Below are 72,089 nucleotides of genomic sequence, written 5' to 3'. Positions count from 1 at the left end.
CTAGCACTGGAAGTACTCATGAGTCCGGGATAAAAGAAACCACTTGACCTCATCCAGAGGAGGAAGATTCAGGAGGAGGAGGAAGAGGGACTAAGTTCATCTGAAAGGTGTAGAGCACCTGATTCCCAAAAGTGGTCTATATGGACCCCCAGGAGTCGATTTCGGCTTGCAGGGGGTCTATGTTCAGCGAGAAAAAAAATTGGGGTTGCACAAGATGTAAATGGTGGTCATGTGAGCGGACACAAGTTTTCATATCAGCAGCAACACATCGCATGCGTACGCGCAGTGAATAACACTTGTCCAGACCTGTACCTAAGCTTTGCACGGACTTTCTCTGGACTTGTTTGATTCATCTATTATAAATAAGAGTGTTAGAGACAAACACTGTTCATTAGTTTTCTGAGTTTTGAGAAGAAAAGTATGAAAATACGTTCGAAAATATAAATAGGTACAAGTCAAAGTGAATCAAAATCATCTTCTTTAGGAGTGCCCAAGAAAAGTAAGTACAAAATTTTATACATATTTTTGTAATTGCTCCGATTGCGTAGAGCCGTTAGATGCTGATCACGACTTTAGATAAAGTTGATTTTTCCTAAATTCCTAAAAATATTTTCCAGAAATATTTCTGTAAGCTATTTTTCGCGGACATTGCAACATTTTAAAAATATTTTTAAAAATATTTGTGTGCTGTCTGGGCAGGAATAAATTTTGAATTGCTCTGTCTTATCATGTTTAAATAGCTTTTTTGTATATACTGTATTTATATTTTATATTGACAGATAACTTCTACTCAACCTGTCCCAGGATAAAAAGAAATGTAAACAGTATAGCGTTGATTATTTGAAGTTCGTCTTCATTCCATCCCTGTCGGACCAACATCATGCCCATGTGCCTTTTGTGCAACAGAGTTTTAAGCAATGACACTATGAAGCCATCCAAGCTGGAGGATCATCTGAGAAGATGTCACCCTGATAAAACAAGTAAAGATTTGACATACTTTAAAACACTGAAAGAAAACTTCAGAAGAGAACCACGGTGGACAGTATGTTCACTTCAATTTCGAAAAGAGACAATGATGGTTTGTGGGCGTCTTACAATATCCTCACTACTCATAGCAAAATCATGGAAGCCTCATACTATTGGGGAACTGCTGATTTTGCCAGCCGTTGAAGAGGTTTTAAAAAAAATGTTCTACACAAGCTTGCATATGATATACTCAAAAGAATTCCTTTGAGCAACAATACCTGTTTCAAAGACGTATTGATGAAATGAGTCATGATGTTGAAAGCTTCTTGTGTAATTATCTGCAATGAACAATTTCTCAATTCAACTGGACGAGGTCAACGTTGCCTGGTAATGAAGCACTTTATTGGCATATGTTTGTTTTGTTATGGACCAAGAAATCCTTGAAGAACTGCTCTTTGCCAGAACTTTGACAACAAACACTAAAGGTGAATCAATATTCAATGTTTTGAAAGATTATTTCATTGAAAAAGCGATCCCTCTTATCAAATATAATATCAGCAGCAGCAGATGGAGCACCAGCCATGTTTAGGCGCTATCGCGGTTTTATAAGCCATTTAAAACAAAATGTACCTGGGGTGTTTGCAATTCACTGCGTCATTCATCGACAACATTTAGTAGCTAAAAATCTGAGTGCCAAGATTGCATCAATCTCTTCAATTCGTCATAAACGCAGTAAACAAGATTTGTAGCAATGGCTTGAATTCTAGGTTATTTGCGCACGCAATTGTGTGAAGAAAATGACGAGGACTTTCATCGATTAATCCTTCACACTGAAATGCGCTGGCTCTCAAAAGGCTTATGTTTGACAAGATTTTTTTCACTTTTTGAGACCGTTTTACAGTTTTTGGATGCTACAGATCCCATTTTGAAAGAAAATTTAATCAAATGGAAACCAGACATTGCTTATTAACAGATTTGTTTACTAAATTTAATGAGGTTAACTTGCAGTTACAGGGTGACAGTCTGAAATTTAATAAAAACAAAGTCCATCATAGTGTAGAAGTAAAAAATTTTATATTAGCATAGAATTAGAAAATTAACATAAAGAGCCATAAAAAGTAATTAAAAGCTTCTAAAACATTAGATTAAGCACAAATTAGAATGTTGAGAAAAATAAGATAGGTCAAGTAAATAGTTAAACTAAAAAATCAGTCATTTTGCATTATTTTTTAAGCTTACAGCAGAATTGATTGCTAGTGTGAGAAAGAACAGATAACGAAAAGAAGATTGAGAATGCCTGTGTCCAAGGATAGGAAGCTAAAAGAATGATACCACAGAGAAAAGATGGCTCTGAAAGGCACGTACGAGGCCAGCTGAAATATTGAATCAGCAAAGATGGCAAAAAGGCATAGCTGCCAAGGTCAGGTGATGTAATGCAAGGAAAATGACAAAATATGTTCTATATATATTTAGAAAATTAGTAATACTAGCATTTAACCTAAGTACTGAAATTAAATATAAATCAAGCATGCCAAGCAAATGATAAAATAAAGGCACGTGCCATAGTTCAAGTTTAATTAAAGCTTAAGCTTCAGGCCACCATTATAAAAACGTTTGGAAAGCTTAAAGGAAACCCATATATGGAATTAAGGCCTTGGCCAGTTAGAGAAAATAAGAACAAAATAGAAAAGTAGAAATACCAGGAGGGGGCCAATGGTAGGAAAGTAAGGAGATAATAAGGGTTCCCATGGGCAGGAGTAGAGGGGAGTCAGAGAAGATGAACAAAAGAGCTCATTTGAGCGAGGTCGGAGAAGATAGGAAGTGACATAAGAAAAACCCAAAGATGGTAAGAGGAAGCCATCTGCCCAGCCTTAGACCAATCAAAATACGCCAAACAGACACCAAGATTAACAATGGACAGTAAAGCCAGGTACAGAATGAGCTAAATGAGCAAGGACAAAGTGATAAGAAAATGATATATAAGTTTTGGATTTTGAAACTGTTCGAGGCTCAGCTCAATTTGGCCGTATTTGGGTTGAGTCCTTGTTTTTATTATGCTCATTTTATTGCAATAAAACTGTAACTCTGTTTGCCTATCCTGAGACTCCTAATAGCCTTTATTTCAGGTAAAAAAGCCTTCTGGTGAAGATTTTTCGCCACGACAATAGCAGCTTTTCTTGCCAGAATGAATCTAATGAAGCAAAACATTGGAAGGCGCGAATTTTCCCAGTTCCCCAACTTGTCAATGATAAACATCCAGGATGATGATGTTTTGATCTACGTTCAACATTTAAATGTCCTTCACACAGACTTTAAAACCAGGTTTGAGGATGTTTTGACTATGGAAATACCACAGTGAATTATCAATCATACAGTGACATTGAAGAATCGGATGTCAATATTACAAGAAGAAACTGATCGGAATAAGCACTAACGAAGAACTTAAGGTGCAGTTCAGAAAGGGATATCAGCAGTTCTGGGCTTCAGAAAGATATACCTGTTGCTTATCCTGCATTATGGACTATTGCAAGAAAGTTTTTGATAGCTTTTCCATCTTCATACCTCGTGGAAAGGGTTTTAGCGAGGTTGCCAATCTTCTTACAAAAAAAAGAAATCGATTGCAAATCATTGGACGTGGAGATTTAAGACTATACCTCACTAATTTGAAGCCTAATATTGAACAATTGCTATCAGAGCATCAGGTTCATCCCTCTCATTAACAGCATTATTTGTGTATTAATTTTATGTAAGAATTTTACTAGGTTCTGATTTTGTTTCGTTCCAAATCCCAAATATTTACTTGCATTTTGTGTCCTTTTCAATAAAGGTATGAATAAAAATTGTACATGTTTTTCTTTTTTTACAATTGTCCACTCTACAAAAAACCCTATCAAAGTAAGCAGCACTGTGTCAGTTGTCAAAAACACATTTGAAGTTAATAAGTTTAGGAAAATTCAATATTAGGCAGGCAGGGGGTCTATGGAAAACAAAAAAAATCAGTAAGTGGTCTACGGGGCAAAAAAGTTTGGGAACCTATGGTGTAGAGTCTTTTTAAACAGGACTTGTGTCTGGCGTTGGGGGCTCTTTGGTATCCTCTAGTGGCCATATAACATACAACATAACAAAGATTGTATTATGTGCACTGTACAGCCAGCATAAAGTAAGGTAAAACATCTTAATCAAATGCATGGATGAATAGCTGTAGAGACGTGGTCTTCTAACTTTTAACAGACGTTAATCTCTTTGGAGTAATGGAATCTAAGGAGTCAGGTGGAGAACTTTGTTTCTTGGTGCAAAAAGAATTGTCTTCATCTCAAAATCAGGAACTGGTTATTGACTTTCACCACATCAAGGAGCCTATATGTCCATTCACTGTTCAGGGAGTGGATGTAGGGGTGATGCACCCCTACAAGTACTTCGGCATCTGCATCAATGACAGGTTTGGACTGGCCTACTAGTAACACAGAGGAACTGTATAAGAAAGGGCAGAGCCAGCTCTTTTTTTGTTTGGGGACTGCATTAATGTGGGTAGTGACATCCTTCCCTTCTCCTACAACCCTTTGATGGCCAATGTGATTTTCTATTGCTGTGGTGTTCTGGGCCGGTAATATCACTTCAAGCCAAATCACCAAGCTAACTAAAAGGGCTGGCTCAATTGTAGGACCCACTCTGGAATACCATCGCCACCACCAGAGGTAGATGGGTAGAATATTATTTGTTTTCAGGAGGAAATTTGAGTGCCTTTATGAACAATGCTGCATATCTCTCTGACACATGCAAACTCGGTGCATTTACATGCATTTTATTTTAATAGACAAAGAGAGGATACTTTAAAATTTGTTCCCAAGGAGAATTTAAAATTTTACAGAAGCTCAAAAAATATAAACATTATAATAAAAACAACCACCATCACACACAAGAATGTCTGGTTTGGATAACAGAGAGCTGCTCTTGTCAATAACCTGCTTATTCACAGAAACCCATGTTGCAAAAATGCCATGTAAATCCGTATTCTGTTTTGAAACATTGGCTTGTTGGCCTATGAGGTTAGCAGAGGTAGGTTTCTCCTTAAATAAATCATTATGTGGCAATGTAAACCCTGAACCGGGTTACAATTAAGGATTTCATAGTCTGCACATTTCCGTTGCACTCTCTTAGCCTGTTTATGTCTTACCTTTGCACACACATCTTGTAGCCACAAGCAGAAAATTGTAGAAGCATCCATAAAGATAAACATCCCGAGGCAAATGTTTGGGCTATCACATTATTCCTTCTCCTGGTTGAAATAATATATGTATCTCAGTATTTCATAAATCGTTAACATTTATGTTGATGAGTTTGGAACGTGCAGTGCTAAGCTCAATGGCATATCTTGGGAGATACAGGCTCCATGCTTATTTTCAGATTTTAGTGTGAACTTTATGATGATTAATCTTTATTATAACAATTTTATGACATCAGTGTGTTTTTTTAAGGGAGCACACCATAATGTAAATGGGTAGTTTTGGAGCAAGCAGGTTCATACCTCATCCGGTTTTATGTATGCATGTAAATGCAGCGGACATTCAGACAATTAATTAACAGAAGTGCACAAAGAAAAGGTACTGGGGCTCCTTCTTACCAAAGGCAATATGCCTGCATAATGTATCATTTGAACTTTGACTGCCAGGTCAGAAGTTTTCTTTCTTTTTAGTCATTCTGATGTATATTTGAGAGGGTTTTGTTATAAAATGGACAATTTATTTATTGAGCTTCTTAAACAAATCCTCGGGGAATAAATAACAATTAATAAATAACATTTTTATCTATCTTCATGTCTATAACTTTCTTTTGCCTCCTGAAGCAAAATGCAAGTCTAACAACAATGTGCTCACTAGAGTTCTACACGAGGACATTCATTTCAACGGTGAACTCCGTCTTTGTGGAGCCGTTCTTCACTCTGTAGCCGAGCCAACACACAAATGTTGTCCCTGAAGAGAACTTTCCGCGACATGTCTGTTTTACAGATGGAAGGTGTCCTTTTAATTAGATCCACAGAGGAGAGATGCTGGATATATTGGGGGAAGGATGTTAGGGGGAAAGAGTAAGGCCTAAGAGGAGGTTTATAGATGTCATGAGAGAGGACATACAGGTGGTGGATGTGACAGGGCACGATGCAGAGGAGTGGAACATATGGAAACAGGCGAACCCTAACGGAAGCAGTCGAAAGAAAAAAGGCACTGGACCAGAAATGACAAGGAGCAGGCTGATGTGTACTACCAAGTCTTTTACTCCTGACCCTTATTCTCTCAGGTGCCTTTTCATGGCTGCAGAAAATCTATACTAATTCAATAAAAGGCAACAGCCCTCACTGACTGACTGACTGCCTGACTGACTGACTGACTCACTCACTCATCACTAATTCTCCAACTTCCCGTGTAGGTGGAAGGCTGAAATTTTGGCAGGCTCATTCCTTACAGCTTACTTACCAAAGTTAGGCAGGTTTCATATTCGAAATTCCTACGCATAATGGTCATAACTGGAACCTGTTTTTTGTCCATATACTCTAATGGAGGAGGCAGAGTCACGTATCGCATCATCACGCCTCCTACGTAATCACGTGAACTAAAAACAAGGAAGAGATTTTAAAGCACGAGTCAAACGAGGGAACGAAGGTAAATGACGTTAATTTTTGACGTGTCTTTTAATACTGTGTAAGCATACATATTAAACACATGTGCAATTAAACGTGGTGCATTTACGGGGTGATTTCTCAGGCTTAAAAGCTCGCCTTTTATCAAACGCGGGAACAAAGGTAAATGACGTTGTTGAGTGTCTTTTAATACTGTGTAAGCATACATATTAACACATGTGCAATTAAACGTGTGCAATTTACGGGGTGATTTCTCAGGCTTAAAAGCTCGCCTTTTATTGAAAAGGTAAATGCAAACTGTTTTTCATTCTGAAGGGCACAAACCATGTTAGATTTCAGACATTAAACGCGCAAAAAATGTCGGTACACAGATAAATAAGCGCAACATATTATCAGTTGTATTGTATGCTTACAATATATATAGAAATGTGTTAATCGTTAACTAATATTATGGGATGGTGTTTTTCGACTCGCACCTTGATTTAAACGATTGCATTTCATGGTGGGTTTGCGTAGCTTATTGTCAATATCTTTACACCTCTTTTTAAGACTTAATTTAAAAAGGTTTTCTTTTCTTCTTAATTAAAATTTAAAAGCAATACTTCACGCTGCCAAGCCCCTCTAGCGCTGACGTCCGAGGTTCGATTACCGTAAGCGAGTGCAGTGAGTGTGTACGCCTGATGAGCCAAGAATAAGGGGGACAGACGTGTCGCGTACTCTTTGCATTTATTTGACAGTAAACTATTTTCAACCATTCTATGATCTGCTTCTCACAAATGAAGGCACGTGGCTGATGTTACCTCACTTGCTGGCCAACCATAAGCGTTACCTGGTAGGTAACCAGCCACTCACTTCACTCCCTTACGGGAATCGAACCTCGGACGTCAGCGCTACAGGCGAAGCCCCTAAAATTGCACCACAGCGTGTGGTTCGTTTATTTGACAACATGTAGATCGGGGTAATTACATTCACGGCATTCGTAGTCTGATTCACAATCTGATTGTATGGCTGGTTACCTACCAGGTAACGCTTATAGTTGGCCAGCAAGTCAGCTCGAAGTGATCACTCGAGTGAAGGCAGCTTCACAAAAACACAGATCCTTAACAAATTGTTATTAGTATATTTTCCCTCAATTTAAAAAGGTTTTCTTTTCTTCTTAATAAAAATTTAAAAGCGGTACTTCGCCGGTGCGAAGCGCGTGGATTTGACCGACTGACACATACAGACATATTCATGAGTGCAGGTACTTCGGAAAGAAAGCACCGTGTAAACCTAAAGTTTAAATTAAGTTCATAGACCTACAAAAGGTTGCCATTGATTTGAGGCAAGATTGCTTTTCTCCTGTACAACTATACGTTGCATTCCCAAGAGTGTGCTTGCACGGCTTCGGATATAGATATATAGAGATATATATATATGTATGTATGTCTATATATATATATATATGTAAGCTTATAAGTACTGCCTTACTTCTCTTTAAGAAAGGAAGATGTAATGATACTTGATTTAAACGATTCCATGTCTGGTGGGTTTGCTTAGCTTATTGTCAATATCTTTACACCTGTTTTTTAAGACTTATTGACTGAAATGGGCTTTCACGAAAAAAGTTAGGGCTTTGCTCACAGGATACACCCTCCACAAGTTAAGCAAGTAAAAATAAAAGGTATATATTTTTCTGTTTTATTTAAACCTTTTAAGTTCGTATGCATAGCCCCATTTGGCTGTTTTAGTTTTTTTTTCTTTCTTCAGTAATATTTTAATCTCCTTAAAGAAAAACAACATATGCATTTTACTTTTTTTGTATCTCTTTAGTAAATATTTTAGTGTAAAAGGATAACCAGTATTTAAACCTTTTATGTTACTTTATAAATTTATTTTACACAATGTTGAAAAATTAATAAGAAAGCTACATATTTTGGCAGCTGCTGCTTTAATTTTCATTGAAATGAAAAAAGCTCTCCAAGAGCAAACGTCAATGAAGAAGAAACAGTTTGCACTATCTAAAAAGGAGAACCCTGATTTATAAAGGTTTGCTGCAGATGACTTAACTGAAAATAAATTAATAGCTCCTATGTGTATAATACATATTTATCTATTTTACTTATGCCTTTATTCCAGCAACTTGCAACATCTGAGGTACAATTTGTTACATTACTTTTGTTTTTTTGCAGCACAGGCAGGTGAAGTGACTTCCTCAGGGTCACACAGTGGTGTCAGTACCAGGATTTGAACTGACAAGCTCCGGGTTTACAGAAATATTACTGAAGAAAGAAAAAAAACGAAAACGGGCAAATAGGGCTATGCATACAGATGTCCATCCATCCATTATCCAACCCGCTATATCCTAAATACAGAGCCAATAAGTAGATATGTATATATACAGTATATATATCCATCCATCCATCCATTGTCTCCGCTTATCCGAGGTCGGGTCGCGGGGGCAGCAGCTTGAGCAGAGATGCCCAGACTTCCTCTCCCCGGCCACTTCTTCTAGCTCTTCCGCGAGAATCCCAAGGCGTTCCCAGGCCAGTCGAGAGACATAGTCCCTCCAGCGTGTCCTGGGTCTTCCCCGGGGCCCTCCTCCCGGTTGGACGTGCCCGGAACACCTACACCAGGGAGGCGTCCAGGGAGGCATCCTGATCAGATGCCCGAGCCACCTCATCTGACTCCTCTCGATGCGGAGGAGCAGCGGCTCTACTCTGAGCCCCTCCCGGATGACCTGAGCTTCTCACCCTATCTTTAAGGGAAAGCCCAGACACCCTGCGGAGGAAAACTCATTTCAGCCGCTTGTATTCGCGATCTCGTTCTTTCGGTCACTACCATAGCTCATGACCATAGGTGAGGGTAGGAACATAGATCGACTGGTAAATTGAGAGCTTCGCCTTGCGGCTCAGCTCCTTTTTCACCACGACAGACCGATGCAATGCCCGCATTACTGCGGATGCCGCACCGATCCGCCTGTCGATCTCACGCTCCATTCTTCCCTCACTCGTGAACAAGACCCCGAGATACTTGAACTCCTCCACTTGGGGGCAGGATCTCGCTACCAACCCTGAGAGGGGCACTCCACCCTTTTCCGGCTGAGGACCATGGTCTCGGATTTGGAGGTGCTGATTCTCATCCCAGCCGCTTCACACTCGGCTGCGAACCGATCCAGAGAGAGCTGAAGATCACGGCCTGATGAAGCAAACAGGACAACATCATGTGCAAAAAGCAGTGACCCAATCCTGAGCCCACCAAACCGGACCCCCTCAACACCCTGGCTGCGCCTAGAAATTCTGTCCATAAAAGTATGAACAGAATCGGTGACAAAGGGCAGCCCTGGCGGAGTCCCAACTCTCACTGGAAACGGGTTCGACTTTACTGCCGGCAATGCGGACCAAGCTCTGGCACCGATCGTACCAGGGACTGAACAGCCCTTATCAGGGGGGCCGGTACCCCATACTCTCGGAGTACCCCCCACAGGATTCCCCGAGGGACACGGTCGAATGCCTTTTCTAAGTCCACAAAACACATGTAGACTGGTTGGGCAAACTCCCATGCACCCTCCAGGACCCTGCTAAGGGTATAGAGCTGGTCCACTGTTCCGCGACCAGGACGAAAACCACACTGTTCCTCCTGAATCCGAGGCTTGACTATCCAATGGACCCTCCTCTCCAGGACCCCTGAATAGACTTTTCCAGGAGGCTGAGGAGTGTGATCCCTCTGTAGTTGGAACACACCCTCCGATCCCCCTTCTTAAAGAGGGGGACCACCACCCCGGTCTGCCAATCCAGAGGCACTGTCCCTGATGTCCATGCGATGTTGCAGAGGCGTGTCAGCCAGAACAGTCCTACAACATCCAGAGCCTTGAGGAACTCCGGGCGTATCTCATCCACCCCCCGGGGCCCTGCCACCAAGTTGTTTTTGACCACCTCGGTGACCTCAGTCCCAGAGATGGGGGAGTCCACCTCTGAGTCCCCAGGCTCTGTTTTCCTCATTGGAAGGCATTGTTAATGGGATTGAGGGGGTCTTCGAAGTATTCCCCCCCCACCGACCCACAACGTCCCGAGTCGAGGTCAGCAGCGCACCATCCCCACCATATACAGTGTTGACACTGCACCTGCTTCCCCTTCCTGAGACGCCGGATGGTGGACCAGAATCTCCTCGAAGCCGTCCGAAAGTCATTCTCCATGGCCTCCCCAAACTCCTCCCACGCCCGAGTTTTTGCCTCAGCAACCACCAAAGCCGCATTCCGCTTGGCCTGCCGGTACCTATCAGCTGCCTCCGGGTCCCACAGGACAAAAGGGTCCTGTAGGACTCCTTCATCAGCTTGACGGCATCCTTTCACCGCCGGTGTCCACCAGCGGGTTCGGGGATTGCCGCCACGACAGGCACCGACCACCTTACGGCCACAGCTCCGGTCAGCTGCCTCAACAATAGAGGCACGGAACATGGCCCATTTGGACTCAATGTCCCCCACCTCCCTCGGGATGTGGTCGAAGTTCTGCCGGAGGTGGGAGTTGAAGCTACTTCTGACAGGGGGCTCTGCCAGACGTTCCCAGCAGACCCTCACAACACGTTTGGGCCTACCATGCCTGGCCGGCATCCTCCCCCACCATCGAAGCCAACTCACCACCAGGTGGTGATCAGTTGACAGCTCCGCCCCTCTCTTCACCCGAGTGTCCAAGACATGTGGCCGCAAGTCCGACGACACGACCACAAAGTCGATCATCGAACTGAGGCCTAGGGTGTCCTGGTGCCAAGTGCACATATGAACACCCCTATGCTTGAACATGGTGTTTGTTATGGACAATCCGTGACGAGCACAGAAGTCCAATAACAAAACACCGCTCAGGTTCAGATCAGGGGGGCCATTCCTCCCAATCACGCCCTTCCAGGTCTCACTGTCATTGCCCACGTGAGCATTGAAGTCTCCCAGCAGAACGAGGGAGTCCCCAGAAGGTATGCCCTCTAGCACCCCCTCCAGGGACTCCAAAAAGGGTGGGTACTCCGAACTGCTGTTCGGTGCATACGCACAAACAACAGTTAGGACCCGTCCCCCCACCCGAAGGCGAAGGGAGGCTACCCTCTCGTCCACCGGGGTAAACCCCAATGTACAGGCTCCAAGTTGGGGGGCAATAAGTATACCCACACCTGCTCGGCGCCTCTCACCGGGGGCAACTCCAGAGTGGTAGAGAGTCCAGCCCCTCTCAAGGAGATTGGTTCCAGAGTCCAAGCTGTGCGTCGAGGTGAGTCCGTCTATATCTAGCCCGGAACCTCTCAACTCGCGCACTAGCTCAGGCTCCTTCCCCTTCAGAGACGGTGACATTCCACCGTCCCAAGAGCCAGTTTCTGTAGCCGAGGATCGGACCGCCAAGGTCCCCGCCTTCGGCCACCACCCAACTCACACTGCACCCCGACATCACTTGGCCCCCTCCCATAGGTGGTGAGCCCCCATGGGTGCAGGCCCGGCCACCAGGCGCTCGTCATCGAGCCCCTCCTCCAGGCCTGGCTCCAGAGTGGGGCCCCGGTGACCCGCGTCCGGGCAAGGAAAACGCCGTCCAAAAATTGTTTTTCCTTTCATAGGAGGTTTGTTTAACTGCTCTTTGTCTCATCCCTCACCTAGGACCAGTTTTGCCCTTGGGTGGCCCTACCCAGGGGCATAAAGCCCCGGACAACAGAGCTCCTAGGATCATTGGGACACGCAAACCCCTCCACCACGATAAGGTGACGGTTAAAGGAGGGGTATATATATTATATAATATATATATATACATACATTCATATATATATATATATATATATATATGAATGTATGTATGTATGTATGTATATATGTATGTCTATATTTATATGTATATATATATATATATATGTAGATATGTAAATTTGTATATGTATATATATATGTATATGTGGATGTGTATATGTATATATATTTATATGTAGATATGTGTATATGTAGATATGTATATATATGTATATATGTTTATGTATATATATGGTTACATAACCTCTTTAACACACTACTTCTCCGCTGCGAAGCGCGGGTATTTTGCTAGTAGAAGATAAGTGCGCTCGCCTCCTGCCGAGTAAACTACATCCTTCCAAATCCGTACTGCCAGCTTGGGTCACCAGCACCCACAGCACCGCGAACAATAATAACACGAATCTTGGGTGCCTTCCCCAATGGTAAAACGGTGCCGCGTAGTGTGATCGGAGCGCTGGTCACCCAGCCACTGGCTAAATTAGAGGAGAAAGCACACTACGGTTATCTTCCTTAGTTGTGATGCGGTTGCTGTGCAGCGACGCACTAAACAAGGCACTAAATAGACGTCGGAACGTATACGTAGCCTCCGTCGACGTCGTGACGTCACTACGCGCCATTTGGGAACGCCCATTTTCCCGCGCCGAGTAGACGTCACTCACTTGACAAACACGAGGCCGGCCCAGGGCCTACGGAGCGGCGTGACGAAGCTGACGTGACGGACGGAGAATAATAAGCAAGACGCGGGCGCGAAGTTGCGTGCGGGGCGGGCGTACGCGCTGTTTCCTTTGTGTGAGGCGGCCTGTGCTGCTGCTTTACGCTAAAGCTGGAGGCTCCTTCGACTGGCTCAGCCATGGTCAAAAAGCGGAAAAGGGTCGTGATTGATTCCGATTCCGAGGACAGCGCTAGTGACGACAACCTCGACCAGGTAAGAAGGCGCGCTGGCGTGGCCGCAATGTGGGGAGCGCAGCAACACTAGCTGGCTGTGAAGCGCGTAGCTCCTCCGGGCCTTTCTGAAGCCTGGGAGTGTGTCGGTGCTGCGATACCTCCGAGCACTGATTTGGATGTGGCGTGCACTTTGGAGTGGAGGTTGTCTGAAGGGTTCGCACGGGCGGCTTGCGTGCTGAAGCTTGTGGCTTACATAAGTGTGCGAGGCAGACGCCAATGTTGGCGGTGAAGTGGGCGGTTTGTGCCGCAGCATCAGTAACCCCAGCGGGCGCGCAAACTTTAAAAAACACGAGGTGTAAAGTGAAAGGTGTGTATGGGCTACCGATCCAGGAGTGAACGCCGGTGAAGCAGGTTATGTTTACCGACTGGGGATAGCGCAGCGGGAGATCGGGCTGTCAGTTACTATGGTCGCTGCAGGCGAAAGGGAATCGGTTACTGGGTAGGTGCATCGGTGTAGAGTAGTGGATGAAAGCGGAAGCAGTTTGGAATAGTTCCTGTTTACATTTGCGAATGGAGCCTGTGGACTGAGTTGGCTCTTGCTGTAGATGTCTGAGCTTGTCAAACGAGGATGAGGAGGTGATTATCATTGAATTTTCGTCCAACTTTTATCCTTGTCATTCTGTACTTTAATGTAGTGTCAATCCTAGGTCTCTTACTTTACAAACCAGTTAAAATGATGAGATTACTGTGCAGGGAATAATTAGGTATCAACAGACTGCTAGTTAAAATGTGGGACAGCAGATCTTAATGGAGGAGTTGTTGTCTATTGATTAACGCCCAAGTTAAATCCTGAGGTTATGGATTCAAATGCAAGTGCTAACACTGAGTGACCATGAGCAAGTAACATCAGTTGTATGTGCTGTAATAGGACAACAAAAAGAAATGTAACTAGGTCTATCTCAAATGTTGTGAGCTACCTGGGGTATCATCATCCCAATGAGTAATTGTGAAGGGTGGTCATATAGCATGTAAGATAATAAACTTTCTAAAAAACATTTTTATATACAGTCGGCTCCATAAATATTTGAACAGTGACACAATTTTCTTAATTTTGGCTCTGTACACCACAACATTGAATTATAAACCAACCGTTCAAGATGTGATTGAAGTGTAGAATTTCATCCTTAATTCATTGGGTTTAACAAAAATATTATATGAGCTGTTTAAAAGAGAGAGGCATTTTTATACATGGTCCCCTCAAAAGTATTTGGACAAATGGTCATTTTCAATATTAGGTTGAAAATCCTTTCCAGTCAATAACTGCCTGAAGTCTGAAACCCATGGCCATCTCCAAGTGCTGGTTTTCCACCCTAATGATACTTTGACGGGGCTTTACTGCAGTTGTTTTCAGGTGCAGCTTGGTCATTGGTCTTTCTACCTTCAGTTTTGTCTCCGCAAGTGACGTGCATGTCCAATTAGGTTGAGATCAGTTGACTGACTTGATCATTGAAGAACACTCCACTTCTATGCTTTGAAAAGCACTTGGTTTTCTTTTGCAGTGTGTTTTGGCTCATGTACATCTTTACTACATCAGTAAACACCAGTCACTGGTTTGTTTTTGCAGCCATGAATGTTTATGCCATAAAACTGCCTTGCCTCCACCATGGTTCACAGATGATATGGTATTCATCAGATCATGAGCCATTTCTTCTCTTCTCTTTTCCTCATTCTGGTATTTACCGATCTTAGGTTCCTTTCTCCAAAGAAAATTGTTCCAGACCTGGGCAGGCTTTTAAAAAATGTTTTCTAGCAAAGTCTAATCTGTCTTTCCTATGGTGGAGGCTTACCAGTGGTTTGCACTTTGGTAAACCCACTGTCTTTATTTTCATGAAGTCTTGTCTTGGTTGTAGACTGTGGCAATGATAGATCTACCTCACAGAGAGTGTCCTTGGTTTGGCTTAATGTTATGAAGGGTTTTTCTTCACCAAGGACAGAAGTCTGCAATCATCTACTGTATCCCAGTTGTCTTCTATGATTTTCCAGATCTTCTGGTGTTGCCTCTTATTAAGAAAGTGCCAAATGGTTGATTTGACCACGCTTTGTTTCTGTTATCTCTCCGAAGGGTTTGTTTTGATGGACTGTTTGTACTTTTCTTCCTGCTTATTAGGTAATGTAATAATGAGGGAACTGCTCCCACCTGGCTATGGATCAGCTGAAAGTCTGTCCTTCAATCATCTTACTTGCTTTGTTTCAAATACATTGTTGTGATGTACAGAACTAACGTTATGAAAATTCTGTCGCTGTCCAAATACTTATGGTCCTGATTGTATGTGTAAAAGCATGACAGAACAAATGACCAAATTATGATTTGATACAGTAACATTGTTTCTTTCTGCAAGGAATTAAAGTCTCAACTGTCATTCTTTGTTTGTGTATGTTGAATGGTTGTTTTCCACTTTCAACCCAATTTTTTTTTTTCTTTTTTATTGAAGAAAATAACATTCCATACAATTAAGCAGAGCTTAACACACCAAAATTCAACCCCCACCCAAGGGAAAGCGAGGAGATCCAATAGCAAGAGCAAATCTTTAAAAACAACAAAGAAGGGAGAATATCCCTTGCCATATTTTTAAAAAGTTTGAACAGATCCTCTAAGCAAGAATTAATTTTTCCCGTTTTCAAAAAGTTTAGAACTTCAGTTAACCACAGACTTATCAAAGGTGGGTTGGGATTCTTCCAGTTAAGCAGAATAAGTCTATGTGCGAGTGGTGAGGTTTAGGCAATTAGTCTATTTGTCCTTCTCCACTTTAAGCTCATCTGGAAGTACACCAAGCAGAGCTGCTAATAGGTTAGGAGTCGTTCACCCAAATGTTCAGGATATTTGTGCAGAAATGTTTCTGGACAGATACTTTACTCAACGCCATGCTCTTTCAGTCAAACTGTTGCAAGTTGTAAGAGAAGCGGTTACCTTATTTAGTTTGTCCATTTGACTTAGAATATATCTGTCTAGATGAAATTGTAAAAGTGATAGCAAAAGAGTAAACAGATAGAAAGTTAAGATTGTACAGAGACATGAAAACAAAAAGAGAACTGTATTTAAGATTACAAACACATAAACCACAACCCCTAAATTCTGAATTAGGGAATTCCTAATACCAGAGTTTTATATTCCATTCCAAAATCAGTGAACTTTTATGATACTCTGTATCCATTTTTACTGCAGCAAAAACAAAGTGACTTTTGCATTTTCATTGGTCAGTTTTTGCTTTGTTTTTTTTAAATGTGCTGATACTCGCTCCTCAGATGCTAGGGAGTGTTCGAAAACTGTCAACTTAATACTCCCTATACAAAGCAATATTTAGACTCAAAAATAATTCTTTTAAGTAGGTGTTGTTTGAATTTTAAATTCCCTTTTAAGCATTTTCTTTTTTTTTTTTTTGGATTGGGATTGTTCTCTACCAGTGCATTCACATGTTAATGGGACAGATGGCTATTGTAAGTTTTCTAGTGGGTAATTTCACATGAATGTCCCTCAAAAGTGGTAACTGCTAGCTGAACTGAATTCTGAGAAACTATTACCAATGTAGCTGAATTGTGACATTACAATGAGCTTTCACCTCACTTGATATTATAAAATAAAAAGATAATAAGCTATCCATGTTTGTAGTCATTCTGCATTTGAAGCAATTCAAGGTGTGTTTTAATGTATTTACTTTAGGCATGTTGCACGATACCATCATTTTTGTGTTTGATATCAATACAAGTGAAATTTTACATTGCCTATTTATTACCATCACAAAAACGGAAATAATTTTCATTGGCTTTTTTTTTAGTTTAAAGTAGTTCCATTATTCAACTGGACAATAATGTGCCACGTTGCATTGTAAAATACATAAAATACTAATAGTGGCAGTAAATTTTTAAAAGGTGTGCATCCATCAAGCAGTTTTCTAGCCTTCATTTAAGTAAACTAGTATTGGCATTCCTAAATCTCAAATTACAATGCAAAACTGGAATTTAATATGTGATGGACATGAGCATTCCATCCATCCATTATCCAACCCGCTATATCCTAACTACAGGGTCATGGGGGTCTGCTGGAGCCAATCCCAGCCAACACAGGGTGCAAGGCAGGAAACAAACCCCGGGCAGGGAGCCAGCCCACTGCAGGGCACATACACCCACACTACAAACACACACTAGGGACAATTTAGGATCGCCAATGCACCTGCATGTCTTTGGACTGTGGGAGGAAACCGGAGAAAACCCACACAGACACGGGGAGAACATGCAAACTCCATGTAGGGAGGACCTTGAAAGCGAACCCAGGTCTCCTTACCGCAAGGCAGCAGTGCTACCACTGCGCCACTGTGCCACCCCACATGAGCATTCCACCTGTGTAAAAGCAAATTAGAAGCTGTTATCTTGGGAGGATTTCAGCATAGGTTCTATAAAGAATATCATGGATTATCTGATTTATCTTACTAGATAGATAGATTGATACTTTATTAATCCCAAGGGGAAATTCCACATACTCCAGCAGCAGCCTACTGATACAAAAACAATATTACATTAAAGAGAAATAAAAATGCAGGTAAAAAGACAATAACTTTGAATAATGTTAACGTTTACCCCCGCAGGTGGAATTGAAGAGTCGCATAGTTTGGGAGAGCAACGATCTCCTCAGTCTGTCAGTGAAGCAGGACATTAACAGCAATCTGTCGCTGAAGCTGCTCTTCTGTCTGGAGATGACACTGTTTAGTGGATGCAGTGGATTTTCCATAATTGATAGGAGCCTTTTGAGCACCCGTTGCTCTGCCACAGATGTCAAACTGTCCAGCTCCATGCCAACAATAGAGCCTGCCTTCCTCACCAGTTTGTCCAGGCGAGAGGCGTCGTCCTTCTTAATGCTGCCTCCCCAGCACACCACGGAGTAGAAGAGGGTGCTCGCCACAACCATCTGATAGAACATCCACAGCATCTTATTGCAGATGTTGAAGGATGCCAGTCTTCTAAAGAAGTATAGCCGGCTCTCTCCTCTCATGCACAGAGAATTAGTATTGGCAGTCCAGTCCAATTTATCATCCAGCTGCACTCCTAGGTATTTATAGGTCTGTACCCTCTGCATACAGTCACCTCTGATGATCACGGGGTCCAGGAGGGGTCTGGTCCTCCTAAAATCCACCACCAGCTCCTTGGTTTTGCTGGTGTTCAGGTGTCAGTGGTTTGAGTCGAACCATTTAACAAAGTCCTTGATGAGGTTCCTATACTCCTCCTTCTGCCCACTCCTGATGCAGCCCACGATAGCCGTGTCGTCAGCGAACCTTTGCACATGGCAGGACTCCGAGTTGTATTGGAAGTTCGATGTATATAGGCTGAACAGGACCGGAGAAAATACAGTCCCCTGTGGTTTTGCTGACCACAATGTCAGAGCTGCAGTTCCCGAAACGCACATACTGAGGTCTGTTTGTAAGATAGTCCATGACCCATGCCACCAGGTATGAATCTACTCTCATCTCTGTCAGTTGGTCCCTAAGGAGCAGAGGTTGGATGGTGTTGAAGGCGCTAGAGAAGTCTAGAAACATAATTCTTACAGCACCACTGCCTCTGTCCAAGTGGGTGAGGGATCGGTGTAGCATATAGATGATGGCATCCTCCGCTCCTACCTTCTCCTGGTATGCGAACTGCAGAGGGTCGAGGGCGTGGCATACCTTTGGCCTCAGGTGGTGAAGCAGCAGCCACTCCATGGTCTTCATCACATGTGACTCATTCTAAATTGACTAGCCAACCCGCGGTGTAGCATACGCCACATAATTATGTATTGATGGGTGAACACTTACTGAACGACACAGTTGTCCAAATGGGGTGGGTTTGTGGATACCACTGAGTGAATGAAAAGATAGACCTCTGGAGAAAGCAACATACAATTGTCCGTGACTGAAAGCGGGATCGTCTGTGTTACTTCATCGGTAGGGATAAGTGTCAGTACTTGTAGATTAAGGTGTAGCGAGTCTTTGTTGTTGACGTTTAATATAGCTTGCGTACTGAGATGTTCCGGAGTCACAGTTGAGAAACACTTTTTTAGTGTCATTTAAGCACAGGGAAAAAAATGAAACATCTGTAATGTAATAAGCCACCAAGAAAAGTAACATTGCAACAATGCTATCTATGACCCGATCGCTGTGCACCGGTCGTGCAACTGTCGTCTGTGCACCTCTGAGCCACGTTGTCTTTTCATTGTTCTTTGCGGTTCCGGCTGCTTTTCTATATATAATCCACCAAGTCACCCGACCATGGTAGTGGGGGGGGGGGTGCGTACACAGGGCAGGGACGGATTCAGAGGGAGCGTATGACCCGCACTTACTGGGTATTCCTCATTCGTGGGGAACAATTGCAAGCCCCGGTGCCCATTACGAATGGGGTTCAACGGTTTACCCACGCCTGTCGGCGCCGGGTAGACACACGTTGATCCATTCAGTGTAGCGCGCGTGCAGAACCGGACATCACATACCTGTTAATGCTCAATCTCACGTGGTTGAAAGCCACTTGTCCCTCTAAGAAGTTGGACGCCTACCGCTTGGCGATCGCGTAACAATTAAGCAGGAGGGAGTCTCATTCATTTTCGGAATTAACCAGACTAATCGCTCCACCAACTAAGTATGGCCATGCAACACCACGCACAGAATCGAGAAAGAGCTATCAATCTGTCAATCCTCTCCGTGTTCGGGCAGGGTGAGGTTTCCCGTGTTGAGTCAAATTAAGCAAGATTTGTGTGTGGCGAGTTGTTGCGTCCGGGCACATGAGCAGGCACTGTGAATGCCTTGAGAGCGTGGCTGGACGCATGCCGGGGAATAATGAGTATCTATATATCTTCTTAGTTGGTGCTCTTAGAGTTGGTGGGCGTGTCTCTCTAGCGGTTCGAGTTCTTGGGCGGTGCTCTGTCGTTTGTATCCCACGGTCGGACGTCTTGGTGCATTATATATGGAAATGCAGCCGAAATCGAAAAGAATAATGAAAAGTCAACGTGGCTCAGTGGTGCATGTGGAACAAAACCCTGCATCCACAGGGGTTCACCAGGACTGAGTTTGGGAAACACTGCTGAACACAAACGAAACCGGCTCAGGTGAGGAGTTGGGGCGGGCAAAGTGGTTGCAGCTATTGATTATTCAGTGTTGTTTGCCTAGGTGTCTGATCTGCTTGACGGGATCATAAATAAAAGGAAAACAATGTGAAGGCAATGTCACAGGTGATCCTGTGTTATAGTGGGTCCACAGCTCCCCTTCAAAAGGCCATTTTTAAATAAATAATCATCGCACTCACAGCATAGCGAGGGGCGTGGAAGTGTGGCTGAAACGGTTTCCGGGTGGAGTCGTGCTGCGGGCATTTCTCCCCTGTGCAGTGTGCGAGCGAGTGAGGAGAAAGAGAAAGCCAGTACGTTACAGTGAGTGAGAGCAGGCTCGAAGGAAATGTGTTCCTGTGGTATAGCGGGTCCATAGCTCCCCCTTCAAAAGGCCATTTTTAATCAGGTGACTGACAGTAGTGGAGTCAGGCCCAGAGAAGGTCAGCTGGTGAGAGAGCGTCTCGACTGTTGCAGGGACTGCATCGGTGAAGCAGGTGAGACGCTAATGAAAAAGAAGCACAGGGCTTATTGGTTTTTAAAGACTGCTTCCTTCATTGTGTTTTAACCTCAGTTTTAAAGGATTGCACGGCTCTCTGTCTCGCGCTGCCTGTGGGTGTGCTTCTGTCTCTCTGTGGCGCTGCCTGTGTGTGTGCGCGGCTCTCTCTCTCGCGCTGCTTGTGTGTATGCCTCTGTCTCTCTCTGGCGCTGCCTGTGTGTGTGCGCGCGCGGCTCTCTCTCTCTCGCGCTGCCTGTGTGTGTGCCTCTGTCTCTCTCTGGTGCTGCCTCGGTGGGCGTGGCTCTGCGAGTTTTCGTCGTATCCAATGGTCTAAGAGTTGGTGGGTGTGGCTCCTTCCTGCTTGCGCCATTGGCGTCTTACTTGTCGGCGGTTTAGTGAATCCACACCCCTTCCGGCGTGCTTTCCATAGGTGGCTACTTGTCTTCCGGCTTAGTGAATTATATATATAGATTCTCTGACTTTTTCTCTCCTGTAACTGAAGTGTACTGCATAAAATAAATACTAAAAAAAAAATTCAGACATAATGATATTTGTACTGTTAAATTAGCGGATTCTAAGATAATTCAGGATATTTTCATCTGAACAAACACTTTAAAGCTGTTTTTGCAACAGTATGTTTTTAAAATCTGGTTTGTCAGAGAGTTCCTCTTTTAGGATTGTAATGTTTGTTATGGTAAAAATTTTATTTACCTCATTAACTGGTAAGTTTATTAATTTATTAATAATGTAATATTTAATACATGAGGCAGATTGATTCTTTAATTTTCCAAATCTTTTCTTTTTCTCTTTTTTTTTCCACGTTTGTCCCAACTTGCAGGCTGAAATCAGAGTTGTCAGTTTTACATCAATGCATTATTCAAGTGCTGTTCTATAATAGCCTTGTTGTTGCTCTGATTTCAGTGTGTCTGTTATGAGCGATTGGTCTTTGTTTTTGTATAGCCTGTGTAGAAATCCAGAATTAGAAAATGAACTAGACTGATGTTATTTGTTATTTGTATGTTACAGCATGCAGTGCATTTTTTGACATACCATTTAAAAATGATACATTTTAGAGGTTTATTCATAAACATTAGTTTTCGTCAAAAACCAAATAACTTCACACAAGTTTAGTATTTGCATATTTGTATTAAGTATGCTGTTTTGCCTGCATTGCTTGAGTGTCTGTGCTATTTGTTTTTGTTAACACAGTATATGTTGTATTACTAGTGAGACATGCTTTCTGATTGGAAACATTGAAACACTAAATACATTTTACTTTGTTATTAACAAATGTAGCAACTCTTTTCTTTGCCAGCATAGGAAGTATACACATCTGATTGAAGTGTTGGAGGTGCTTTTTCTGTAGAAAGCCCTAATAGGCGCATTAGCAACATCTACTAGATCAGATGCCAAAAACGAAGATAAGCAAAAATCTACATATAGTAACTGAGCAGGATAGAGATTCACAAGATTGATCTTGAGACTTAGAGAATTTATATTGAATTGTTTAAATGAAAAATAATGATTAATCAGAGAATCAATATTATTTTACCCCAGGCCTGTTTATCATTACTTTTGAGGAAATAACCCAGTGACTCGCACGCAAGTATGGCATTAAATATCTCCTCCATCATTTCTTTATGTTTGACAGTGTGCAGAAGAATACCCTTGGATGAGAATGTAATTGCCAGTTTCATGTCCTTGCATCCTTCAGCCTGTACATCGTACTATATTGTGTGAAGACTTGCCAAAGTGTAAGAAGGCAGATGTACTCTGTTTTGTCAAGTGCCATGTACTTTCTTTTAAAGATCACTTGAATTTGATCCCTGTGTAGTCAGTCATATCATGAAAATGTGCAAGTCAGTGGTTAAGGAAATGAATGTGCTTAATTTGGAACTCCACCTGACTCCATAAAATACAAATCGTTTCAAAAGTTTAATTAGTAACCCTGGAGTTTTTCAGGTCAGATTTGTCTAAATGAGCATCCCAGTTTATCTCTGTTGCATGTGAGTTTTTTATCTGGTGCTTTTTCTCATCTATCATCAGTACTGCATTGATAATTCATTGTGCATGCAGTGTTAGCCTTGATGTGATCTCTACATGAAACATTTTTCATTTAGAGCACTCACTTGTTTTGTTTTTCCAATCTTAACATCTGGTCATTCTTTTTTTGAGATTTCATAAATATTTCTTCTGTGTTTTGAGCCAGTGTCCAGAAACATTTTTTCTGAATTGTTCTGCATGTGTAAGGCCGCCTTTGCCCCCTGTGAAATAGTGAAAACCAGAGTGTGCTCAGTCACTGTAATATTACGGATTGGGGAGTGAATGCACTGGAAAATGTTTGCCATAGGATTCAGGAACACTACCATAAACTGTAGAATGTTAGAATGACGGAGATCAACTGCACCACCCTACCTTGATTACCTGAAAGAGCCCCAGTCTGTAAATGGGTGCAAGGAAGTCAATGCATGGGACTGATGAGACATTACTGTAAATGTTTCTCTTAAATTGTAGGATTATAGGGTTATTATTGTCACATTTAGGGAGTGCAGTGAAATACTTCCTCACTTGTTCTAAACAACATGCAGCATGTCACCATTCTGCTAAAAGGGGGCACACAGGTTAGTGAAAACATTGTTGTTTTGTTTTTTCTAATAATTGATTATTTTCATCTGTTTCAGCACTTAACTGAAGATACAATCCCATTTTAGGTCAAATATATATTTAAATTGAAAGACGTTATTAGGAGTTAATAGATCTTTTTAGCACTGCAGAGTTGTCCAAAAAAATGAAATGTTAATTTGTTTATCTAAACTGTCCTCAAACACACCTTCCGCTGAATGCTGATTATACTTTGTAGCTCTAAATGCTTTAAAAATGGCAATATAAATAGGTAATTTGCTGCAGTGTGTGGTTCTTCTAACCACTCGCATTGCATTAAGGGCACCTAGGAAAAATGACGCTTCTCTTGTTAACTGTCGACAGTGACAACAACAACATTATTTATTTACAGCTAGGTCCATAAATATTTGGACAGAGACAACTTTTTTTCTAATTTTGGTTCTGTACATTACCACAATGAATTTTAACACTGGAATTACCAGGGCCTACGAAAAAACTCGTACATCCATCCCACCTTAAAACGCTTTGCACTTCCCCGGCAGCGTCATTTGTCCTTTAAATGTGTTGATAAGCAGCAAACAGCAAGCAGTCTGCTATCACACACACCCCCCCCCCACCCCCGACCACCAACCGGCACACAGTTTTCTCAGCTCAAGTCTGCTTACCTACTTCTCAGTTGCTTAGAGCTGTACAGAGTGAGAAGTCATGCAAAATGACACCTTTTATAAATATTATATCGTTATTTGGAACACTTGTATTTCATGTGTATTCCGTGTCTACAACGATCTATGCACAGTAAACACATCGTTAAAACAGAAACATTTTTCATGTTTTAGTAATAATTGACAAAATGTAGGCATGAAGTATATAATGTGTGAAGCCTAAAGTCCAAATATCTTTATACACTTTCACAAAAGATAAAAGTATAACAGAACAAATGCGATTTTTTTCTAAGGCTATAACCGAAGAAAAAGAAACCAGGTTAGTGCTGCGTGTTGACCTGCCTTTTTGGGTAGTATACTGGTTAGAGCTGCCGACTCCAACTCATAAGGTTCTGGGTTCGAGTCTTAACGTCTTCCAAAATAAACGTTTTGAGTAGTAAGCAGTTCTTATTGTTAATATTATACAATAAAAGCATACATTTGATTTGCGACTGTAACAGCCGCTGTAAATGTATAGTACTTGTCAAAGTTAGCGTCTTTTTTTAGTTTTACTAGTTTTAGTTTATTTACTTATCTTTCTACAGCATAAAGTCACAAGTATACTGCAGAGCTTCCTCTGTTTGATCGTCAAGGGCATGCTCACAAATTACACGTGTAATGCCACGAAAAATACCTGCTGACACTTTAGTACGCGAGCAATGGTACGAGAATGCAGTTAGACTTTTTCTGGGCACATACACGACACTAGTGTTTAGATCTGGACGGTGTAGCGTTGGCGAGCTCTGTAAGTCGTGCTGTTTCTTTGAAGGACAGGTGATTGGCAGGATGATGCTGGACTTTCGCCTTTACGCCTGGTGCAGCTGCGTTGTTCTTATATGTGAGGGGACGTTTCTTGCGGGGATGGCTTCTGTTTTCTCCGATCTGAGTTCACCTCTGTTATAGCGCGTCTTTATTTGAAAACAGCAGTGTCAGATCGGGGCGAGCGTGAACACTAACTTTGACAAGCACTATAAATTTACAGCGGTTGTTACAGACGTAAATCAAATGTATGTTTTTATTGTATAATATTAACAATGATAGCAGCTCTCTACTCAAAAAAGCAAACTTGAGAAGCTGCCAGCATCGAACCCACAAGCTCTTGATTGGGAGTCAGCAGCTCTTAGCATTGCACCACGCAAGCTGTCGCATCAACCGCTTACCGCAACCTGCTTTCTCTTTTCTTCAGTTATATTCTTGAATAAAAGCGCACTTGTTCTGTTATACTTGTGAAAGTGTTTATTTGATATTTGGACTTCAGGCTTCACACCAGTCATTCTCAGTCACACACACCACTCACATCCACGTCCACAGTTTTCCCACTCTAATTCGCGCACAAGTTCTGACACGGTTTTATATGCAATCATCAGATTCAAATGTTAACAGTTCCCACACACAAGTGCTGACTCCCAATCAAGAGCTTCTGGGTTCAATGCTGGCAGCTTCTCAAGTTTACCGTTTTGAGTAGAGAGCTGCTGTTATTGTTAATATTATACAATAAAAAACATACATTTGATTTACGCCTGTAACAACCGCTGTAAATTTATAGTGCTTGTCAAAGTTCGCGTTTACGCTCGCCCCGATCTGACACTGCCGTTTTCAAATAAAGACGCGCTATAACAGAGGTGAACTCAGATCGGAGAAAACAGAAGCCCTCCCCGCAAGAAATGTCGACTCACATAAAAGAACAAAGAAACAGCACGGCTTACAAATCTCGCCAACGCTACACCGTCCAGATCTAAACACTAGCGTGGTGTATGTGCCCAAAAAAAGTCTAACTGCATTCTCGTACCATTGCTCGCGTACTAAAGTGTCAGCAGGTATTTTTTCGTGGCATTACACATGTAATTTGTGAGCATGCCCTTGACGATCAAACAGAGGAAGCTCAACAGTTCTCTTGTGACTTTATACTGTAGGAAGATAAGTAAATTAATCAGCTCGCATGTTATTTATTTGGATCAAGTAAAGACGCACTATAGCTATTTATCTATCCCCTTAGCTGTTTTTATATACATTATATAATAACAGTTATAAAGACACTTGTTCATGTTAATTGCAGTCTCAATTGTTAAAAATAATATTTTAAAAGGAGCATCCCACATGAAAATACAACGATCTGACTGACTGACAGTGCATACCACTTTATATGGTTAAAAAGAAAAAAAAATAACACTTTCTTTCCAGCGGGGAATCGAACTCGGGTCTCTAAGGCGCAACAGGCCTGCTGCGCACTGATTGGCTGAGCAGTCTGTGTCAACTATCTGCGACTTAGTATGTATTGTGATCGTGATTTAGAGAGAATAAAAGTGAAAAAAAAATCGGAACCTTTTACAAGTCTTATAAATGTACACCGTGTGTTACAGACGCAAACCAAGTGTATGTGTGTACTGTATAATATTAACAATAAGAGCAGCTCATTACTGAAAACAGCAAATATAGGAGTGAGTCGGGATCGAACCGGGGACTCTTGATTACACCGGGGACGTTTGAGTACAAGTCAGCAAATCTTACAGAAACTGTTGTTTTTTCTTTAACCTTTTGTGAAAGTGTTTACTTGATCTTTGGACTTCAGGCTTCATATATTATATAGTTTATGCCTATATTTTGTCATTTACTACTAAAATATGAAAAATGTTTCTGTTTTAAAAAGGTGTTTACACAGATTACTGTAGAAACGGAACACACATGAAATGCGTGTGTTCCAAATAACGATCTATTATTTCCACTCTAAAACTCCAGCAGTTCAGTCACTCTCGGATAATCAAACAAGGCATGAGCTGGGAAAACTTAGTGAATGTTCTGTGACGGTGGGGGATGGAATAGCCGGCTGCTTGCTGGCTCGTCTTAATCGGCACATTTAGAAGACAAAAGAGAGGTGAGAACGGTTTTAAGGTGGGCCGGATCTACGAGTTTTTTCGTAGACTCTGGTAATTCTAGTGTTAAATGAAACAACTCAGATGCAGTTGATGTGCAGACTTTCAGCTTTAGTTCAGTGGGGTGAACAAAACGATTGCATAAAAATGTGAGGCAACTAAAGCATTTTTTTAACACAATCCCTTCATTTCAGGGGCTCAAAAGTAATTGGACAATTGACTCAAAGGCTATTTCATGGGCAGGTGTGGGCAAGTCCGTTATGTCAGTATCAATTAAGCAGATAAAAGGCCTGAAGTTGATTTGAGGTGTGGTGCTTGCATGTGGAAGATTTTGCTGTGAACAGACAACATGCGGTCAAATGAGCTCTCCATGCAGGTGAAAGAAGCTATCCTTAAGCTGCAAAAACAGAAAAAACCCATCCGAGAAATTGCTACAATATTACGAGTGGCAAAATCTACAGTTTGGTACATCCTGAGAAAGAAAGCAAGCACTGGTGAACTCAGCAATGCAAAAAGACCTGGACGTCCACGGAAGACAACAGTGGTGGATGATCGCAGAATCATTTCCATGGTGAAGAGAAACCCCTTCACAACAGCCAACCAAGTGAACAACACTCTCCAGGGGGTAGGCGTATCGATATCCAAGTCTACCATAAAGAGAAGACTACATGAATGTAAATACAGAGGGTGCACTGCAAGGTGCAAGCCACAAGAATAGAAAAGCTAGATTGGACTTTGCTAAAGAACATCTAAAAAAGCCAGCACAGTTCTGGAAAAACATTCTTTGGACAGATGAAACCAAGATCAACCTCTACCAGAATGATGGCAAGAAAAAAGTATGGAGAAGGAGTGGAACAGCTCATTATCCAAAGCATACCACATCATTTGTAGATAGATAGATAGATAGATACTTTATTAATCCCAATGGGAAAAACATGGTGGAGGCAGTGTGATGGCTTGGGTGTGCATGGCTGCCAGTGGCACTGGGACACTAGTGTTTATTGATGATGTGACACAGGACAGAAGCAGCCAAATTAATTCTGAGGTGTTCAGAGACATACTGTCTGCTCAAATCCAGCTAAATGCAGTCAAATTGATTGGGCGGTGTTTCATGATACAGATGGACAATGACCCAAAACATACAGCCAAAGCAACCCAGGAGTTTATTAAAGCAAAGAAGTGGAAAATTCTTGAATGGCCAAGTCAGTCACCTGATCTTAACCCAATTGAGCATGCATTTCACTTGTTGAAGACTAAACTTCGGACAGAAAGGCACACAAACAGCAACTGAAAGCCGCTGCAGTAAAGGCCTGGCAGAGCATTAAAAAGGAGGAAACCCAGCATCTGGTGATGTCCATAAGTTCAAGACTTCAGGCTGTCATTGCCAGCAAAGGGTTTTCAACCAAGTATTAGAAATGAACATTTTATTTCCAGTTATTTAATTTGTCCAATTACTTTTGAGCACCTGAAATGAAGGGATTGTGTTAAAAAAATGCTTTAGTTACCTCACATTTTTATGCAATCATTTTGTTCACCCCACTGAATTAAAGCTGAAAGTCTGCACTTCAACTGCATCTGAGTTGTTTCATCTAAAATTCATTGTGGTAATGTACAGAACCAAAATTAGAAAAAAGTTATCTCTGTCCAAATATATATGAACCTAACTGTATATACAGTAGCACATTTTCATACAAATAATGCAGCTCAAAGTGCTTTACATGATGAAGAAAGAGAAAAAAGACAAAATAAATAAGAATTAAAATAAGGGAACACTAATTAACATAGAATAAGAGTGTGGTCCGATGGCCAGGGAGGACAGAAAAAACAAAAAACTTCAGACGGCTGGAAAAAAAAATAAAATCTGCAGGGGTTCCAGGCCACGAGACCGTCCAGCCCCCTCTAGGCATTCTACCTAACATAAATAATCAGTCCTCATTGTATTCAGGGTACTCATGGAAGAACTTGATGATGATGATGATGATGGTCATGTGGACTTCTGGCCTTTAATCTATCAATGTAGGGACATCACGGTGCTTTGATCAGGTGGTGGTGGTGCAGGTTGGCAACCCCGAAAACCGGAAAAAGAACAGAAGAGAAAGTAGGGGTTAGTACGGATTTTGAATATGAATACCATGAATAATAATGATAATTAATTGAATATACAGAATATCAGGATTAAACTAAGATGAAGCTATGAGAAAGCCATGTTAAAGTAATGTGTTTTCAGCAGTTTTTTTTAAAGTGCTCCACTGTATTAGCCTGGCTCTATTGGCAAGCTATTCCATATTTTAGGTGCATAACAGCAGAAGGCCGCCTCACCACTTCTTTTAAGTTTAGCTCTTGGAATTCTAAGCAGACACTCATCTGAAGATCTAAGGTTACGATTTGGAGTGTAAAGTGTAAGATATTCCGAAATATAAGATGGTGCTAGATTATTTAAGGCTTTGTAAACTATAAGCAGGATTTTAATGTCAATTCTAAATGACACAGGCAACCAATGTAGTGACATCAAAACTGGAGAGAAAGTCATCTGTGATGCCAAGATGAGACTGAGAGACATCATGGCCGTCTGGATGGAGTCATCTTGTGATTCATTTATTTTGAAACAAGAGTATTGATCAGATGACTTGCTGATGGTGCTGTATGTGGTGGCTGTCTTGTTGGTAATGGAACTGACTGAACACTCAGTTTTTCACATGGCCCATGTTATTCACTGTAACAGCAATTATGTTATTACGAGTGGAAGGTGATAATGGGTTCCTGCTCAGACGCTGGCTCCTTAAGCCTTTCTGATCTTCGGAGTACAGAGGGTAGGCGCCATAATGCCGCATGTGTGTTTGGCACATTCAGTTGTGGAGCACAGCATGATGTTTCAGGAGAGAGGCTTCTCTACCAGCCAATAAAGGTCTAGCAGTGTGATAATATGTACAAGATTGATTAGCATGCGCCATATGTTTTCTTCGGGGCTGCAACCAGGTGGAGTTTAAGGTGCATTCAAATATACATATTTACAAGATGATTGCGATTTATAAAGGTAAATTGTGTAGAAATTGTGTGTGTGTGTGTGTGTGTGTGTGCGTGCCAGGCTTTATATAAACCACATAGAAGCCTTAGGATTTGCATTAAAATGTATTTTTATAATAAACCACAGGTTTTAACTGTTCATTTTTTATTAACAAAATTAAATTCTGTAAGCTTATTGTTAAGTGACCATAAAAATATAAAAATAAATAACATTTCCTTAAAATATGTACAAAATTATATATCCATGATACATACGGCTAAAATGGTATTCAATTAATAGGTGTCATATTGTTTTTTTCTGTAGTATACCTATCTGAAACAAGGCTTATTAAAAACAAGAATAAAATATCATATATTCTCACACAATCAATTACAGTAATTCCTTCTCGATCGTGGGGGTTGCGTTCCAGAACCCCCCGCAAAAGGTGAAAATCCGCAAAGAAAAAACCATATGTTCATATGGTTATTTTTATATATTTTAAGCTCTTATAAACTCTCCCACGCTATTATAAACATTTCCTGCACAATTATACAGCATAAACCCTTTGTATTCTCTTGGATATTAGGTAAGATTCGTTGAAATTATGTATGTAAACACACTGTTTATTACGGAATCTCTGAACCGCACAGTGAAAAAAAATTATGGGATAACTCTTATCTCGTACATACGGGATACTTTCACGTACGTACAAGATTTTTTCGTGTACGTACGGGATACTTTTACGTACGTACGTGAAAACATCTCGAGATAATGTTAGATAAAAATATTACAAAAGTGCGCTTCAGGGCTACCTAATTATGCCTTTACCAAGGCTTTGGCACTTCAGTTTGACGTCACTTCCAGCTCTTGTAGCGTGGTGATATAAAAAAGCAGACGACTGGGCTTTTATTTTTTAAAGGAGTGTGGGATGGTAGGTGATGGATTTAACTGCAGCTTGCAGTACGTCAGTCACGAAATGCCCATCGCATACCCCGTTACACTATGGTTAAGATTAGGCTTGTGGGGGGGGGGGGTGTGTGTAAGGGTTTGGGTACGTTCTTTGTTTACAGATATTCGTCTGCTCACTCTTACGGAGCACCTGAGGAGATATGGTGTTTTTTTCTTCCTGAGAAACAATTTAGTGCGTACAACTTACTATCTCATGCCCACCATGAGATCCGTAGTTTATATACAGTAAAACATAAATATTATTTTAAAGATATTGAGCGTCTCCGATATCACATATGTTACAGCCATTACGACAGACAGGCCACCAGCAATAAATACGTACAATGCAAGAAAAATTGTATACAGTAAAATGTGTGTACAGTGACACTAAACTATGTACATGTATTAAGTACTGCACATGGAAAATTTAATTATGGTTACTCACCAACAATGACACGACTACTTGTCCGATAACGATGAGTTTAATTTTACTGCACAACAAAGGAGAGTGTTACAGCTGTTCTAAAGGAGCCTCTTCAGGTGATTGTGTAGCACCGCCATTGTTCTTTTTCCGGCAGTCTTCAATCCAGAACCCTAAAGCAGATTCCATCTGGACTACCGCCTTATTACATCCACTTACAACTCGTTTTGCACCCTGGTTAAAGGACACTGCGGCCGTAGATCTTATATTTTTTCCCTCCTTTTTCAATAAAAAGAATCGTGGACTCATTGATGCCGTAATGGCGTCCTGCGGCGGTGTAGCTGTTCCTTTCCTTCAACATATCCAAAACTTTTACCTTTCGGCAATCGTTAGCATCTTCCATTGGCGCTTGGGCACAGCCCCTGAAGCAGTAGCAGGAGCACATTGATGCTGAATGAGCGAGACGAGACTTCCTGGTTAACGCAGCAGAATTGAACTCGGCGCTCAGTCGCTGAGCCAATCAGCACACAGGAACTTAACTGCGTGCTCTGATTGGGTAGCTTCTCAGCCATCCGGCAATAGCGTCCCTTGTATGAAATCAACTGGGCAGGAAGCATGTACCAGAAGTAAAAAGACCCATTGTCCACAGAAACCCGCGAAGCAGCGAAAAATCTGCGTTATATATTTAGATATGCTTACATATAAAATCCGCGATAGAGAGAAACCACGAAAGTCGAAGCGCGATATATAGCGAGGGATTACTGTAATTGGTATCGTCAGTTAAACATTGCTTAAATGTAAATATACCTGCTCTTATAGGTTTTAATAATTTTAAATTATTGATTGCACTACAGCATTTTGCTGTTAAAATATACATTTATTATATTTATACAGGTATGTTTTTTTTCCTTCAGTGAACCAGCTAAGCGTTTGTAATTCTTGACGTGTAATTTTATGAATTTCGATTGCCATTGTCATAATGCAGTACTTGTTTCTTATCAAAACTTGTGCTGTATAACACAAAGAAACACATAATAAACACAGTACAACTCTTTAAAAAAAAAAAAAAAGTCACAATGTGTCAAATGTTCATAAGGTGTTTATCAAGAAGACACAAGACTAACATGCTTAACAGTTTTTTAAGTAAAAGATAAATTTTGCTATTGTGTATTAAGCAGCAATTTCTAATTCGTCTATCGCTTTTTTCCGATTAAAAGTGTAAGCTGCTACACTTAAAACAAGCTTGCTGTCCAAACCAAAGGGGTGTCCATTTAAATTTAAAGGACAAAATAAAAAGGTCTGAATTGTGTGGTCTAAAATTGTCAGGTGAGTGAATGCATGTGTTTTATTTATATATGCTCACTTCGCATCCAACCCCAGAGGTTTGGTTTCATGGATATACCAATTTAAAGAGATTATTTTCATGTGGATTGTTACATATGCATTATTTTCACTTTTTCTTCAAAACTTTTGTAAAAACAATATTTGTCCTTTATTTCCTGCCTCGGGCATGGTTAAATCTCTTTCTCGCAGGACGTTGGGAGATCTGGGGACCTGGGTTCGCTTCCCAGGTCCTCCCTGCGTGGAGTTTGCATGTTCTCCCCGTGTCTGCGTGGGTTTCCTCCAGGCGCTCCGGTTTCCTCCCACAGTCCAAAGACATGCAGGTTAGGTGGATTGGCGATTCTAAATTGGCCAAAATGAACGCACACTAAAGAGATGTGAACGGATCAGCTGCTGCTGCCTTGGTGTGTGTTCTGCTTGTTACATTGCGCTTCAATCATTTAAAAGTCTGTACAGCAGCTGTCCTTCTGTCTCACTGCCTTGTCTTGCGTGGCGTTAAAGTGTCTCTCGCGGGACGTCAAATTGTTAGATTTACAGTAGAGATATAGCATTAAAAATATTCCACCCACCTGGATTTGTACCTATATTTTGTTTTATAATATTAAATCATGGTGGATGTCATTTTTTTTGAAAAATCTTCATCAGAAATAGATTGTGGAATGTAAAAAAAACCCACCACACGACGAACCACCCGATGGAGCAATTGCAGGTTAAGGGACTTGATCAAGAGCCCAACGGAGTAGGCCCTTTTATAGGATTTGAACTGGCAATCGGTACAAATCCTTAGCCTCAGAGCCACCACTCCACCTATGAAATGTAAAAGTGAAAGCAAATTTATAGAAGTTGATTTAGGTATTTTTTTTACATTTTCTGCGTTCATTGGTTGGCCACCGTCGCGCACACAGAAGGTCACTGATTAGTGCCAAAAAAGCCTTATTCAATCCACTGTGATTCAATATTGTAAAACAAGGAGGGTTTTCTTATAGGCATGTTCAGAGAATGTTCTTTGTCCTAAATTAACTTTGGTCTGTCTTTGTCTTGTTTCGAGACATGTGACTGAAATGTTACAGTCGGCCCTTCTAAATTATTGCTTGCGACTAATCAAGGAAGTATTGTTTAATGGATCACTTTTCAAATTACACAAGCAGGTCTTCTGTTACACATAGAGCCTAGGGTGAGAATTCTGTTTGGAATTATTGCTAATTTGTCATAGTGTTAGCTCATCTTTATTTATGTTAAGAATTTAAAGTTACTTTTAACTCCTTACAAAGCCATTTTAAGTGTCTTATTTTTTTAACTCATGTAGTATAGCTGTACACACAGGAAAAAAAAATGTATGTAGTAAATGTATTGGTTTCACTGAATGTAGTTTTTTTTTTTTTTTTTAACTTGTGTGCTTTATTTTATATCTTATTTTTTCTTTTTAAATAGGCATTATTAATCTTTTCAGTCTTTATTTTGTACACAATTACACCAGTGTGTTGTTTTTTGGGGGGAATTCAATTTTGCTATGTATTTTTATTCTAATCTGTTTCACAATCAGTACATTATTCCTACTTTTAAAAGATTTGATTTTTTTAGGTATCTGACCAAAATATTTGTATTTTTGACCAAAGCTTATATTGTAAAGTTTCTTTTGACAATTTCTTTTTCATTTGTCATTTTGTATAGAATATGCTCCTTTTAATTGTATCCAAATGCTGATAACATTGACTGCTATAAAGGGGAGAAGTGATTTCAGTGCCATACCGAATGGTCTGCATATTTGTAAGAAACATTTCTTAATGAGCAGACAAGTGGCAGTGGTTTTGAAGTCATTGTTCCCCTTTAGCATCCAACGCTGTTTGCACCTTTGTCTGCTTTACTTATTACTAAGTATCAGCTTTTGGGTACAATTAAGGGATTCAATTCCCAGAAAATTATAAATTAAAAGAAATGGCAAGAGATTAATCATTTAAAGCTTTAATCCTTAAGTATGTAATCACAGTGGTAGGAATATTTTAAATATCAATGTGTGAAATTGAATCCTTCAGTTTTAATATATTGATTGTTTATTTGTGACTAAGGTTTGGCCTTTTATGCATTACTGTTTCTGCCATGTTCTGTTTTATCACCATTAAATAAAAACCTAAAGTGACCTCCAGTCAGTTCTTAATAGCAGAAAGCTTCCCATATGACTTTATGGTACAATGTACATCGAGACATTCAGTGACTTGTTTTCTGCTCTCTTTAGTCAGCACATATAACATGGGTTCAGAGTATCAATATTTTAGGGTTGTTACACTTTGATTGGATTTTTTTCCTGTATCATAGAATTGTTTGTAAACCTGATACTCCACTAGTCAGTCACATTGGGATATCAATTGTTGTGCTCTTGGGGGGGTGTTTAGAAACAGATAAGAATTGCTAGGAATTTTGACTTTTCTTGAGTCACAAGATGACAATCATGATGACAGGGGCAGTCTTGCATTAGTGTGTGCTTTCTGGAAGTTTTACGGCAACTTTTCTTTGTCAGTGTGTTTTATCTAGCAAAAGTGACTTTTTCTGTAGATTTCATTTAATATAGTGAGGACTATGGTAGTTATGCACCCATTGATCCTTCTTTCTTACCTTTTGTTTATGTTGTTTACTTTAAAATGACATAAGGTGCCAGCATCGATCCAACAGCAGCACCTCCAGGCAAATCATTGATTTTTTTTTTTTTTTTGGTAATAGGAACACTTGTAAATACAATTCTTCCTTGATAATCCAAGATGAAGGAGGCATTTAGTAATAATTGCAGTAAGCATACTGAGGACAATCCATGAAAATGCTGCATTAGATATTGTCTTAATTGGGAGTAGAGTAGAGTAGAGGTCTAAAATGTTTGTTGGCAAATGTTAAAACAGCAAATAAAATTCTGAACAGGTCCAACATTGTCACTTTAGAGTTGCTTAAATTAATTTTTGCCAAGTTCTAAAAAAATTCTGAACATCTCTTTGCCAAGAATTTTTTTTCTAATTTGAGATAGAACTAGGGAGACTATGAGCATTTTTGGGGGAGGGTGTCTTAGTAATCACCGATTTAATGTTACTAGAATGGGTGGATTCAGATTTTTTTTGTCATAATTCTAGTATATTTTTGTTATTCCTGCATAACTAGATGTGTAGAAATCTTATGTTCTATATTAAAGTATTATTCCAGATATTTTTACATTTAAGCTGCAGGCAAAAGGTGTTGTTAATTTTTTATTAATAGGTGTATTGTTCAGTGACCATATAAATGGCTAAAATCTCCTTTTAATATGTGTATGTATATACATGCATCTTATATATCCATAATACATATGCTGAAAAATAAATTGCTTGTCATAAATTGGAAGCCCCAATTCAAATAAAATTTACATTATAAAGAGCATTCTTAAGATGTTTACACATAATATCAACACATTTGGCTCTTAAGCCAACAAGTATTTTGTTTACTAAACAGTCGGGGCAAATACTTTTTTATCTGTTCTTTTTTTCTGATAAAAAATTTGAGCTGCTTACTAAACACGAGCTTGCTCACTATTCACACTCAGACAATAAATGTCAGTTTTGAACTCATTAAAGCGGCATCTTTTAATTTCTGCCAAAGGTTCACCTCTCTGTTTGCTAAGATCTCTTCATCTTCCACTCCTAGTTCAGCTGGACAGCATATATGTTTGGTGTTCTTCTCCGTGCACTGGAAAGTCCAGATTCCCTTTTTTTTCAGTTTATTCAGTTTCTTTAATGTAAAAGCCAATGTTAATCTTATGTCTCTCCTTCCTAGTTGCTCTCTGCAGCAAAAATACAGAAGCACATTCTCAAGTACTAGTTTGCATAAAGAAGCACTAAAGCTAAATTAAAGTAGAGCTTAGAAAAGAATATACCAAGAGAAACATTTTTTTTATTTTTTTTTTTTTAGTTCTGCCAATGTTCCAATCACCGATAGTCACTTGGAGTAAAACGAGGCTGATTTAGATTAGCAGCCCATCACGAAATAGAACTTCACTTTCCCATTTTTTTGTTTTTGCTTGTATGCTGCAGTGCAGTGTGTTTATCCAAACTGTAATGTTCATGCCCTCTAGTTCAGTTATTAGTATTTTATTCCCCTTGGATTCATATCTTGTTTACATTAAGGGTAAGTACCTATATAAAATGCTCTCGATATAATAGTTTTGTTGGTCTTTTGTGTAAATCCGGTAGGCCACAGTGAAATGGTTTACTCATACTTCCACTGTTTGATCTCTGTAATACTTTGGTGATTTTAATGTTTTTGTGTTATTTTACTTCAGTTTTAAGTAAAAAAATAAGACCTGTTCTCCTTAGCTGTTGTTTTCGCTAATCTCATTAGTAAGCCACAATTATTAATCTAATTTGGTCTTGTTAATTGTTAATAAGACTTTTACAAACACGTTTTTAAAAGATGCAAAATATTGTCTGATTATTGTTATCGTCAAATTCCCAGAAAATATTGATATAATTTTTTTGCCAATATCACATACCCCTAATTGGCAGTGAAATACTGCTTAAATGTAAATGCACATGAAAAAAAGTTTTTTTTTTGTTTTGTTATTGGCCAATTTACTTATCCCAGATCAAGTGAAAATGGGCCAGCTTAGTTTTGCAGCCAATCAATCGATCTGAGCATCACTGACTTTCATTGATTGATAACTACATAGGTTAAAGAAAGCTACAATAGGTGATTATAATGTATTGGAGCAACAGACAAGAGCTTCTGTCTTCAAATGTGTCCCATGTTGTTTCTGTATCTTTAATAAATGATGAACTGCTGGATTGTGTGAGACTTAGGCTTACTCCCACAAGCATTTGAACGTCATGCTCGTCAGTTGGTGTGGCACACATCTCCATTATCACAATTCACCTTTCTTGTGTTACTTCCAGTTTGTCTCTGTCCTCTGCCAGGCTTGCAGGAGTTTTCCAGACAGGGAAGGAGAATCTTCTTGTTGATCAACTACTACAGGAATTCTCAGAGGAAAGTGTGAAACTTGCAAAGATGAATATGACTTTGGCAGGGCAGGTCAGGTCAGGGAACATGCATTGGTACAGCAACACACAACCACCAGGCAGACACACAGTCCAGTGCAAACTAGCGGTATCTTAGGTTTCTCTGAAGAGACACAGTACCAGAGGAGTCCAGTCTTCATCTTAGGTCACTGGATTGCGTCTTTGACTGTCAACTGTATAGCAAAACTGGGAACACCAAAACTTGGACCTTCGTCCTTTTACATAGATATCAGGAGCACCTCACACCCCTTTCCAGTGACCTCATGAATCCCATGCCACAATCCAGGCATTCACATTTCCCTTTCCAGATATGGATGACAAGTCCTGTTTTCCAGCCAGTTGGGATGATGCCTATCTCCCAAATGGAAACAAAGATTGCTTGCAATAACAGGAGGACAGCCTTACCACCAGCCTGGATATGTTCACCCCGGATACCACAGATCTCTGCAGCCTATCTTATCCTCAGCTGGTCCACCACCTGTGCAATCTGCTTCACAGCTAATTGGAACATCAGCCTCAAAAGATGTCCAGCATCCTAGCTGGGTGATCAGCTTTAAACAGCTGCTCAAAGTATCCAGCCCAGGGGGTTACAACTAAAGTGTCATGTTAAGTATTTTTCAGTCACCCACCCTGACTGTGGCTCATCTGCGAACAGATTCGAATGTACGTAATGTTTCAATTCCACTATAAGTAGGATGTGGGTCACTAGACCAAGATGGTGTGTCACTTGCTCACAGATTCCTCTAACAAATACCTCCGTGTTTGCCCTCGGAGCCCTCACACCCATCCTTCTCAGGTTATGGTACACACCAGAGTTGCCATCAAGCCGTGCACTGCGACTCCCCTCAATGATATCCAGACGTCCTGCTATATGAAACACCTCCTTCTGGGATCACCGGCAACACGAACACAACCTTTAGCAACCTTTTGGGCCTTGTCACAGAAGGTCTCCCACATCACATTAGGATTGGCAGTCACAGCTAAGTCTGTAAGTTCCTCACACAAACTGTGTGTTAACTCATTAGAGACAGCCAGATCTTGGAGTGTGGCCAGATCCAGCCTCATTCTCCTAGTATGTGGTACTGAATCTTCAGAGTAGCAACAAGTCCATGGTCATAATTCACAAACTGGGCACTTCTGTAGACCCTGAAGTTTTTTAGGAGTCTACAACATCTACCCCTGAGGATGTGATCGATCTTCACTGCCCCATTGGTATTGGAGTACCAAATACAATGATGTAGCGATCCACTGCCCCTGACCTTTTGCAAAGTCAAGGAACATGGAGCCACTTTCTCCACAGTTGCCAGATCCATTGGGACTGACGCAGTCCTCCTAGACAGCCCTGTCAGTGCCAGTGGTCACGTTGAAGTTGCCCATCACCAGAGGAGTGTCCCCTCGTATGCACCCATCAACCAGAGATTGCAGTTGCAAATAAAATATCTTCCTCACTGAAGCATCACTCTTTCCACGGTTGACGCATACACCGAGACAACAGACAAGACACCCAGAGAGTATCTTAATCTGATTCTCATAATACACTCATTGAAAGGATTGACATTGGACACCATGAGAAGGAGCTGATCTTCCACAGCAACAGCTACTCCCTGAGTATGACGGCCATCAGAGAAATCAGACCAATAAAAGATGTACCCTTCTACAGAGATCTGGCCAGTCCCAGGTCTGTGTACCCAGATAGTGTAGCCACTGAAATGCAGAGTTTATGAAGCTCCTCCAACAGCAGAAGATCATCATCATGGCGGAGAGAAAAGGAGTTCCATATGGTCTACCTGAATGGGCTGCCTGAAATTGGGACCCGAGTGCTACCGTGTAGAGGGTCATGCCTCTGCACCACACTAGTTTAGATCCCCAACAGGCCTGACCCCATTGGCTCTCAGGTTGTTTTTTTACTTCCAAGGTTAAAGCTCCTGAGGACTTTTCCCCCATTCTCCTTCATAATGCGAGGAGCCTTCTTATGGGCAGCTGCAACAGAGCTACTCCCGCAGAGAGCAGTAAAATGTCTTGTCTGCCTTTTCGGAGCTGTGTTAACTTTCGCCGCCTAGTGATCTTATGTGGAAGCTCTCTGTTTACCTGCAGCAGGAACGCAGACTTCACTACTGGAGCTGTGCAGATAGTTAGTTCTTGTGTTGCTGGAATTCGTGTGAATATTGTGACTGACTCCAGTGCTGTGTTTGTGTAGTTTGGGAGTTTTCAGACTTTCCATGTATGATATCACATTTTATTTACTTCCTATGCTTCTGAAATTGATGACAGGAAAAATTGGATACTATTAATGTGCTACTGAATTCACACCAAAGAAAGAGATTTACATATTTTTGTATGTGAAAACAAAAACAAAGGAAATACATTAAGAATGTTTTGTATTCCTCCAAATAGAATTTAACATTTACATGTAGTTTTTGTTTGCAGACATATTTTTTATGTACTGTATTATATATTACTAGCCAACCCGCGGCGTAGCATACGCCGCATAATTATGTATTGATGGGTGAACACTTCCTGAAAGACACAGTTGTCCAAATGGGGTTGGTTTTGAGGATACGACTGTAGGTGAATGAAAAGATGCAACTCTGGAGAGGGCAACATACAATACAGCGAAGTATAGACACTGCTAAGACCATGGAATACCCCTCGCAAATTGTTTTACACGCTGCATACAGCGATTCACATCTGCGACAAATATGATTCTTCTTAGATGGTGCTGGTGCGTCCATCCTCGCTCTCGAAGCATACACACTGCCTGGTCATGTGCCTGCTTGCAAGAGCAACTAACAGAGACAGGTCCTCCCTGCATGGAGTTTGCATGTTCTCCCCGTGTCTGTGTGGTTTCCCCTGGGTACTCCAGTTTCCTCCCACAGTCCAAAGACATGCAGGTTAGGTGTATTGGCAATTCTAAATTGTCTCGTGTGTGTGTGTGTGTGTGTGTGTGTGCGCATGCCACGCGGTGGGCTGGCGCCCTGCCCAGGGTTTGTTTCCTGCCTTGCGCCCTGTGTTGGCTGGGATTGGCTCCAGCAGACCCCCGTGACCCTGTAGTTAGGATATAGCGGGTTGGATAATGGATGGATGGATGGATTATATATTATGAAATGAAGCAAGATGCTGGCATTATATGACCAGTAGATATGGATAGTTTTCCATAAGTGGTGGTTGAATGACCCTTGTAATGGACTGGTATCCTGCCTACAGTTGTTTATCCTGCCCATTGCCCAGTTCCACAAAGGCTCTGCACCCTGTGGGTTCAAGCATAATGGTGTTTTATTACTAATTTTTTTTAAACAAGCTACAATTGCTAATTAATTAGCTTTAGCTTTTAAAGATTTTATTGTTAATATTTCTACTATTTATATATAGAATTATCATTTAGTTTGTTTCACTTTGTATAGGTATCTCACCCTTATCTGTCCATCCATCCATCCATCCATCCATTATCCATTGCTTATCCGAGGTCGGGTCGCAGGGGCAGCAGCCTAAGCAGGGAAGCCCAGACCTCCCTCTACCCGGCCACCTCCTCTAGCTCCTCTGGGAGGACCCCAAGGCGTTCCAGGGCCAGCCGGGAGATATAATCCCTCCAGCGTGTCCTGGGTTTGCCCCGTGGCCTTCTCCCAGTGGGGCATGCCCGGAACACCCCCCCAGGGAGGCGTCCAGGGGGCATCCTAACCAGATGCCCGAACCACCTCAACTGACTCCTCTCAATGCGGAGGAGCAGCAACTCTACTCCGAGTCTCTCCTGGATAACTGAACTCCTCACCCTATCTCTAAGGGAAAGACCAGCCACCCTGCAGAGAAAACTCATTTCACCCTTATCTGGATTTTTATTTTTTTCTTTTCTTGTAAGGTCTTAAAATTATGTTTAGAGTTCAGCAGTACACATGTAGGATTTATAGTGCCAGGTTGAACTGGGGCACAACAGTAAATTAACTACAGAGGAGACATGGAACAGGGAGGCAAGCAATCATTAAATGAGCTTTGTCGTCTGAGAGTATACAGGATTTTTTTTAATCTTAGTTCTTATTCTTCTCTTGAAATTTCACTATTATGAAATGTTACAAATACAGTAGTAATGTTAGTAGAGAATTCAATTTTGTTTTTAAATATTGTACAACTATTGTTTTTAAGATTAGGTTGTACTTTTAAAGAGAAGTCTACTCACCCATCATTGTGCTTTTTTCCCCCCCTCCTTTTTTCTAGGAGCTCTTGTCTTTAGCAAAGCGGAAAAGGAATGACTCAGAAGAACAACAGGAGCCAGTCAGCAAGTCGGCAGCTTCTACAGATTCGGAAACATCGGACAGTGATGATGAGGTATTGTTGCCGTGATCATTTTTGGTATAACCAATAAGTTAGCATGGTTTGTTCGATTCATAGTTGCACACTAGATTGATAATATGTAGTGTTTATAGTCATTTGGATTGTGCTGTGCAAGAGCAAATATACATTCAGACTGAAAAAAATAAGAGTGGAGGTATTTATAAAATCTGTTCTCACTAGGTGGAACTTGAGGGCTAGTTCATCAACTTTTTTTTTTTTTTTTTTATATATATTCAAAGCCCCTTTTAAATATAAAATTATAGAAATAACCCAGTGAACCATTCTAGGAAACTATTGGAATTAGCTTGTTCACCCATCATAGTGAAACTGCAGTTCCATAATCATAAATGTTAGAGGATGGAGGTGTTGAATGATGCACTTCAGATCCAGAGGTCTGCAATCACCAGTGTCAATTATTCAGCATCAGTGTCCTAATATCTTGAATATGGCTGCTGTGACATTTTGGTTCCTTAACCTTTCTGGTTTTACTCACACCCTGCAATCTTTTAAATTTGATTTTTATCAAAGTTTGACCAGGAAAATGGTTTTACTCAGAAATTTACTGATAAATTCCTGAAATAGTCAGCAGCAAATGGTTTTCTAAACTCAGAGGAGTATTTTTCAGTGAGTACTTAAACCTCCCTGAATCCCGTTACTATTGTAATGTCAGGTAACAGTCAAAATTAACTGATTAAAGTCAACTGTATTTGATTTGATTCTTTTCTTTGATGGGTTCTGTTCCAATGGTGGGTACCTCAGGGGTCATACCCATTACATGCATATGCAGATGTGCCCTAAAATCAGCAAGTGGAGGCATAGGCATGGATGGGTTAATAAAACTTAATAGGGAGATGTTTTCATTATTAAGTGTAATAATATTGCTTAAAGTCTAACATACATCATCTCTCTAACATCCGGCGCCGCTGAGAGTGGCAGCCTTTTCAGCAGCTCCGTGTATGACTATATGTGTATTTTTCTACTTTTATTTTTCTATTTTTATTTATTGATCACTCCTACCACTTTATTTTATGTGGATTTGTTCCCTGGACACACTTACTTTTACAATTTTTTATGTGAATTTCCCCTTGGGATTAATAAAATTATCTATCTATCTATCTATCTATCTATCTATCTATCTATCTATCTATCTATCTATCTATCTATCTATCTATCTATCTATCTATCTATCTATCTATCTATCTATCTATCTATCTATCTATCTATCTATCTATCTATCTATCTATCTATCTATCTATCTATCTATCTATCACATAGTGCCTTTCATGTCCGTCTGTCTATCTATTATATTGTGCCTTTCACATCTATCCATCCATCCATCCACCCACCCACCTACCTACCTACCAAATATAATTGCTGATGAAGGATTAATAGTCCCATAATCTTTATTATTCCTGGAATTGCTGCATTGAAGTAAGCAGTAATTTCAAATAGGGAATGGATCATTTATCGTCTATGAGCATGAATTCCTTTGTATCTTTAGATTTTTCAGAAATAGTAGCTTCATATGTCTTTTTTTGGTGCAGTGGACTGTGGGAGGAACAAAGTCTAAAAAGAAGACTAAAATGGGAAAAGGAGAGAAAAAAGGAGCCACAAAGAAACGAATCAACAAAGCAGCTTCATCAGGCAGTTCCAATGGAGACAGTTCAGCTGAAAGCTCTGCTCCAGAAGAAGGTGGGGAAGACCTCATAAAATGCAAGAATTTGTTTAAAGAAATGATCTAGCCTAATTGAATTTGCGCTAACCTATGCTCTTTGAATCCGGTGTTATGTTTTAAAGGGGAGGTATCAGACTCTGAAAGTAACAGCTCATCATCTAGTTCAGATTCAGAGTCCTCCTCAGAAGATGAGGAGTTTCATGATGGGTATGGAGAGGATCTAATGGGAGATGAGGAGGATCGGGCACGTCTTGAACAAATGACCGAGAAGGAGAGAGAGCAGGAGCTGTTCAATCGAATTGAGAAGCGAGACGTGTTGAAAAGGAGGTAAGCTGGTTACTTGTCTTTCAAATTTTCTTTTGTAAGATTGAATGCCTTTTTATCATTTCAAACTTTAAGTCTTCCTCAAATTAACTTTCTCTGAGTATAAAGTATGCACCCAGAAAACTGTTTGGGTATTTAAAAAATAGGATAGGATAATTTCATAATGAATACGTTTATGATTTATTTTCTGTAAACATCCTGTTTTACATATTCGATTCTATGTATTTTTTTTTTTCTGGGAACAGTTAACATGAATTTAATTGTTGATTTAACGTGCTGCCTTAATGTTTAGACCTCAACTATTTGGAATTTGCTTTGTGAATCTTTTGAACCTGGAGCTTTTTGGGAAGGCCTCGAGTTTAAACCTGACAAGTATATTTGTGTGAAATTTGACAATTTTTTTTGTGTTTGAAATCAGTAAAAGCACTCTAAATATAATCTGTTCCAGATTAAATTTTTGACTTTCTTGCATTTCCCCATTTTAATTAATGTTAAAAATAAATAAAAATCCTATAATGTGTAGATCTTCTAAAAATGTTTTACCTTGTAATGTCCTTCTGTTTAATTTTGACCCATCCTAGATCTCTATTTCTTAAGATTATACAAAAACTATATTTCCCTGTGGGACAAATGAAGTACTAGCTATCTGTTCTTCAGTTTATCTTCCTGTCTCTGTCTCTGTCTCTCTCTCTCTCTCTCTCTCTCTCTGTCTGTCTGTCTGTCTGTTTACTTTAGAAGATTTTACTCTCTATTTAGGATACTGTTTGTTAACATCCCATTACAGCATCCTGAATGTCATCTGTTATGAAACACAGGATCTTCAATGCTGCAATTTAAGGTTCAGGGTGAAACATTTGACATCCAGAGCACAAATGACAGAGATGGATGAAAAAGACTTGGAAAGCACAGCATTGAGTCGGCACTTGAAAATGTTTTGAGGTTATGTTTCAGTTAGGTACAGAATGTGAATATGATGGCATTCCAGAGTTAATGTAATTAAGATAAGTGTTAATTTTGTTGAGGTCCTCTCCTAACTAGCCTCTATGTGTTTGCTTTTTATTTTGCACACAGGATCACTTCTGTTTAGCTTCATCTTTTATGACAGTGTGCTAAACTGTTTACTCACTGGAACAGAAACATTTTTAAATACTGATATGAAAACATTTTCAATACATGGACTTTCATAGGTGTATGTCACATTGTTTGTTATAGATGATTACAAATTTTCTAGGTTTGAAATCAAGAAAAAGCTAAAAATGGCAAAGAAAAAAGAGAAGAAAAAGAAACAAGAGGAGGAGCAGGAGAAAAAGAAGCAATCTCAGATTCAAGATGTTCAGGGAGTAAGTACAACAGTATGTGTGAAAGATTTTGATAAAGAGTATTGTCAGTTTCATGTTGGTATGTTTTAGTGTCCTATGTATGACAAATCAAAACCTAAAAAACTCAATATTAAGAGTCCATTAGACAAGAATTGTGTTTATTACAAAATGGAGTAAACTGTAGGAGTGGCTTATTTGGTAGGTTAGTTTTTAAATTGTTTAACATTTTGGAAATGTCTACCCAAGAGAAAGTTGACTTGTGAGGACTGTTTTAGCTTATTATTCCCATCTTGCAAAGTTTAATTGTATAAAACTCTAAGAAATGAGAGGGATTGTGGCAGTTTGGCTATAGGTTTAGTTAAATGTCGGTCAACTTTTCTTCATGTCTTAATCTTTTGTTTTCAGGGGATGTCTCATAACAAAGAGAGACGGTCTAAACGAGATGAAAAGCTAGATAAGAAATCTCAGGCAATGGAGGAATTAAAAGCAGAGCGAGAGAAAAAGAAAAACAAGACAGGTTATTAACTTTTTTCCTGTTCTATATTGTTAATATTTTAAAGTATTGAATAGCCTTATTCGCTTGGTGGTTCTTTTATCGGGAACATGTTGTAAAATCTTTGTGCCAGCCAATGTCTCCGTAAGAGAATAAAAGTGGGTAAACCATAGGATCGCAATTCATATTGAGCGTGGAAATCTGTTTACAGGAGTTGCCTATGGGATAGATGCAAATGTTCCTTTTGGCACACGGTTCGACATCTTCTCCGACGAAAATCGCTGCAACATCGATGTAACATGTCGGGGGCATTGTATCGTCGTAAATCCTGCCTAGGGTTTTCCTTGAAAACTATTTGTACAGATGCTGTTGGATTGGACTGAGCGATTTCATGCATGTGTTTGTATGATTTAGTGAAGGGGTTGATGGTTTGGAGCATGGAATCTAGATGGAGAAGTACATTTTCGCTGCATGCAGAGTTTGCTTTATTTTGTAAGCGTACTTCAGTAGCTTGCGCTGTGTCAGAAACATACAACTGTCCATATCCTGGAGAGGTAGAAGTGTTAGCGTATAGTGGAGAGATTTGGTGATAAATTTGCCCGTGTATTTTAAAACAGAATGGTCCGTGGCCAGGAGGATGAGTTATCTGTGCACCCATGGAAGCAAACGCTAGAGAAGAGTTGTATTCTCGAATGTGTTCACAATAATTTTTAGCTTCTGATGTATGCTGTGTAAGAAGCTGTTGTAAAGACACAGGTGCCTCCTGCAAAGGTGGTAAAGCTACTTTACCATTGTGGCAGCACCTCGAGTACTTGTTGGATGTATTACGCTCCGCAGGCCAGTATAGTGCATGATATGGAAGATGACGAATAGGAATCGAGAAATGCCGTGTCGGCTGCATGTGGGCGGGACTGGTTTAGAAGTGGAAGCAGGACGAACCAGAAGAGAAATACCGTATATATAAGAGATGCTCATATTAAATATTGTTGTAGAGCTATGACCAGCTATATAATTCTTTCATTCTTGCGTATTTGTGACATTTAATCTTGCATATTACCTAGATAGTAACTAATGAATTGTTTTTTTAGAAATGAATCCTTTGATAACTTTAATTTTGTTTTGATAAATGTCTATCTTTTTTTAATAGGTACAAGGTCCAACATGCCTGTCTTCTGTTATATTTTGAATTTTTTTTTTTTTTTTTACTTTAACCTGGTCTCAAATAGTAATTTTTATAATTTAATGAGATTTTTCCAAGTTAGACTGGCAAGTCCAAGTCTAGCTTGTAATGGACTGATACCAACAGTTGTGGACTTGTATGGTGTTGTAGTGTACAAAATAGTTATTTCATCCTCATTAACATGTTTCTGCTTAATCTGTCATCATGTAACTTGTAATTGAATTTCAATATGTAATTTTTTTATTTTTTTTTGTGTTTACATCATGAGAAGAATAAAATTAAGTACAGTTTGGAAATGTTATACTGAGATTAACTGTGAAAGATTTCTATTGCTTCTTGTTTTTGCTTTTTCTTTCCATCACTAATTCACACTTTTATATCAATTTTGTTAATATGTAAAAACTATCTTTCAAAATGTCTTTTGTCCTTTGTTTCAGCTGAGCTTTTAGCAAAAAAACAACCCTTAAAAATGAGTGAAGTGTACACAGATGATGAAGAGGAAGAGGATGAAGATAAATCAAGTGTGAAGTCAGAAAGATCTTCAAGGTCATCTTCATCTGATGAAGCAGAGGAGTATGTATCCAGTCATATTTTAAGTGAAAGAGTGTAACTTTTTGTTTTTTAGTTGTGCAAAATAAAATTACAATTGTAATTTTATCTCATTACTATGAAAGTACAAAACCTTTTTTTTTTTACCACTGATAAGCATATTTTCAGCTCTACTTAATGTCAGTGGTATCTTTTGAGTTCCCAGTTTCTGTATGTCAATTTTAGAGACAAGTACTTGTTACTGTTAAAGCTACTTTAGAACAAATGGAGTTCATTATTGCTGTTCATAATTCGTAAATGGCAAATTATCATTAGGACAAGCGATGCTTAATTGCCTTTACTGTTTCTTTTTGATTATAAACTTTATTACACAAAAATGCACAAGATGAATTGGTAATGGAAGACTACCAGTAGGTTAGAATATTTTGATTCAGATGTACTGTTTTTATTTCAGGGCAGAAGATAGTCCTCCCAAATCCCTGCCAGTATCTCTTCCAGAAGAGCTCAACAGGATTCGCTTATCACGGCACAAACTTGAACGATGGTGTCACATGCCATTTTTTGCGAAGACTGTAACAGGCTGTTTTGTTAGGATAGGAATTGGAAACAGCAGCAGTAAACCAGTGTATAGGGTATGTGTGTATAAATGGGAAATCAGAACTTGTATCAATGTTTTCCTGCCAGCATGAAAACTGTTTTGATGCACTTCTATTAAATTGTCTCTAGTGTGTTAATAGTGTTGTGAAAGGAACATGGTTAGAGTACAATTATGAACAACTCTAGACGCTAAATTTATTCAAATGTTTTGCTTCCTGAAATGTTTTTGGTGGTTATGATGTACAACTTCAAGCTAAACACAAAGATTTCAGATTGAAGGCATGGCATATGATATTAACTTCTATTGGCCTAAACATGTTTAATTGTGTAATGATGCTGGCACATTGCATTAGTTCATCTGAACTGAAAATTTTTGCTGCTGATTTTCATTTGTACTCTGCATCGACTGCTTCTCATTTCAGTGTCCTTCAGTAGTCAGTCACTACTGATGTATTCCACTTGCCTTGATGCTACTTTTCCATTATTGCACTGTCCTAGTGAAACTTTTCCCCATGTTCGGCACTGACAGCTCCAAGATTAGCAGGGAAGAAGTCCAAATGTGAATGCAGAAAATGAATCTTCAGCGACATGTTGCACTTCATGGTTTTTTATGTCTGAAGAATGCTGTCAACCAGCTGAGTGTAGTTTTGGTACTTTGTAGTTGCCAAGTTAATTTGCAGTAATATCCTTTAATGCCTTTTTTAAGATTTCGTCTGACCCTACTAACAGTTCTTTGAAGCTGTTTGTCATTGATGTGTCTGATTTGTGGACCAACAAAAATGCCTTCCTTATTAGTCTGTTTCAGTTATTTTGGAAAATCTGTCTCAAATATCGGAGTTCTTCACCTTCCTTTTTCATTGTTTGAAATTTTTCATCAGTTCAAGTCTTATTAGGAAGCACAAATATCTTTGTTGCTTTGGAAAGTGGATTTTGTTCAATACTGGAAGCAAATGCTTACCTGAACGGCCAGTTCTTTTTAATGTAATGAGACACTTTAGCATGACTGTCTCATTTGCAGTATTTGGGATATCTGAGCTGCAATCCTAGTAGCAGTGCTACGACTTTTAGATCAGCACTGATGTTCCAGGAGTAGATGCTGCACTGATATGTATACTTAGAACATGAGAGAAAATCACAAAACTAGGCAACTGCTATATATGGTACGTGACAGGAAAATTTAAAAGTGATTTTTTTTTTTTGTGATTGGCAGGCCAAAGTCCATAAGATACACCCAAAAGTGTTCAGGAAGCAAAATCTTCACAGCCTAGTGTAATTAAATGATGCAAACCTTGATGCAAAATAAAAAATGGGTACCATAAAAGGTTAATTGAAAAAAATAATTTGAGTGCCAAGATAGCTGCTGGCATTAGTAATAGTTTTCAATGGAAATGTATTACCTTTTCTTTTTTTTTTTTTGGTCGTAATTGCCAATTATATGTTTTTAGGTGGCTGAAATAGTAGATGTCGTGGAAACAGCGAAAGTTTACCAGTTGGGAACAACAAGAACAAACAAAGGTCTGCAGTTGAGGTAGGCATTGTGTTTTATTGTGCCCTTTATTTTCTATATCTGTAAAGTTTTATATTAGAACACATTTGGTGTATACTTTATAGATCACGTAATGAATAATGATAATATAGACATTTTCACAGGGATCATTTGTGTATCTGAAATGTAGTTTGAATAATGGAATGTCAAACTGTATTGAACATTATTTTAGACTGTTTTGCAAAAGGCAGTTTAATGCTTAATAATACTAATACTTAACATTATTTTTCCTATATAAACGAAAATGTTAACTCATCACTCAAGTCAGACTTGAAATTAAGATTGGATGGAAAAAAAAGTTTTAATTGTGTAAGAAATTTTACGTATAGACATTGTAAACTTTAGCATCTCTGTGAATTCCATATAGGAGATCTTGCTGCCTGAATCAAATGGTAGACCCAAAAAACAAAGTAGTCTTCTTCACCAGTTAGACCCATTTGTGCTAAAAATATGTTAAAAGAACTGATTTAAGAAAATGTTAAAGTGAAGCATATAATTAATTCATGATTGCCTTTAGATTTTGGCCATTGCGTATGATCTTAATGCTTTGAATACAAATTTTAATTAGTATATGAAAAATCTGTGTTATATTTCAGGCATGGTAATGACACACGTGTTTTTCGCTTGGAATTTGTATCAAACCAGGAGTTTACAGAAAGTGAATTCATGAAATGGAAAGAAGCGGTGAGATTTTCCATGCCTTGAATTTTTGTTGCTTATAATTTTTATTGTGTATGTTTTTTGGTTTGCGGACGCACAGCATTAAACTATAAAAATCACATATTTAGAGGAGGCATATTAACCATTACACATGAAGGATTAGTTGCTTAATTGGCTTCTTTTTTTGTTTAGAATAAAGAAAAACTTTAGTTTGATATTCATGTGGTTGTAGATTACTGTAAAGTGGATTCTCAGCGGTCTTCGAGCCTCCTTTTTTGACAGCTGAGTACTTTGAGAATTCTAGACAGCTGGATTCTTTTCTTAATAACTTGACAGAAGTCAGGCTTGCACCTCCTGTCATGCACGTTTTGTAATGTGAAAGGAGTTTAAATGAGATGCAAGGTTCCAGTGATTAGACTTTAACATCCCAAACTGGAGTTTTTTCCTGATTTGAGTGTGGTTGTGCTAGGGTTGAATGTTATGTTGAAGTGAATGGGGTGCTAATTTGTTATTTATTATGCACTCAAAGCAGAGTTGTCAATTTTACTTTATTATAAGGAAAGCTGTTTATGTAGGGTGTCTGTGGGCAATTTTATTTAGTTTTTTTTTATAACTATTATTAATAGATGGTGGTGGCGGGAATGCAAGTCCCTACATTGGATGAAATCACAAAGAAGGAACAAGCCATTAAAGAAGCACTAAACTACAAATTCAATGATAAGGACATTGAAGATGTAAGGTCTCTTTCCTTATAGTAGGAGATAAAGCAAATTTGTCTTTTGTAAAGGTTATTTTTTTCTATAGAATACAGTTTTGAGTTAAAAATGATAATGTTTGAAGAAATGGTAACAGTTACCCATCTCCACATTGAAAAAGATGTTCTGGAATACTTAATCATTTTCTTTAAATGAACCTTTATTTCTTTGTGGTTTGACAATTGGATTTCAAGTTATTTACAATATGTTTAATGACTGTTTTATTCATAAAATGTTTGTCATTGTTAAATAATGCAAACAAAACAGTTGAAAATAATTGTACATTTCCTTTTCTCCATTACATCATTAGCAGTAAGGATGTACAGTCAAATATTTAAAAATCTAGTACTGTTGATATTCTCATTCTTATAACCATGAAATACAGCCATAACTTTAAAAGAAGCAACAACAACTTCTAATATTAGCATTTTGACATTATCTCAGGCCATAATACTAATCTATAGAAATTTCACATCATTGTTTTATTCTGCCTTGAAATATGTTGGAATTTATTTACTTTTTTTACTTTAACTAAATAATATCTAATTTTCCCATAATTTGAATGACATCCCTGTTTTTCTTTTAATTTTCAAGATTGTGAAAGAGAAGGACAGATTTCGCAAAGCACCTCCTAATTATGCTATGAAGAAAACACAGCTGTTAAAAGAGAAGGTAGTACATGGTGATATTTAGTTGTCTTACTTATCATGTAACATGACTACAAATATGTCGCTCATCTTTAAAGGTTATCTTGAGTATTAATTTTTTTCCCCACATGAACAATGATTTTGCATTTTACTTGAAAATAAGTTTTGGAGACAAACTTTTCCTGGTTTAAATGCCAACTAAATTCAGATAGAAGAAAGTTTGTCTAACTCTTACAGTTATTATTATTATAGCGGTATGCCGGCTTTTATGCTCAAGTTTACACATTAACAAATTTCAAAAATCTGATGAGTACAGAGTTTGCTGCCTTTGTATTTTGTTAACAGTTATGAGAAAATGGGAAATGTCAGTATTTTAACCACACTAATGACTGAAGTCATACACCTTCATTTAAATTGTTAGAGATGGACATTATCTTTAATTTCAAGGTTCATCTAAATGCTTGCTCTGTCATTGGGTTGGGTGTGTGGTGTGTTTTTTAATGAATATTAATTTTTTTTAGGCCATGGCAGAAGAATCAGGAGATACAGAAAAAGTGAAGCAAATTCAGGATCAGCTTAATGAGCTTGAAGAGAGAGCTGAGGCTTTGGACCGCCAAAGAACAAAAAATATCTCTGCTATCAGGTGAGACAAGAATGGAATGTGTAGCAAATTTACAACAGAGCATGATGATGTTTAACCTCTGGCCTAGGAAAGTCTTCCTCCCAAGTCTTGTATTATGCTTGATGGCAAAAAATAAATAGCCACTGTACAAAGTTGTTTTTACTCAAACTGGTGCCATTACATGCTACTGTCTGGAGTTTTCTCTATGTTATGTGTATTCATTTGCTAGTCATGCTGGGGATTTGTTACAGAACTAATCTACTGTTCAAGTACTTATAATAATGATTAACATTTATATTTTAATAATGGTTCAGTTTATGTGCCATGTGTTCACATTTTGTTTTGACTTTGATATTGAAAATATACAGAAATTTTTAGGATCATATGAATTTCAGATATTAACATCCTTTGGATGATGAAAGATATTCTCATCCACAGTAGTTAAAATCATTTTCTGTGAACTTGCTGTGTCTTACTGCAACTAACTGTAGCTATTTTCTTTTTTCCTAAAATGTCAAGCATCTGTTCTTTATTAATATTTATAATTTTCATTATCTAAATAATTTATTTTAGTGCTTTTGCAGAGTTCATGAAGTTGACCGTGTTGATACTTGAAATAATTTGAGTAATTTTTACATTTTTTTTAGTTATATTAATCAAAGGAACAGAAGCTGGAACATTGTTGAATCAGAAAAAGCACTTGTGGTTAGTGATAACTTTTTAATATAAGCCTACTTTGAAATGACAGCAAATGTTAACTTGTATTACTACATGAGTAAATATTTGCTTGTTGGAAGTTTGATTCTGTAACATTTGGTTTACAGGTTCCTTTATCAATTTTTAAAATAATGAAAAATTTCAAGACTTTCTATAAATGAACAATTAATAAGTGATTATACATAGCTGACACCTGAAATAGTTTCAGCAAAACAGACTGGGAGAGATAAATACAGTTTACATGTTACAACATTGTCATTTTGAGTGAGTATTGCATTTCTAGGGAGTAGCATTTCTGTCTTGATTGTAGGGGGCACTTGATTTTGACAGACCTTTATTATTAAGGGTGTATATTGTTCTGAGTGTATGTGCCAAAATGGTGGAAGTTAAGTTCCCTTGGAGGTATCATTGCCATGCTCTAGTACAGTTCTGGATACACAGAATATTTGGCAAGGTGAACTGAAGGTGTTCAGGTGTGTTACAATCAAAGAGGTGTTCTTTTTTTGAGACTTTTGCAGACTGGAACACAGATTGAAACATTCTCTTTCTTGGAAGTATTCTTCAGATATAGATAGTATTTAAAGCTGAGGTTTCTTTCTCACATACAGGTGCATCTCAAAAAATTAGAATATCATCAAAAGTTAATTTATTTCAGTAATTCAAAAAGTGAAACTTGTATAGATTCATTACACACAGAGTGATAAATTTCAAGCATTTATTTCTTTTTATTTTGCTGATTATGGCCTATAAGTAATGAAACTCAAAATTCAGTATCTCAGAAAATTAGAATATTACATAAGACCAATAAAAAACATTTTTAATACAGAAATGTTGGCCTACTGAAAAATTTGTCCATGTACGCACTCAATAGTTGGTCGGGGCTCGTTTTGCATGAATTACTGCATCAATGCGGCGTGGCATGGAGGCAATCAGCCTGTGGCACTGCTGAGATGTTATGGAAGCCCAGGATGCTTTGATGGCAGCCTTCAGTTTGTCTGCATTGTGGGGTCTGGTGTCTGTCATCTTCCTCTTGACAATACCCCATAGATTCTGTATGGGGTTTAGGTCAGGCGAGTTTGCTGGCCAATCAAGCACAGTGATACCCTGGTCATTACACCAGGTGTTGGTACTTTTGGCAGTGTGGGCAGGTGCCAAGTCCTGCTGGAAAATAAAATCCCCATCTCCATAAAGCTTGTCAGCAGACGGAAGCATGAAGCACTTTAAAAGTTCCTGGTAGATGGCTGCGCTGACTTTGGACTTGATAAAACACAGTGGAGCAACAACAGCAGATGACATGGCTCCCCAGATCATCACTGACTGTGGAAACTTCACACTGAACCTCAAGCAACTTGGATTCTGTGCCTCTCCACTCTTCCTCCAGACTCTGACTTTGATTTCCAAATGAAGTGCAAAATTTACTTTCATCTGAAAAGAGGACTTTGGACCACCGAGCAACAGTGCAGTCTGCTTTCTCCTTAGCCCAGGTAAGACGTTTCTGACATTGTCTCTGGTTCAGGAGTGTTTGACACAAGGAATGCGACAGTTATAGCCCATGTCCCGGATACTTTTGCTTCACATTGCTTCATAATCCTCTCAAGGCTGCAGTTTTCCCTGATGCTTATGCACCTTTTTCTGCCACATTTTTTCCTTCCACTCAACTTTCCATTAATATGCCTGGACACAGCACTCTGTGAATAGCCTGCTGCTTTTGCAATGGCCTTTTCTGGCTTCCCGTTCTTGAGGAGGGTGTCAATGACTCTTTTCTGGACAACTGTCAAGTCAGTAGTCTTCCCCATGATCGTGTAGCCTACTGAACCAGACTGAGAGACCATTTAAAGGCTCAGGACACCTTTGCAGGTTTTTTTGGTTAATTAGCTGAGTGGAGTGTGACACCAGGAGTCTACAATATTGCACTCTCTCACAATATTCTAATTTTCTGAGATACTGAATTTTGGGTTTTCATTAGCAAAATGAAAAGAAAGAAACATTTGAAATACTGTATTGTTGTGTGTGTAATGAATCTATATGAGTTTCACTCTTTGAATTAAATTACTTAAATAATTTAACTTTACGATGATATTCTAATTTGAGATGCACACCTGTACATATAAACGCAGAATTGATCATATAGCTTTCCATGTTTTTCAATCTTAGAAAATCAAAGAGTGTATTTATTGATGCTGTACTAGAGAATAGTAAAGTGCTGTGTAGATTTTGTGCACAGTATGGTGTAGGGAGCAGGTAGTGCAGCTGTTGGTAAAAAGTGAGGTGTTTCTTAATTATGTTCCCACTGTAACTTGTGCATGCTTTCCAAAAGAGCCAGCATGGGTATTTATTTAACAGTTGCTTGGAGCACCTTGTTTCTCAGTTGGTGGAAAATTATGGATTAGATGCAGCCATACTCTAAAGCCTCCAATAAATTTATGGCTAAATTGGCGCCTAAATGGTTCGGCCCAGCTACCATTAATTATTCCATTTTATTTTTCATTGTCTTTCATCAAAAACACATTTGGCATTATATAAGATGTTGACACCTGTATAGATCTCTGTTCAACAGCAGTCTTTGGTTTGCTCTCCTCATGCCACATTTGGTATTAAAGGAAAACTCCACCAAAAAATGAAATTTATTCTCAGTTTCACTTAAATATTCACCACAACACATCTGATTAGAATGTTAAAAAATGGCAAACGACATACAAAGTTTCCAGACAGCACTGCCATGTATGTATGCATGGTGTGCCGTCAACAGATCCCAATCATTTTCCTACAGCCAAGTGGAACTTGACTAGCTGCTCTGTACTGTGTGTCAACTTTTAAGGGGGAATACAGTAATGTAGAAGACTGACCTTTTAAACACATGCTGAGACACCCAGCACCAAGCATGAGCATAAGCACACAAGGATACATTTGTGCCAGGCATTCCCATAATGTTCTGAGCCAATAAAAATCATTAGAAAGCCTTGCTTCACTCATTTTGTATATACTGCTGTCAGTTACATGAGCATTAATCACTAATTACCCTGCTTTGCTCAGTTGCAATGGAAATAGTTAGCTAATTTGGAGATTGAGAAAAAAAAAATTCTTGGGTCAAGCCTCTACATAAATGTGGTGTAGTGCATTTCTAAATCTAAGAAACAGGAAAAATGTGTTTTACCTTTTGTGAAAATAATTTTTTTGTGTTTTCCTAATGGGTGGGCTTGGGTCCATAATCTACAGCACCCACTTCTAAGGTGTTACTGGTCTGAAAAAGTTTTAGAAGCCCTGACCTACAGAAAACACTCTCATGAACCAAAATGGAAACATGTAAATATACAACATAAAAGATAATTTAAGGATGGCTGTCAAGTTGGAAAATGTGGCATTGGTTAACCTTCCATCAGGCAGTACTTATAGTGTATATTGTGTAGGTCATTTGAAAAATCACACTTTCATGGTGTCCTTAGAAATTAGGTTAAAGTTGCTTTGTAAATTAATGCTTAGTATTTTCATTTCCATTTTTTTTTTTTTTTGCTAATGAGAGGGTTGATAACCATGATAATGGCAGTGTTGAGGTTTAAGGCGCTTTTCTGGCCCATGGACCTATACGTGGCTTTGTTTTTCCCCGAGCTAAACCACCTCTGACTAAAAGTTGACTTGAGCAAAAAATACATCTTCCATAATCCATATTACACCAAATCTGGCCACAAAAAAGCATTATAGGAATGTACTAGATGTTCCCTGCGGCGCTGCCCACGTAGTGGTGAAACAGAACAAACTTTAAAAATCAATTTAAAAAAAAATGTAATTTGTATTGAGAACAATTTATATTGATAAGTTTCCTATCCAAGGGCCTCTTGATATACAATATTTTTGGTTTTGTTATCGGGGCGAGGACATAGGTTTCTTGGGGAACTAACCTGAGAGAAAGTAACATAAAGCTGACCATATGAGAAGCCTGGTGAGCTAAGATCAACTTGAGTGTCTGTTCCTGGGCCTTGCTAATTGACATTGGAAAGCAAAGCTTCACCTGGAACTGTAATCTCTTGAATTGAAAGGGCATGCCCGTTGCAATTAGAGGAATACACAGGATTAATGCTGCATCCTGTGATGATGATCGCATCTATGATGTTGTTCTGAAGCTGACAGACCTGGAGACGGATACCATTGCAAAGTTTGGGTGGGCTCAGGTTTCTCAAAAAGATAATCTGTGTTCCTACTTTCAATGCTAAATTGTGGGGCAGCATGCCAGAAGGATTAATGGAATTTTAAAATTCTGTAGGATAATGAACTGAATCTTTGTGTTCTAAAACTGTATTTATTGAAGTGTATGTTCAAGACAACATGCCAAATAATTTGAGTACCAATTGATTAATTTTATGCCTCCCCCTCCCCTCACCCCGCAGCCTCTCTCTTCATGCTTATAAATTGTTACCGCAAGTGAACGATTAAGGGGGGGTAAAAAAACAACCTGATCTAAATCCGTTAAGTAATTCTCTTGTGAAAACCGGACAGAAATGCAGACTCAACTCGAATGGTGACTGCTGCTTGAGTGTGGATGGCCACGCCCAGTTCCTGAGGTCCTACCTCCCCCTCCACTCGGCCCACAGCCTCTCTCTTCAATTCACGCTTATTAATCATTGCCGCAAGCAAGCTATGATTCTTAGCGTGACGAGAGAAGTTGCAAAATCAACTGGAATGTTCAAGCAAATTATAGAGAAAAAAAAACTAAATACATTAAGTAGTTCTTTTGTGACAGACAGACATTGGATTTTATATTATATATTAAAATTTAATATAATATATAATATGAGAGAGAGGGAGAGATTGATGTTTTGGAATGGCTGAGTTCAGTTTATGCCTCAAACCAGTCGGCTGTTCATTAAGCAGGCCAAGAAATCTGAAACCATTGAAAAAGAATGGGAAATAAGTTTAGCAATGCAGATGTAAGAATTAATCAAAAACATGAAAGAAAGTTTGATTGCTGCTCAACTCCTACAGGCTGGGCCACTACTTATTAAATCAAGATTACCTTGTCTTTTGCATATGTGCTGGCTCTTTAATTTTCTTTCTGCATGCATCCACTTCTCTAAGCAATAAACAGATTTTAAAGATAATGACACTTTCGAAAAATAAGGACTCCTTTTGATTTAATAGGGATTTTCATAGTAAACATGTAAGTAATAATAATAAAAACAACACAGTAGGGGTTCACAAGCTTTAAGAAGCACACTGGGTCTGAAGTCTTAGTTTTCTATATTGCTTTGGTGATGACAGGTCTTGAAGCTTCAAAGATGCTTGTTTTTCTGGATTTGGCTGTTTCTAATCCTCTTCTGAATCTCTTTAAGGCTGAAGGTCAAAATTCCAAGAACCAACAGATGGACCCATTTACAAGGCGGCAATGCAAACCCACCATGGTTTCAAATGTATGTATGTATTTTTATCATTGGTAAATGGCCCTTTTATACTTGTAGGACAGAATCTTATACGTCATCTATTTTTTTTTAGTACAGTTAACGGTTTTATCAGGGATTTTTGAAAAATCAGTAAGAAACCGTTTAAGAGAGTTGATTATGCGTTATTTGGGGAGTTCCACTCTTTTGTACTCTTTTGTACAAGCAGATTTTTCTATTTCAAGTTTTACCTTAACTGGTTAACAGTTTTTCAAAGAACTAAGCGTAACAGCATTTGTTTACATCTGTATTAAAACATGTTAAAAATATGCATACGTAAGTTGCCATCCGATTTAGTTTCCTGCTGACTATTAGAAATGTGTCAAAAATGATTAGTTTTAGATATAATAAAATATTTTGTATTTCAGGCTCGAGATCCGTCAGTACATGCTGCTATTCTTGCCCATTTAAACCAGAAATATGGTTCTGGCTCTACTCCAGATAATGTGCAAGAAAAAAATACACCGGTAAGACTATATATGATTTTCTAAAGGTTTATATGTTTGGAAGTATAAGTTCATGCTTCTTAAAATTGTTGACACTTGTCTGTTTGTTTTCAAAGACCCCTTGATTGAATCAGAATCAGTTGCATTCTGGACCCTATCATACCTTTACACACCAAGATTTATTCATTTTATAGTCTACTGACACAGAAATAATTAAACATTTTAATATACTTTGTCACTCTGTACAAGTCATATTTTTACAGTTTTTTATATTTTTTTATGCATTTGTAGTACTTTCTGCATGTTGACCAATAAGAGTATACTGTAGACTATGTTCAATACAGACTAAACTGAGCAGTGGCATATATGTACATTTCTCATGCTTTTTTTTTTTTTTTTTTGCGCCAGGGAGCGGGCCCAAAAGACAAGGATGTTGCCAAAACCACCAGTGATCTATCAGAGGATCTTTTCAAGGTCCACGACTTTGATGTCAAAATTGACCTTCAGGTTCCCAGCACAGGTAACAGAAGTAAACATGTTGCATTAAAAGAAAAATGAGATTAAATAGGAAAAGGGGGGGGGTCGGGGTCTTGGGGTGTTTAGGGGTAACTAATGGATTTGCCAAAAATTTCCTGTCAGTTTTCTCTGGCCTTGTGGTGGTGATGCTACATTACTAGTCACACTAAATTGCATCTCCGTTTAGTCACACAACAATTAAACCAATAGATTACCATCAACCAACCAACAATTAAACTAATTCAGGGAGAGCACTACTGACAAGCAATGAATAGTCCCTGCTTAGGTGTACTTAAAAGAAATAAAAAAGTGCAGAAAAACTTCCATTACTTGCTTTATTTTTTAATATATATCCCACACATTATTGGAAATTTATTGCACAGTTGCAGAAATTGTGGTTGTAAAGGTGTTTGTTCAAAAGAATTATTTGCAAAACAAGACATTGAAGTGGAATGGTAATAACAAAAATAGTTTTCATGTGTTTCCTCTTTAATTCTTTAGAGGCTAAATCATTGTCTGTGACCTCCAATATCCCCCAAGTTAAAGATGGCGCTCCACGAAGATCACTGAACCTAGAGGATTACAAGAAGCGACGAGGACTCATCTGAGCAGATAAGCAGTTGCAACTCTGCCTGAACTTGACTATCTCAGCTGTAATTTCATAGTAAATTAATGAACATTTTCAGTTTTGGTAAAAATGGACTTCATACATATTGCCATCAAGCAAATGATTTAACGAGAAGAAAAAAAAAATGTTTGCAGAATATACGTTGAGCTGCACCTGATATCTATTTTTTTTTTATTCTCCTATGTTCTCAACCTTGTTTGTCCTCCTCCATTGCAGTGATTGTGGAACTTCCAGAAATGTCCACATTTTAACAGGTGTATTTAAGAGTTCTTTCTAGATGAAGTGGAACTTTCAGTTGGAATGTAATACTTGTTTATCAGTGAATGTTTTTTTTTTCCCATTTGGCAGCTCCAATTCTCCAGGTGGAGCAGAATTCTCTTCAGGCCTCAGATGCCATATTGGTTATCGGTATGGGCACGAACTTAACCAAAACTAAACATTTAAGAAGCTTAACAACTCTGGCATCTCCTGGATATTCTCTGGGTGATGAGTTTGTCATCAGAATATGTACATTAAATAGCAGCATCAAACTTTTTATATATAAAAACAGTGTTACTGTGGAACATATATGAGAGAACCTTTTAAAAGAAAATAATCTTGTATGTTCAGAAATCTTGTACATTTACCCCGCAGATAATAGTAAGTGTTCCGTATGTGTCCTAGAAAAATTTCTTATTAAATTGGCATGCCATGTAAATATGTGATTTCATTGGGTGCTGCTCAATAAAGAGGAACTACTGTTTCATAGAATTCTTTGTCTTAGTATTTTCTCTGTCTTGTTTTTTGTCCCTAAATGGTGGATAAAATTGTCAAAGTATCATGTTAGCTAAATTACAGAACCTGCTAAGTAAGAACTTAAGTGTGTGGTTTTTTTCCCCCCACAAGTGAAATATTTCTTATGTATTGATATAGACCCCAAGTAATAAGTGAAATTGATTAATGCAAAAGAAAAAAAGGAGTACATTTTCGCTCATGGGTTCATAAGGATTGCACATTGCAATGGAGAACTCCAGTTGTTGTGTTTTGTTCAGTTCCAGATTTCCTGGTATTAGTTTTAAAATGGGTTTGATGAAACTGACCTTGAAAGATAAATTATAGCTGTCAATGGCCAGTAGGTGTCATCTTTAGACCATCACTTTCCAAACTCTGACACTGTCCTGTGCTCTTTTTGTCTCCTCCTGTGTGCTCTTCCTGTCACCTCCAGTTTTTTCTAAATAGTAATTGTGAAAGCTCAGAAATGTACATGAGGATTGCATTGCTCTGAAAGTAATACATTTGGGTTTGTTTCATATTATTAGAAAGACTGAATTATATGTTCAAATTATTTCCTCTTGTAAATTGAAAATCAATGCGAGTAGGGAAGCAGTCAGACAAATGAAAGAGGTAATGTGGATTTTGAGGAGATGGGTGGTTGGGAAGAAAATGTGGGATAAAAAAATGGGAATAAGAAGTAGGACAAGATGTGGAACAGTGCAAGCCGTGTCAGGTAAATAACTGGGAAGTAAGAAACTAATGTAAGAAGTAGGATGACTGTAAACCAAAGAGGGCAAGGAAAACACCTGTAAAAATTATATAAAGGGGTGGGCAAAAGTAGATTTACAGTTGTTCATATGGAAAAAGACATGCAGGTTATGATTATTTCAATCACTTTAATAACTCAAAGGCTTTGTTAATTTTATTAACTCAAGAGTGCAATATGCCACTGTCAGGGTTCCCACGCGTCCTGGAAAACCTGAAAATTTTGAGGGTTATTTTCCAGTCATTGAAATGACCTGGAAACTGATCGAAATGGCCAAATGTCCTGGAAATAATCTTTCTTGTCCTGGAATTTTATTTCTTTTTTCGCTTTTTAATTTTTCTGTTTGAAACAGCTTGCTGTTCGTAAGTCTAGATATGATGACAGCTGAGCTAGGTCATGGCCTCTGCTGCGCAATGTCTCCACCTACTGAGACATGTATAGGCAATTATATTTGAGTTTTGACCCTCGTTGCTCTAGCTTGTCAGTAGCTGACAGGAGAACAACAGAACATCAGTTCATCACTTGAAATTTCTGCTGAGTGCATGACTGTAAGTATGACCACAGTGCATATGGTGCAACTGACAGTTTTGTTACTTCATACCGTCTGATGTGGTCCCAGGTCGCATATTAAACATGTCAAGTAAATTGGCGATGCTAATTTCTGTTAGCCTGTTAATGGCAATTCCCATTAGGTGTTATCATAGTGCTAATTGTCTAATGACGGGAATCAGAATACTTTATTGATCCCAGAGGAAATTGCTTAATCAATCTAAAATCATTTTGTAGGCCTACGTGGTCCCACTGTTAAGCAAATAAATTCAGTGAACCAAACCTAAAACAGCACGAACACGATAACAGTCTTAAAAAGAATTAGACTAAGAGCTACTGCTTTCATTTAAAACAAATAGGGCTTAGGCTACTTGAAGCCTACATCTAAATTCCTGTTATTGTGTGTTTGTGTAGGTTCGTGTGATATCCTTGCAGCCGAGCAATCGCCACATAATAAATATTACTTGGCTTGTGCCGTTTATTTGCACAACTGAACACGCTTAACAGCTTCTGGCTCAACTTCTTATTCTAGCTTGCTTCCATTATTCCACAGAACGTTAGCTCCCTCTAGAGGAATTATATGGGTATGCTTTCACATTAAGTTTACCACAGTTAGCCTACAGAAAATCTGTACTGGATCACTATTTCTATTTAGCCTACATTTTTGTACATTACTGTATTTAATGTTTTTGACACTAAGGCAGTGTTGCAGGAAAAATAGTAGACTATAATGGTTAATTTAGAGAATGTATTTCTAATTACAGAAGTGAGGGAAAGCAGAATCATGTCAAGGAGGTGTACGTTTAAGGAGGAATGGAAGATAAATCCTGAGTTCAGGGACTGGATAGGACATGTGACAGATAATGTACATCGGGCATACTGCAAGATATGCAAGAAAGCTTTTGATGTAGGCAACATGGGCATTTCTGCTGTTAAAAGCCATGCCAAAGGACAGGAACACAAGAGGGTCAAGTCAAGGCACAGGACCACACATGACTGATTTCATCAATCAATCTCCCACCCCCCAAAATTCTGAAGCTAGCAGACAGGCAGCAGAATCAGAGAGTCAAGGAAGCAAAGAGGTCCAGCCATCAACTTCTGTAACTCCACCTCAAGCTGCACCCACAATCAGAGCTCATTTTTCAAGTGAAGCTGTTTTAGAAGCAGAGATCCGCTGGGTGATTAAAGTGGCCCTTTCCAAATATTCTTTCAATTCCTGTTCAGATATGGGTTCATTGTTTCACCTGATGTTTCCAGATAGTGAAATTGCCCAAAAATTCTCATGTGGTGCAGCAAAAGCAGCGTATCTGATGTGTTTTGGCCTTGCACCATATTTCAGAGACAAGCTAGTGAAAGACAGTCCAACTGCTATACCATTTCATTTGATGAATGCCTCAACAAAATAACACAGACCGAGCAGATGGATGTGCTTGTGCGGTACTGGAGTGATAATGAAGAAAAGGTAGTTGTGCATTATCTGGACTCCCAGTTTCTAGGGCACACACAATCAGAGAAGCTTGTTGAGAGCATTAAAGTTTCCCTCACTCCACTTGATCCAAACAAGCTCCTGCAAATCTCGATGGATGGACCAAGTGTCAACAAAAAATTTTTGAGATTATTTGAAGAAGACAGGTCTAAGGAGGCCCCAGATATTAGAAGCTTGATAAACCTAGGAACCTGTGGTCTTCATACAGTTCATGGAAGCTTCCAACAAGGCAAGAAGGAAAGTGGATGGAAGATAGGTGACAAACTAAGAGCCCTTTGGCAGCTTTTTCGTGACACACCAGCCAGACGGGATGACTTTATTGAAATTACCAAAACATCAACATTCCCTCTAAAATTCTGTGCTCACAGGTGGGTGGAGGACTTGCCAGTGGCAGAGAGAGCACTTAAGATGTGGCCACATGTTGAAATATTTGTCGACAATTACAAGAAACTGCCAAAGAGTAAAATGCCAACGTCAACATCATACACTGTGGTCAGAGAGGCTGTTGGTGACCCCCTTTTTGAGGCAAAATTACAGTTTTTTGCCTATGTGGCAAGGCAGCTGAAACCCTTTCTTGAGACTTTCCAGACTGATGCCCCCATGATGCCATTTTTGGCAAAAGACCTTCAGGCCCTTCTGAAGAGTTTGATTTCATGCTTTATGAAGAGGGAGGTATTGGATAACATCAAAACACCTGTCCAAATGCTTAAAATTGATGTACTGGACAAACCACTCCATTTGCCACTGAAAGAGGTGGATCTTGGCTTTGCCACCAAACAAGCTCTTGAGAAAGCCTCAGAGAAGCTGCTTGAAAAACCGCTGCCGGGTTAACAATTCCGGAGAGAATGTGTAGCCTTCCTGTCCGCAACAGCAAAGAAACTGCTGGACAAATGCCCTTTGAATTATGCAGCAGTAAGGCACATGGCATGCCTAGATCCAGTAACTATGATCAGCGATGAAAGGCGTGCCATCTCCATGTTTGAGAAGCTCTTACAGCTGCTTCTTGACGCCAAATGACATACAGCAGAGGACTGTGACCAAATCCTGAGTGAGTACAAGATGTTCCTCACTGAAATGGTGCAGCACCATAAGGAGGAATTTCAAGGGTATAGAAGTAGCTCCTGTCGGCTGGACGCATTCATGGGAAGATTTGCTGGTGACAAAGCAGAGTACGCAATTCTGTGGAAATCAATGAAAGACCTGTTCACATTGTCACATGGGCAAGCAGCGGTCGAAAGAGGGTATTCTGTGAATAAGGACATGCTGGTTACAAATCTGAAAGGAAGGACTCTGATGTCTCTTCGTCTAATCCAAGATTCTTTGACTGGTGGCTCATTTGATGGAGTATTGCCAAAGCCCCTCTTGCAGCATTGCAGAAATGCCAGGATGCGATATGTCCAATACCTTGATGATGAAAAAAAGAAGAAAAAGGAAACTGAAAATGACAAGCAAAGAGAAGAGCTCCGCTCTGAAATCACAAAAGTGGCAGCAAAGAGACAGAAAATAATCACTAGCATTGAGGCAATGCAAGAAGAAGCAGATGCAATGGCAGAGAAGGCTGAGAGAAAACAGGACTTTACACTGCTCACAAAATCTAATGCCTATCGTAAAAGTGTTGCTGAAAAAAAGAAAGAGGTCATCGGTCTGGATGCAGTTTTATCAGACCTCAAGGAGCAACACCAGCATTGTTTCTAAACCTAGGCCTACACCAGATGCCTTTTTCATAGGTTACACTACAGTGACTTACAGATTGTTTTTTTTCCAATATACTGGAGTTCAGGCTCTTATCCTTTGTTCCTAGTATTCTTTCTAGTTTAACCAAGTTTTCAACTCAGGAATTGATGGCAAGGCTATCATGATTTAAAACGGATGTATTTTGCTTCTTTTCCCACAAAGATAAGTTCTTTATTATAATCTTTGTCGTTGACTTATGCAAATTCTACAGCTGCTGTATTCCCAGTAAAGCTACCAGTTGAAAGTTAACTCTGACTTTGTTTTGTCGCGTGCCAATTGTTGCATATATTAGTGTTGTAGGCATCATACACATGATATAGGCAATAAATTGGCTTTATGCAGTTTTGTTTAATACAAACATTGTACATAAATTTATTTGATACAAACAATGACATAATATGTAATATGCAAGTAACTTTTACTGAAATTAGGTCACTATGGTAGCCTATTTCATGGTGTGATCAACAGCTCTATACTGAACATTATGGAATTGCTCAGTATATGTCAGTGTTTGGATAGTTTTCCACAATCCAAGAGGCATTTATTTCTTTAAAAGAGTTTTGCAGTTTAAAACAGTGTGTAACAAAAAGAGGTCAAACAACTCCATTATACATCAGTGCATTAATTGGTGTTGCCTTTATGTAATTTAGCATATCGGTGACACTAAGTCCCTGCATAATCAAAGAGAAATTAAAATGGCGTTAAGCCTGCGACTAAAGTGTATGACTGTATGACCAGATCCTGTCATGAATTTCCGGAAAAAGCTCCTGGAAATGTCCTGGAAATGTCCTGGAAAATGATTCCTTAAAAAGAGTGGGAACCCTGCACTGTGAAATTTTGTCTTAGTCTCATAAGTGATTATTGCCAGCCATCATTCTCTAATAGATAACTCAGAAGTTAGGATATGACATAATAATAATAATAAGATGACAAATAATACAATAAATAAATAAAACAACAATAAACTCTGTTTGGCATACTCGCAACTGTAAACCTACTTTTACCCACCCCTGTATATAAACAGAACAATTGGAAATACAAGAGAAGGATGAATGTAGGGAGAAGAGGTGATATGGTGTGGTTTAAAAAAAAAAAACAAAACAAAACACCCATCCATCTTCAAATCTGCTTATCCTGAGCAGGGTTAAAGGGAAACTGGAGCCTATCCCAGCAAACAACAAGTACAAGGAAAAAGTCCTGGACAGGAAAAGTTGGTTCTTTGCAAAAACTCACTCTTAAGGTCAATTTAGGAATACCAATCCACCAAACCTGTGTGTCTTTGGACTTGGGGTAAGAAGCTGGAGGACCCAGAGGAACCTTGCGCATGGACATGGGGAGAGTCCCCCTCTCCTTGTTGCAAGGCAGCAGCAAAATCGCTGTGCCACAGGGCTGCCAGCAACAAAACAATATATAGTTAATCTCTTTGTAACAATTTTTATAAGGAAAAGCATTTTGCTAGGAACAAACTTTGTAAACAGCCTTCTTTTAGTTTCCTATAAGACTGTAATATAATTTAACCCATTATATTAGAATGCATCAACCTTATCATTTCTCAGTGATTAAAGAGTCTCTCACAGCTTCTCAAATGTGACAAAATATGTCTAGCTATTTGATGTAAAAACTCTCTTGAGAAAGGTATTTAGGATCCAGTTGTGCAGTGCAAAATGCGTACTGCTGACTTCCAGAATATAAACGTAGTCAAAGTAGGCTTCATAATCTCGTCCTTTAAAAGAATCTGAAAGATCCAAAATTGACTGAGAGTTTTACAACAGTAACGACGTGAACCTTAGAAAAGAGAAAGTGAGCAAAGAAGTAAATGGGAAGCAAAGAAAGACTGAAGATAAAATGAAAAACACAGAAATAGGTCAATAAGCCAAGTGGATGTTTGCATTTATATGCAGGTAGTTAGTCTTTCAGTAGAAGTTGTACCTTCAAAATGTGTGATGCCCTAAGCGCTATTAGAATTGGTGGGAGCTAACAAACAAGAGAAGTGTAATGTGAAGGCTTTGAGTGTGTGATAGAATCCATGAAGGCTGATATATGATTTGCTAATGAGTTCTATTTTCTTAATTTTCATATGCTCACATTTGACAGCATTCCTCAGATCATACAGGTGAATATGTTAATATACATTTGCATTTTTTTTTAACTCCATAGTGTTGTAAACTGTATTCTGAGATTTTTCAGGTATGGAAGACACAAGTATCGGTGATAACATAGTTCTACTACCATGGTACTGGAGAGTGGTGACGTATTGATCAGCACATGCAAGTAAGCATTTCAATGTGACAATAATAAACTGTAAAATGCCAGTTACTGACTGAGAACTGAATATGAAATTAAATATAATAATAAGCGAAAGAGTAGTGATCTGATTACATAATGCAGTGTTATTGGTTTTTAGGGTCATAACTGGCATGTTTACAGAGTCCAGTGAAATTCCTACTGGCATGTTCTAATCAACATGCAACAACACGCTGCTACTCTCCAATACAGTAATCCCTCACCTATCGCGGGGGTTACGTTCCAGAGCCCCCCAGCGATAGGTGAAAATCCGCGAAGTAGCGACCTATATTTATTTTATTATTTATACATATTTTAAGGCTTTATAAACCCTTCCCACACTCTTATAAACCTTTCTCACTCTCTTGTTAACCTTTCCCACGCTCTTATAAACACTTCCTATGCTCTTAAACACTTTCTACATTCTTAAACACCGCAGACCAACACTGCACACTGCACGCAGCGATCAGATGTCAATGTGTCTGCACTCGCTTTGTGAAGGGGGGCAGCTGAACTCACGCTGAGCAGAAATGGACTTTGTGCTGCTTCTGCCAAAATGCCTGCTTGTCGCTCTGCGCGTTCGGAAGGAGGAATGTGTGTGTGGGTGTGTGAGAGCTGAACGCACCTTCGCTCAAACCCCCTCTCCCCGGAAGCGCAGTACGCTCCTGCCACTTCGCATTGTCAAGGGGGTGGGGAGCTGAATGAACGCTAAGGAGAAGTGGACTTTGTGCTGCTTGTCGCTCTGCGTGTCAATAATTTTAAGCCTGTACATCATCAATTTTCCTGTCTCACTGTCTTGTCTTGCGTGAAGTTAAAATGTTTTATAATAGTGAGATGTTACTCATATCCTTAGCCCGACATTCACATATCATATGTGTTAACAAAGTGTGTTTTATAAGTTTACATGTGTTTAAAGCATGTGGGATGGGTATTTTAAGGCTTAAACTCTAAAAATGTTTATTTATATGGTCTTTCTATATCGCAGATTTTCTCCTGTTGCTGATGGGTCTGGAACATAACTTCCGCGACAGGCGGGCAATCACTTGTATTTAAAAACCCGCGAAGTCGTGAAACCGCGAAAAGTGAACCGCGAAGTAGCGAGGGATTACTGTACCATGCGACAAGACCAGAAATACTTAAAGAAAGTGCAGGTAAACAACCAAGAGGTGAATTGGTAACCAAAGAAAATGGGGAAGGCGATTTTCAAAAAAAAAAAAAAAAAAAATTTAAACTGAAATCTTAAAAAGTGATGCAAAGAGATGCTAAAAAAATGGGAGTAATAAAAAGAGAAAAGAGTAATACTGATTGGGTCAGATTGGTTCATGAAGCTGTAACAGAAGTAGTTATTCTGAATAACCAGTTCTGTGTTTTTACTCGGTATATCTGTATACTTGCACACTGACTAGCTGGACTTTTTTTCTTTATATTTTAAATAATTTATCTTTTTATGTTGTCCTTGTATGGTACATCATATTTCATCTTTATGCATTTATCATTTTTTTTTATTTTGTGTTGTGCTTGTATGTTTCATCAGTACTACCAAGTCAAATTCTTAGTATGCCATTAGTGTACCTGGCCAATACACTGAAATCTGATTGTAATGAGAACTGGAAAGTAAAAATAATGATTATGAAAATGTGAAATTTTATAGATCTATTTGTCTTAGTGGTTTTGCATAAGTAAGAAGAAAATGAGATGTGCAGAAAATGAAAACATTTCTAGAAGAGTAAAATAAAATGATGGACTGGTCAGAACATGTGTTTCCTAGAAAAGAATGAACAGTAAATGGATAAGGAAATAATACAACTGAGTAAAACTGTCAAGGTAGTGCCCATGTTTAAAATACAGGTGCTGGTCATAAAATTAGAATATCAATTAAGACCAATGCAAAAAAAGGATTTTTAGAAATGTTGGCCAACTGAAAGGTATGAACATGAAAAGTATGAGCATGTACAGCACTCAATATTTAGTTGGGGCTCATTTGGCCTGGATTACTGCAGCAATGCCGCGTGGCATGGAGTCGATCAGTCTGTGGCACTGCTCAGGTGTTATGAGAGCCCATGTTGCTCTGATAGTGGCCTTCAGCTCTTCTGAATTGTTGGGTCTGGCGTATTGCATCTTCCTTTTCACAGTACCCCATAGATTATCTATGGGTTTAAGGTCAGGCGAGTTTGCTGGCCAATCAAGAACAGGGATACCATGGTCCTTAAACCAGGTACTGGTAACTTTGGCACTGTGTGCAGGTGCCAGGTCCTGTTGGAAAATTAAATCTGCATCTCCATAAAGTTCGTCAGCAGCAGGAAGAATGAAGTGCTCTAAAACTTCCTGGTAGATGGCTGCGTTGACCTTGGACCTCAGAAAACACAATGGACCAACACCAGCAGATGACATGGCACCCCAAACCATCACTGACTGTGGAAACTTTACACTGGACCTCACGCAAAGTGGATTCTGTGCCTCTCCTCTCTTCCTCCAGACTCTGGGACCTTGATTTCCAAAGGAAATGCAAAATTTACTTTCATCAGAAAGCAGCAGTTCAGTCCTTTTTGTCTTTAGCCCAGGCGAGACGCTTCTGATGCTGTCTCTTGTTCAAGAGTGGCTTGACACAAGGAATGCGACAGCTGAAACCCATGTCTCGCATACGTCTGTGTGTGTGGTGGTTCTTGAAGCACTGACTCCAGCTGCAGTCCACTCTTTGTGAATCTCCCCCACATTTTTGAATGGGTTTTGTTTCACAATCCTCTCCAGGGTGCGGTTATCCCTATTGCTTGTACACTTTTTTCTACCACATCTTGTCCTTCCCTTCGCCTCTCTATTAATGTGCTTGGACACAGAGCTCTGTGAACAGCCAGCCTCTTTAGCAATGACCTTTTGTGTCTTGCCCTCCTTGTGCAAGGTGTCAATGGTCGTCTTCTGGACAACTGTCAAGTCAGCAGTCTTCCCCATGATGGTGTAGCCTACAGAACTAGACCGAGAGACCATTTAAAGGCTTTTGCAGGTGTTTTGAGTTATTTAGCTGATTAGAGTGTGGCACCAGGTGTCTTCAATATTGAACCTTTTCACAATATCCGAGATACTGAATTTGGGACTTTCATTAGTTGTCAGTTATAATCATCAACATTAAAAGAAATAAACATTTGATTAAACATCAGTCTGTGTGTAATGAATGAATCTAATATACAAGTTTCACTTTTTGAATGGAATTACTGAAATAAATCAACTTTGTCATGATATTCTAATTTTATGACCAGCACCTGTATACATATTTTACTAACAATTGGGGAAGAAAAACTGTGATGAGGGCTTCCAGAGTGCTATTATATATGAAACAAGTGTTTCTCAAAAATGGAATATTTAATTCAGAATTGCCAACAGAGCAGTAGCCAGTCTGACTGCTTTATCAGATTACAAGCTCTGCAGTGATTTTCAGAAATCTTGGATGATCTACAAAGCTGGTAACCTGCCAGCGCTTTGTTTTTGCGCTGCTTATTTCAATGTGTTAGGAGAGTTCTATTAATGTTATGCTTAGGAGATGTAAAATGTAATGTCATTTACGTCTGCCATGTTAGTTTTTAAGGGTTTTTAAATGTACCCTGTTAAATCTATTATAGACACAGTGATAATTAAGACTGTGTATTTTGTGCACATTATAAAATGTGAAAAAAGAATTACCTAGTAGTAGTTATTAGGCCAGGGGTTAGAGAAGTATGGACATGGTCAAGGTGCCACTTGTCTGGTTTAAGCTCATGTCTAGACCTGCTTTTAATATTTCATGGTCACCATCCCTTAAAAAGATGCCAGTCCATCACACGGCTCACCCTGAAACCTGGAAACACTGACCTAGGTTAGAATAGCCACAGTTCACGCAGCAGGCACCAGACGATGAAAATGGCTACAAGCTGTAGCACTGTAGGTTGTAAATCTTTGTTTTGTATTTTCACCTTGAGTTTAAAAAAAACAAAACAAAACAAAACAAAAAAAAATGACTGCACACAGATGGGGTTCTTCCAAACATACATTCCCGGTAATCCTGCTATTGCTTCTTAAAATTCTTTCGTGGATCAGTTGAGCTAATTTAACAGTTTGACTTTAGCCCTAAAACTTTTCACCATTTTCCTTGTTAGTCACAGCCTTGAAACAGCATATTGAGCAGTGTGACCTGCTGTTAACACTTAAGTTCAGGAGTGCGCATTAGAAGAAGAAAAACTATTGATTAGTGTAAAAACATAAAATGATGTAATTGAACAAAATGTATGTGTGTAAGTACAGAAAATAGGACAGAATGATCAAACTTGTTTATGTTTTGC

The 72,089-nt window shown here is 39.2% G+C and overlaps 1 protein-coding gene across 2 annotated transcripts; it reads left to right on the top strand.

Annotated features, from left to right (window-relative positions):
- Nucleotides 1–13,026: 13,026 nt before the first annotated feature.
- rtf1 (RTF1 homolog, Paf1/RNA polymerase II complex component) lies at nucleotides 13,027–60,961 on the top strand. Of its 2 annotated transcripts, none has more exons than XM_028821262.2 (18): nucleotides 13,027–13,275; nucleotides 41,992–42,102; nucleotides 43,653–43,800; nucleotides 43,906–44,110; nucleotides 45,339–45,447; nucleotides 45,832–45,943; nucleotides 47,537–47,672; nucleotides 48,103–48,280; nucleotides 49,691–49,773; nucleotides 50,388–50,475; nucleotides 51,078–51,185; nucleotides 51,801–51,878; nucleotides 52,375–52,496; nucleotides 53,123–53,180; nucleotides 58,517–58,594; nucleotides 58,990–59,088; nucleotides 59,476–59,587; nucleotides 60,085–60,961. In XM_028821262.2, exons 1-18 carry the CDS (start codon nucleotides 13,201–13,203, stop codon nucleotides 60,189–60,191), a joined length of 2,007 nt encoding a protein of 668 aa, XP_028677095.1. In that variant the 5' UTR covers nucleotides 13,027–13,200; the 3' UTR covers nucleotides 60,192–60,961. The 2 variants fall into 2 exon arrangements, with proteins under 2 accessions (XP_028677095.1, XP_051776029.1); XM_051920069.1 differs by lacking the exon at nucleotides 13,027–13,275 and adding an exon at nucleotides 38,653–38,773.
- The last annotated feature ends 11,128 nt before the right edge of the window (nucleotides 60,962–72,089 follow it).

This window comes from Erpetoichthys calabaricus, chromosome 16, assembly GCF_900747795.2.
Source record: "Erpetoichthys calabaricus chromosome 16, fErpCal1.3, whole genome shotgun sequence".
Classification (NCBI taxonomy): Eukaryota; Metazoa; Chordata; class Cladistia; order Polypteriformes; family Polypteridae; genus Erpetoichthys; species Erpetoichthys calabaricus.
This window is presented reverse-complemented; position numbering and strand designations above follow the sequence as displayed.

Coding starts and splice junctions, on each gene's coding strand:
- rtf1 (XM_051920069.1), top strand. CDS start 38,657: ATGAAACACCTCCTTCTGGGATCACCGGCAACACGAACACAACCTTTA. Junction 44,111..45,338: donor CGAGACGTGTTGAAAAGGAG/GTAAGCTGGTTA, acceptor CAAATTTTCTAG/GTTTGAAATCAAGAAAAAGC. Junction 47,673..48,102: donor TCATCTGATGAAGCAGAGGA/GTATGTATCCAG, acceptor TTTTTATTTCAG/GGCAGAAGATAGTCCTCCCA.